Below are 69,367 nucleotides of genomic sequence, written 5' to 3'. Positions count from 1 at the left end.
TTTTTTTTTTTTTTTTTTTTGCTGGGTCTCTATCTGGCTTGGGTATCAAAGTGATGCTGGCATCATAGAATGAGTCCAGGAGTTTTCCTTCCATTTCTATTTTGTGGACTTGCTGGAGAAGAATGGGTATTAACTCTGATTTAAATGTCTGGTAGAATTCCCCAGGGAAGCCATCTGGCCCAGGGCTCTTATTTGTTGGGAGATTTTTGATAACTGATTCAATTTCTTCACTAGTTATGGATCTGTTCAGATTTTCTATCTCTTCCCATCTGAATTTTGGAAGTGTGTGCGTTTAGGAATTTGGCGTTTCTTCTAGGTTGTCCAGTTTGTTGGCATATAATTTTTCATAGTATTCCCTGGTAATTGCTTGTATTTCTGGGGGATTTGTTGTTAAAAAATCCATTTTCATTTTTGATTATGTCTATTTGGGTACTCTCTTTTCTTTTTGAGTAGCCTGGCTAGAGGTTTGTCAGTTTTTTTTCTTCCAAAAACCAACTATTGGTTTCATCTCTTCCATTTTTTTTTTTTTTAATTCTATATTGTTTATTTCTGCTCTGATCTTTATTATTTCTCTTCTTCTGCTGGGTTTGGGTGTTCTTGCTGCTCTGTTTCTAGTTCCTTTAGGTGTGCTGTTAGATTTTGTATTTGTGCTTTTTCTGGTTTCTTGAAATAGGCCTGGATTGCAATGTATTTTTCTCTTAGGGCTGCCTTTGCTGCACCCCAAAGAGTTTGGATTGTTGTATTTTTATTTTCATTTGTTTCCATATGTTTTTAAATTTCTTCTCTAATGCCTGGTTGGCCAATTCGTTCTTTAGTAGAGTGTTCTTTAACCTCCATGATTTTGGAGGTTTTCCAGACTTTTTCCTGTGGTTGATTTCAAGTTTAAATGCATTGTGATCTGAAAGTGTGCGTGGTATGATCTCAATTCTTTTATATTTATTGAGGACTGCTTTATGACCCAGTATGTGATCTTTCTTGGAGAATGTGCCATGCACACTTGAGAAGAAAGTGAATTCCATGGCCTCAGGATGTAGAGTTCTAAATATATCTGTCAGATCCATCTGGTCCAATGTGTCATTCAGGTCCATTGTTTCTTTAGTGATTTCCTGCTCGTTGGCCTATCCATTGCTGTAAGTGGAGTATTAAAGTCCCCTGCTCTTAGCACATTCTTGTCAATGAGATTGTTTCTGTGATTGTTTTATGTATTTGGGCACTCCCGTATTCAGTGTGTAGACATTTATAATTGTTAGCTCTTCCTGATGGATAGACCCTGTAATTATTATATAATGCCCTTCTTCATCCCTTGTTACTGCCTTAACTTTAAAGTCCAGTTTGTCCCATGTAAGTATGGCTACTCCAGCTTTCTTTTGACTTCCAATAGCATGATAGATATTTCTCCATCCCCTCACTTCCAATCTGAAGGTGTCCTCAGATCTAAAATCAGTCTCTTGTAGACAGCAAATTGATGGATCTTGTTTTTTTAATCCATTCTGATACCCTGTGTCTTTTGATTGGAGCATTTAGTCCATTTACGTTCAGTGTTACTATTGGAAAATGTGGGTATAGAGTCCTTGTGTTCTCTGTAGGATTCATGCTTGTAGGGGTGTCTCTGGTACTTTGTGTTCCTTGCAGCATTTCTCTCCTAGGGTCCCCCTTAGGATTTCTTGTAGGGCTGGTTTAGCGGTGATGAATTCCTTCAATTTTTGTTTGTTTGGGAAAACTTTTATCTCTCCTTCTATTCGGAGTGACAGGCTTGCTGAATAAAGGATTCTTGGCTGCATATCTTTTCTGTTCATCACATTGAAGGTTTCCTGCCATTCCTTTCTGGCCTGCCAAGTTTCAGTAGATAGGTCTGTTACTACCTTGATGTGTCTCTCTTTGTGTGTTAGGGCCCTTTTATCCCTAGCTGCTTTCAGAATTCTCTCTTTGTCCTTATATTTTGCCAGTTTCACTATGATGTGTCATGCCAAAGACAGATTCAAGTTATGTCTGAGGGAGCTCTCTGTGCCACTTGGATTTCAATGTCTGTTTCCTTCCCCAGACTGGGGAAGTTCTTGGCTATAATTTGTTCAAGTACCCCTTCAGCCCCTTTTTCTCTTCTTCTTCTTATGGAATTCCTATGATATGGATATTGTTTTGTTTGATTGCATCACTCAGTTCTTCAATTCTCCTTTCATGCTCCTGGATCAATTTTACTCTCTCTTTCTCAGCTTCCTCTTTTTCTATAATTGTGTCTTCTAACTCACCTATTGGCTTCTCTGCCTCTTCAATCCGTGCAGTGGCCACCTCCATTTTATTATGCACCTCATTTATAGCAGTTTTTAATTCATCATAACTATTTTTAAGGTCCATAATCTTTGTAGCAACAGCATCTCTGCCATCGTCTGTGCCTTTTTCAAGCCCAGCGATTAATATTATGATACTGTTCTATATTCTTGATCAGTTATCTTGCTTATATCTGCCTCGACCAATTCTTTAGCAGTCACATTTCCCTAGAATTTCTTTTAAGGAGAGTTCTTCCGTTTCATCATTTTGGCTAGCTTTCTGTCTCTTGTCAGTTTTAAAAGCTTGTTTTGCGCTCTGCCCCTGTGAGAGTCCTGCTATATTAAAGGAGGTTCATAACTGGCCAGGACTTGTCTGCTCAGAAAGTGTCCTTTTAATGGCATCCCTTGGTCTCTCTTGTGACTTTGGTTATCTTATTTCCCTACCCGTAGTGATATGTGTACTCCACTATGTGTACTTTGGTTTGTTTCTTGAGGTAGCCCTGGAAAGGTAAAGAGACAGACAAACAGGGAACAAAAGGATGCAAACACACAAGCAAACCGAAGAAAACAAAAACAAAAACAACAAAACACAAAGGACAGTCTAAAAGCATAAAACCAGAAATCCCAGCTAAAAGGAAAAAGCAGGGTGGAGGCAGTGCTGATGGAAGACCTTATACAGAGAGAAATGACAGGGGTAGAGAGAAAGAGAACTTGAACATTGACCAGGCAGATAGACTAAAAGGTTTAGTTCAGAGAGAGAAAGGAGAATATGGCTGGAGGTGAAGAGGGGGAAAAAATGCAGATAATGTTATCCAGAGAAACTATATAGTTTGATTATTCCAGAGAGAGAGAAAGGACAGTAATGAAGGAGGTGTAGAACATGTATCAAGAAAATGTATTAAATATACCTGTTTAAGCAAACCTATAATGAGAATACCCAGTCCATGGGAGGGGAGAGATAAGAATGAGATAAGGGAGAATATATCTGAATAGCAAGAATTGATCTAGAGTTATTCACAGCAATGCAGCAGTGCTGATCTTGGGAGAGGGGCTGTTTCTGCAGCCTCTATCCAGGTTCTGGTAATAAAGCAGCTACCCAGCACAGATGGGCATGGTTTGGTGTAGGCAGGTCTCGTGGGTCTCTGGGGCTACTCCCTGAGGCCCCGCCTTGGTGGTTGTGGGGAGAAAAATGGCAACACCCCAGTCCCTTCTCGAACCAGGCATTACAAAGCAGTCTTTTGGGTCTTATCTCACTGTGCCACTAGGGCAGCCAAGGTCGGCCGTGTTCTATGTCCCACACCCAGCCTCGGTTCCAGATCTAATCCGTGTGCATTAATGATACCACCCAAAATGTAATCCCATAAACCAGAGCACTTCATAGCAGGGATTGAGTAGGGGACCAGTTCCTACTGACACCGACTGAGTCCCTTGTGTACTGTCTATCCCAGAGGGAATTTCTGGGCCCGGGGCACCCAGCTCAAAGAAAGCTCCACAGTTAGAGATGGGATCTCTCTCCCAACGCCCTGTGATTACATATGGGATGATAAGATCCCTCTCAGCTCAAGGAAAGCTGGCAGTTAGAGATAGGATCTCTCTCCCAACCGTGTGGTTAGATATGGGATGATAGGATCCCTCTCCTTCCCTGGCAGAGGTTTTTCTCTTCTCCAGGGACAGTTCTAGATTCCCCAGCCACTCTTTCTCTTCCCCTCTTCTCTCCGTAGAGGGGGCTCCCTCCCCTCTTTGCCTCCGTGTCCCAGCCTGGTTTTATCTTCCCCTGTTCGCAGTCATGTACCTATGAGGCTGTCTTCTTAGTGGATTCTGTCTCTTGTCCTCCCAGACTCCTGCAGTTCAGAGTCCTTTGGCTTCATCCCTTTTTTGTTTGAGAGATGTAGGCAGGAAGTACAGAACTGTCTATTTCTCTGCCATCCTGCCCCAACCCAAAAATCTCTCTATTCTTGTCCCTGAATAAGTGTCTTAAGTTACTAAGATTTTGAGTATTATTTGTTACAGCAGTTAGCCTACCTTGGCTAATACTGACAGCAAAAAGGCATTCAATAAAATTCAGCACCTACTGCTGATTTGAAAAAATTGTCACATAAAATAGGATTCATTATTAACTTGTTAAAAAAGATCTAACTTATATTAAATGCCATCATTGTTCTTTGTTTTTTAAAGTTTATTTATTTATTTGGAGGAGAGACGGCAGGGGAGGGGCAGAGACAGAAAGAGAGAGAATGCCAAGTAGGCTCTATGCTGTCAGTAAAGAGCCTAACGTGGGGCTCAAATTCACGTATAGTGAGATCATGACCTACACCGATACCAAGAGTTGGACGCTTAACTGACTGAGCCACCAAGGTGCCCCAACCAACATTGTTCTTAATGATGAAATACTACAGACATTTTCATTAAAATAAGAGATGGATGTCTGCTGCTGCCACTATTAATAATAAGGATGCCGTGGAATTCTATCAGACATTTAAATCAGAGTTAATATCCATTCTTCTCAAGCTATTCCAAAAAATAGAAATCGAAGGAAAACTTCCAGACTCATTCTTAGGAAGCCAGCATCACTTTGATTCCCAAGCCAGAGATCTAGCACAAAAAGAGAACTACAGGCCAATATCCTTGATGAATACAGATGCAAAAATCCTCAACAAGATAATTGCAAATCGAATCCAGCAGCACATAGAAAATATTATCCACCAGGATCAAGAGGGATTCATTCCTGGGTTACAAGGCTGGTTCAGTATTCACAAATCAATCCATGTGATACATCACAATAACAAAAGAAAAGATAAAAATCATATGATCCTGTCAATAGATGCAGAAAAAGCATTTGACAAAATACAGCATCCTTTCTTAATAAAGACTCTCGAGAAAGTTGAGATAGAAGGAACTTACTTAAACATCATAAAAGCCATATATGAGAAGCCCTCAGCTAATATCATTCTCAATGAGGAAACACTGAGAGCTTTCCCCCTGAGATCAGGAACACGACAGGGATGTCCACTCTCACCACTGTTGTTCAACATAGTGCTGGAAGTCCTAGCATCAGCCATCAGACAACAAAAGGAAATAAAAGGCATCAGAATTGGCAAAGATGAAGTCAAGCTTTCGCTTTTTGCAGATGACAGGATACTCTACCTGGAAAACCCGACAGACTCCACCAGAAGCGCTTCCTACTAGAACTTATCCATGAATTCAGCAAAGTCTCAGGGTACAGAATCAATGTGCAGAAATCGGTTGCATTTTATATACCAATGATGAAGCAACAGAAAGAGAAATTAAAAAACTGATCCCATTCACAACTGCACAAAAACCATAGAATACCTAGGAATAAACCTAACCAAAGATATAGGAGATCTGTATGATGAGAACTACAGAAAACTTATGAAGGAAATTGAAGAAGACACAAAGAAATGGAAAAACATTCCATGCTCATGGGTCGGAAGATTAAATATTGTTAAAATGTCACTACCACCCAAAGCAATCTACTCATACAATGCAATCCCAATCAATATTGCACCAGCATTCTTCTCAAAGCTAGAACAAACAATCCTAAAATGTGTATGGAATCACAAAAGACCCCGAATAGCCAAAATAATATTGATGAAGAATACCTAAACAGGAGGGATCACCATCCCAGACTTGAGCCTCGACTACAAAGCTGTTATCGTCAAGACAGTAGGATATTGCACAAAAACAGACACATAGCCCAATGGAATAGATTAGATAACTCAGAATTTGACCCACAAATGTGGCCAACTAATCTTTGACAAAGCATGAAATAGTATCCAATGGAATTAGAAGACAGCCTCTTTAACAGATGGTGCTGGGAGAACTGGACAGCAACATGCAGAAGAATGAAACCAGATCACTTCCTCACACCATACACAAAAATAAACTCCAAATGGATGAAGGACCTGAATGTGAGACAGGAAACCATCAAAACCTTAGAGGAGAAAGCAGGAAACAACCTCCTTGATCTCAACCGCAGCAATTTCTTACTCGACACATCTCCAAAGGCAAGGGAATCAAAAGCAAAAAGGAACTATTGGGACCTCATCAAGATAAAAAGCTTCTGCACAGCAAAGGAAACAATCAGCAGAACTAATAGGCAACCCATCGAATGGGAAAAGATAGAGAAAGGATTAGTATCCAAAATCCATAAGGAACTCACCAAACTCCACACCTAAAAGCAAACAATCCAGTAACGAAATGGGCAGAAGACATGAACAGACTCTTCTCCCAAGAGGACATCCAGATGGCCAACAGACACATGAAATGATGCTCAGTGTAGAAACGGGCACCCTCCTACACTGTTGGTGGGAATGTAAACTGGTGCAGCCCCTCTGGAAAACAGTATGGAGGTTCCTCAAAAAATTAGTAGTAGACCTCCCCTATGAACCAGCAATCGCACCGCTAGGAATTTACCCAAGGGATACAGTTATGCTGATGCATAGGAGCACATGTACCCCAATGTTCATAGCAGCACTCTCCACAATAGCTAAAACATGGAAAGAGCCTATGTGTCCATCAACTGATGAATGGATCAAGAAGATGTGGTTTATCTATACAATGGAATACTACATGGCAATGAGAAAGAATGAAATCTGGCCATTTGTAGCAACATGGATGGAACTTGAGGGTGTTACGCTAAGTGAAATAAATCGGGCAGAGAAGGACAGATACCATATGTTTGCACATATAGGTGGATTAGGAGGAACTTAATGGAGGACCATGGGGGAGGAGAAGGGGAAAAATAGGTGGGGAGAAGAATGGAGGCAAACCATGCGAGAGACTCTTGAATGCTGAGAAAAATCTGAGGGATGCTGGGGGTCGGGAAGACAGGAAGGGGGGTGATGGGCATGGAGGAGGGCACTTTTGGGATGAGCACTGGGTGTTGTATAGAAACCAACTTGACAATATCTATTTAAGAAAAAAGATTAAGAAACCTTATATATTGGGATAAAGGAAATAAAACAAGTATTTCCCTTCAACAACAACAAAACAATAACAGGATCCCAGTTCGAGCTAATAGATGAGAAATAAAATTACTGTTTGAGATGAAAAGATCACCTACAGTGAAAACCCAGGAAAAAATCAGCTACAAAATTATTAGTGACTAATAGACATTGTCACCCATCACAAAATATTAAAAATTCATGTTTTCTATGATCTTTAAAAATTAAGTTATATATCTGCAAATATACACAAAAGAATCAAAAACAGGAATATACTATTTAAAATACCAGGGGTGCCTGGGTGGCTCAGTCGGCTAAGTGTCCAACTCTTGATTTCAGCACAGGTCGTGATCTCACGGTTTGTGAGATCAAGCCCTCATTGAGCTCTGTGCTGACAGTGTGGAGTCAGCTTGGGATTCGCTCTCCCTCTCTTGCTCTGCCTCTCTCTTTCCCTCTCTCTCTGCCTCTTCCTCTTTGTCTCTCTCATTCTCTCTCTCTCTCACTCACTCACTCATACACACACACACACCACACACATGTAAAGAACATTTCACTGAATTGAATGTCTAAAGCCTGTACTTTATTCAGATCCCCTAAGTTTTTATCTAATACACTTTTTCTTGGATATCACATTACATTCAGTCACCATGTCTCTGTAGGCATCTCTTGACTGTGACCATTTCTGACTTTGTTTTTGGTGATCTGATAGCCTTGAGTGCTGGTCAGTTATTTTGTAAAATGTCCATCTGCTGGGATTTGATTGCTCTTCTCACAACTAGACTGAAGTTACGGGTGTTGGGGAGGAAGATCACAGAGGTCAGATGCCATTTCCATCACATCATATGAAGGTTACCTACCCTCCACATGCCCTGCTACTGATGTCGACTTCTGTCATGTGCCTGAGGCATTTTGTCAAGTTTCTCTGCGAAAGCTGGTCTTCGCCAGCGGCAGTCCCTACTGTGTTCTTTGGAAGGAAATCATTACATGCTGCCCAGACTTAAGGAGTGGAGATTTACACTGCACCCCACAGATGCAGTATCTACATGAATCAGTTTGGTAAGTACTTAGGAACATGATTCTAGACCATATGGTAAGACCAAGTTTGGCTCTATGGAGAAACAGTTTTCCAAAGTGGCTGTACCATTTTGCATTCCCAGTAACAATGAACGAGAGTTCTGTCGCTCTGTAGCCTTACCAAAAATTGGTATTGTTAGGGTTTTTTCCCCAAGCATTCTAATAGGTGTGTAATGGGGTCTCATTATTTTTCCTTACTGATATAACTTATTTTGAGAGAAAGTGGGAGGGGCAGAGAGAATCCCAAGCAGGCTCTGCGCTGTCAGCGCAAACCGTGAGATCATGACCTGAGCTGAAATCAAGAGTCAGACGCTCAGCTGACCGAGCCACCCAGGTGCCTCTCCTTTCCGATGTTTTTAAGTTATACCAGATTAACAAATTCATGCCTGGTAATTCTGGGGTACCTCTAGATCTTTCTCTCTCCGCTGATGTTTGTGCCAATTCTTATTCACTTATTGTTTTTAGCACGCCTACTTACGTTTGATTACACAATGAACATTGTATTTGAAAAAGTAATTGTAGAGTACATAGAATGCCATTTCTTTCTCCAGACAAGATTCCCATTTGCTTCTGCCTGGTGCCTGTGGGGACTACTAATCAGGAACTACCTTATTCGAATTCCAGGGTAAGAGACTTTTCTAGTCCTCCCAAGTAACTTGAAGCAGGGCTGCTTTCCTTACACTTCACACTGACTTCTAGGAAACATCCTGTTGAGGTCACAATTCTAAATGTAGTGTGGTGTGCAGACCCTCTTTCCCTTGAACCCCAGCCCGCTGAGGCTGGTAATAACCATCTGATCTCTCAGTCACCATTTCCCAATCACTAAATGCTCCCCGGGCAAAGAGGTCGCAATTGTTGGGGTGGCAGTGTGAATCTCTTTCTTCTGCCACATCTTAGCCTGGCAGCTCCTATCTTACTCGCTTTTTAAAAAGGTTTTAAGCATGATACTGTTTTATTTCCCACTGCCAGGAGTGAAAGCAGGGTCCTGGGTTCCCTTTGCTTTTCCCCACCCCTCAGGTCTCACAGTGGCTTTAAAAAGTTCTGGTAAATATGGCTGTATAATATATACCCTGTCTTCTCCTCCAGTTAAAAAAAAAAAGCCTCTGAGTTATTTGTCATGGGGCTGCTGATCTGAAGAATTCTACCACTTTCAGGGTCAGGATCACTAGAAATAATCACACAATACTCCACAATCTCTTACACAAAGAAAATTTTATTGCTGGAAAGACCTACAATGTTTTTGTATACAACTTTCAAAAATGTGGAAAAGTAAATATTTACAGTTTCCATACAGTACATGATAATCTTTTTATGCTTTAATAGAATGCTAAATAGAAAGAAAAAGCCTTAAAAGCATCATAAAACCTTGTTTAAGGCCTAAACTTAACAAAAACAAAAATTAAGAAAAATCTTTAATATTTTAAAGTATGTTATATAAAATACATTTTATCAGGACTACATTTCCCCCCCATCTGATTGGCACTAATATTGCTAACACACTTTTAAATGTTCGGCAAAATCCTACTGAAGTACAGAAATGACATCTATATATTGTCAGAGAAAGATACTATACAAACTTTAGTTTTCTAAAAGTTAAACAGAAGTTAAAAGTATAAGCAACTGTAAATGGTCATAAAAATACAATCTTGAGTGGTCATAAAACATTATTTTTTTTAAAAGGAAATCAATTGCACTTGGCTTAAATTCTAAAGGAGTAACATTTCATCTACTAATCCTTCCAGACATGTGATCTAAAACTGTAGAAGGATCAGCGAGCAGCAGAATACCATCGAAGGCAGACACCCAGCACCTTACTCGAGTGGCACAGCAGATCCATGAAGTTCCTAGAACAAGAGCAGAAAACTACACAGGGAAGGTGGTGAGGTGGAATAAGTGGACTTTTAAAGATGAAATCTCATGACAACACGTTCTGGTGTGTCAAGTATCTTTTATATTGTAAAAGAATATTATTCCTCAATTTACTTAGAAACTCAGTGTAAAAGCTACCAAAGTAGTGCTAAAATATCGGAATAACATAAAAATATTTGAATAGCTTTTCCAGGATTTCTTAAAAAAGTTCAAATACATATAAACTTATTTTCAAATATATAAAAAAGATACAAAGATAAGTTTTAAATACTTCAGCAAAGAAATATCTTGATACCATATGATAAAGGTAAAATAGCAATATAGTACATCTTAAAATACTTTTAACAAGAGTAGAATCTTCATAAATAGAAAAGGAAGATTCCTCTAACTCCCTCCTCCCACACAACTTAAAAAAATATTAACCTGCACCTTTCCGCTTTCTGGGTACATTGCCATCATTAACCTCTGTGCGAAATAAATCCCCTAACTCTGGGAATCTCTGGTTTCCAGTGTTAACAGCAGGCCAGGGGGGAGCCGTCAGTGCAAACGACTAGAAGAGAGGTGGTGGTGAGACAGCATGCTGTCCACCCCAGTGTAACACGAATCCCCTTCTCAGCAACGGGATGACCTGTTTCTCACGTGTCGGAGTGGCCGCCAGCGCCCTGATCCTTTCTACCTCCTGAAGCTGCGTGAGCGAGCAGTGACGCGGAGCCTTGTTGGCTGCCTGGTCCTGAAGCCCCCGGGGCCTGCAGGCCGCTGCTCTGTCCCGGACCGGTTTCGGCGGCATCACTTTTCGGAGTCACTCTAGGTAAAAAGAGGAGAGTTGAGGTTTGTACAGATCAGAGCACAGCTGGGATGCCAGATGTCCTTATAGCTGCCATCCACTTTCCAGGAGTTTTGTTCCCAACCAGTGTCCACCTTTATCAGAGGACAGTTAACTACAACTCTTTATTTTTTTGTTTTGTTTTTTTTATTAGCAATACGTTATTTTTTAGAGCATATATTAATATATTTATAGTTTATTGTCAAGTTGGCTTCCGTATATCACCCAGCGATCATCCCAACAAGTGCCCTCCTCCAGGCCCGTCACTCCTTTCCTCTTCTCCTCCTCTCACCCACCCCCATCAACCCTCAGTTTGTTCTCAATATTTAAGAGTCTTTCTTGGTTTGCCTCCCTCCTTCTCCTTAACTATTTTTCTCCCCTTCTCCCCCACGGGCCTCTGTTAAGTTTCTCCTGTTTATGAGTGAACACATATGGTATCTGTCCTTCTCTGCCTTACTGACTTCACTTAGCATAACACCCTCCAGTTCCATCCACGTTGCTACACAGGCCAGATTTCATTGTTTCTCATTGCCATGTAGTGTTCCATGGTATAGATAAACCACATCTTCTTGATCCATTCGTCACTTCATAGACATTTAGGCTGTTTCCATGATTTGGCTATTGCTGACAGTGCTGCTATGAACATGGGGTACATGTACCCTATGCAGCAGCACTCCTGTATCCCTTAGGTCAATTCCTAGCAGTGCTATTGCTGGGTCATAGGGGAGTTCTATTGTTATTTTTTTGAGGAACCTCCACACTGTTTTCCAGAGGGGCTGCACCAGTTTACATTCCCACCAACAGTGTAGGAGGGTGCCCGTTTCTCCACATCCTCGCCACCATCTAGTCTCCTGATTTGTTCATTTCAGCCACTCTGACCGGCATGAGGTGGTATCTCAGTGTGGTTTTGATCTGCAAATGTCCCTGATGAGGAGGGACGCTGAGCATCATTTCATGTGTCTGTTGGCCATCTGGATGTCCTCTTGGGAGAAGAGTCTGTTCATGTCTTCACTGGATTGTTTGTTTTTTGAGTGGAGTTTGGTGAGTTCCTTATGGATTTTGGATACTGGCTCTTTCTCTGATATGTCATTTGCCACTATCTTTTCCCCATTTGATCGGTTGCCTATTAGTTCTGCTGACTGTTTCCTTTGCTGTGCAGAAGCTTTTTATCTTGATGAAGTCCCAATAGTTCATTTTTGCTCTTGATTCCCTTGCCTTTGAAGATGTGTCGAGTAAGAAATTGCTGCGGTTGAGATCAAGGAGGTTGTTTCCTGCTTTCTCTTCTAGGGTTTTGATGGTTTCCTGTCTCACCTTCAGGTCCTTCATCCATTTGGAGTTTATTTTTGTGTATGGTGTGAGGAAGTGATCTGGTTTCATTCTTCTGCATGTTGCTGTCCAGTTCTCCCAGCTCCATCTGTTAAAGAGGCTGTCTTCTAATTCCATTGGATACTTTTTCCTGCTTTGTCAAAGATTAGTTGGCCACATTTGTGGGTCTAGTTCTGAGTTCTCTAATCTATTCCATTGGGCTATGTGTCTGTTTTTGTGCAATATCCTACTGTCTTGATGATCACAGCTTTGTAGTCGAGGCTCAAGTCTGGGATGGTGATCCCTCCTGTTTAGGTATTCTTCATCAATATTATTTTGGCTATTCGGGGTCTTTTGTGTTTCCATACACATTTTAGGATTGTTTGTTCTAGCTTTGAGAAGAATGCTGGTGCAGTTTTGATTGGGATTGCATTGATTGTGTAGATTGCTTTGGGTGGTAATGACATTTTAACTATATCTAATCTTCCGACCCATGAGCATGGAATGTTTTTCCATTTCTTTGTGTCTTCTTCGATTTCCTTCATAAGTTTTCTGTAGTTCTCATCATGCAGATCTCCTATATCTTTGGTTAGGTTTATTCCTAGGTATTTTATGGTTTTTTTGTGTAGTTGTGAATGGGATCAGTTTCTTTATTTCTCTTTCTGTTGCTTCATTATTGGTGTATAAAAATGCAACCGATTTCTGTATGTTGATTTTGTATCCTGCAACATTGCTGAATTCTTGGATCAGTTCTAGTAGGCTCCTGGTGGAGTCGGTCAGGTTTTCTATGTAGAGTATCATGTTGTCTGCAAAAAGTGAAAGTTTGACTTCTTTGCCAACTCTGATGCCTTTTATTTCCTTTTGTTGTCTGACTGCTGATGCTAGGACTTCCAGCACTATGTTGAACAACAGTGGTGAGAGTGGACATCCCTGTCTTGTTCCTGATCTCAGGGGGAAAGCTCTCAGTTTCCTCCCATTGAGGAGGATGTTAGCTGTGGGCTTTTCATAAATGTCTTTTATGATGTTTAAGTAAGTTCCTTCTATCTCGACTTTCTCGAGGGACTTTATTAAGAAAGGATACTGTATTTTGTCAAATGCTTTTTCTGCATCTATTGACAGGATCATATGATTTTTATCTTTTCCTTTGTTAATGTGATGTACCACATGGATTGATTTGCGAACACTGAACCAGCCCTGTAACCCAGGAATGAATCCCACTTGATCATGGTGGATAATTCTTTTTATATGCTGTTGAATTAGATTTGCTAGGATCTTGTTGAGGATTTTTGCATCTATATTCATCAGGGATTCTGGCCTATAGTTGTTTTTTTTTTTTCCTGGGTCTCTGTCTGGCTTGGGTATCAAAGTGATGCTGGCATCATAGAATGAGTCCAGAAGTTTTTCTTCCATTTCTATTTTTTGGACTTGCTGGAGAAGAATGGGTATTAACTCTGATTTAAATGTCTGTTAGAATTCCCCAGGGAGGCCATCTGGCCCAGGGCTCTTATTTGTTGGGAGATTTTTGATAACTGATTCAATTTCTTCACTAGTTATGGATCTGTTCAGATTTTCTATCTCATTCCATTTGAATTTTGGAAGTGTGTATTTAGGAATATGCCATTTCTTCTACGTTGTCCAATTTGTCGGCATATTATTTTTCATAGTATTCCATGATAATTGCTTTTATTTCTGAGGGATTGGTTGTAAAAAAAAAAAAAAAATCCATTTTCTTTCGTGATTTTGTCTATTTTGGTGCTCTGTCTTTTGAGAAGCCCTGCTAGAGGTTTATCAGTTTTCCTTTTTTTCCCCAAAAACCAACTCTTGGTGTCATTGTTCTGTTCAACTGTTGTTTTTTTTATTCTATATTGTTTACTTCTGCCCTGATCTTTTATTATTTCTCTTCCTCTGCTGGTCTGCTTCTAGCTCCTTTAGGTGTGCTGTAGATTTTGTACTTGTGCTTTTCTAGTTTCTTGAAATAGGCCTGGATTGCAGTGTACTTTCCTCTTAGGATTGCCTTTGTTGCAGCCCAAAGAGTTTGGATTGTTGTATTTTCATTTTTTCCATATGTTTTAAAAATTCTTCTCTAATGCCTGGGTGGCCCATTCATTCTTTAATAGGGTGTTCTTTAACCTCCATGATTTTGGAGGTTTTCCAGACTTTTTCCTGTGGTTGATTTCAAGTTTAAATGCATTGTGATCTGAAAGTGTGCGTGGCATGATCTCAATTCTTTTATATTTATTGAGGGCCGCTTTATGACCCAGTATGTGATCTTTCTTGGAGAGTGTGCCACGTGCACGAGAAGAAAGTGAATTCCATGGCCTCAGGATGTAGATTTCTAAATATATCTGTCAGATCCATCTGGTCCAATGTGTCATTCAGGTCCATTGTTTCTTTAGTGATTTCCTGCTCGTTGGCCTATCCATTGTTGTAAGTGGAGTATTAAAGTCCCCTGCTCTTAGCACATTCTTGTCAATGAGATTGTTTCTGTGATTGTTTTATGTATTTGGGCACTCCCGTATTCAGTGTGTAGACATTTATAATTGTTAGCTCTTCCTGATGGATAGACCCTGTAATTATTATATAATGCCCTTCTTCATCCCTTGTTACTGCCTTAACTTTAAAGTCCAGTTTGTCCCATATAAGTATGGCTACTCCAGCTTTTTTTTGACTTCCAATAATATGATAGATATTTCTCCATCCCCTCATTTCCAATCTGAAGGTGTCCTCAGATCTAAAATCAGTCTCTTGTAGACAGCAAATTGATGGATCTTGTTTTTTTAATCCATTCTGATACCCTGTGTCTTTTGATTGGAGCATTTAGTCCATTTACGTTCAGTGTTACTATTGGAAAATGTGGGTTTAGAGTCCTTGTGTTCTCTGTAGGATTCATGCTTGTAGGGGTGTCTCTGGTACTTTGTGTTCCTTGCAACATTTCCCTCCTAGAGTCCCCCTTAGGATTTCTTGTAGGGCTGGTTTAGTGGTGATGAATTCCTTCAATTTTTGTTTGTTTGGGAAAACTTTTATCTCTCCTTCTATTCGGAGTGACAGGCTTGCTGAATAAAGGATTCTTGGCTGCATATCTTTTCTGTTCATCACATTGAAGGTTTCCTGCCATTCCTTTCTGGCCTGCCAAGTTTCAGTAGATAGGTCTGTTACTACCTTGATGTGTCTCTCTTTGTGTGTTAGGGCCCTTTTATCCCTAGCTGCTTTCAGAATTCTCTCTTTGTCCTTATATTTTGCCAGTTTCACTATGATGTGTCATGCCAAAGACAGATTCAAGTTATGTCTGAGGGAGCTCTCTGTGCCCCTTGGATTTCAATGTCTGTTTCCTTCCCCAGATTGGGGAAGTTCTTGGCTATAATTTGTTCAAGTACCCCTTCAGCCCCTTTTCTCATCTTCTTATTCTTCTGGAATTCCTAAGATAAGGATACTGTTTCATTTGATTGCATCACTCAGTTCTTCAATTCTCCTTTCGTGCTCCTGGATCAATTTATCTTTTTCTCAGCTTCCTCTTTTTCTATAATTGTGTCTTTTCACTCACCTATTGGCTTTTCTGCCTCTTCAATCCGTGCAGTGGCCACCTCCATTTTATTATGCACCTCATTTATAGCAGTTTTTAATTCATCATAACTGATTTTAAGGTCCACAATATTTGTTGCAGTAGCATCTCTGTCTTCTATGCCTTTTTCAAGCCCTGTGATCAATTTTATGACTATTGTCCTAAATTCTTCGTCAATTATGTTGCTTATATTGGTTTTCACCAATTCTTTAGCTGTCACTTCTTCCTGGATTTTCTTCTGAGGAGAGTTCTTCCGTTTCATCATTTTGGCTAGCTTTCTGTCTCCTGCCAGTTTTAAAAGCTTGTTATGTGCTCTGCCCCTGCTGCTCTATTACAGGAGGTTCATAGATTGTCCTTGGCTTGTGAGTTCAGAAAGTGTTCCTTAATGGAGTCCCTTGGTCTCTCTTGATGTGTCTTTGGTTATTTTATTTCCCTACCCGTAGTGATATGTGGGACTCCCCACTATGTGTACTTTGGTTTGTTTCTTGAGGTAGCCCTTTCTGGGTACTGATCCCATTTTTAAGAGATGACTTCACTCATTTAGAAAGGAGCTTATAAAACATATAAGCAGTGCAGTTGTTTATGTGTACTCGAACACCTCAAACCACAAATACTTCCTTTTCAAATACAAAATACACCAACTTCAGAAACTGCAGTAAGGACCACCCTTGCACGGGCTGAACATTCGCTATCGTGGGGAATACAACTAATGAGACAGGATCCTACCCTCCATTTATAAAATATTTTCTTTTTTCCTCACCATGGACAAGACGCTGTGTAATCCCAACACAAAGATGTTAACACAAAGATGAACTGGACCTCAGCTCTGCCTCAGAGGCATTTACAAATAGCATGGAGTTGTAAAGGCACAAGTCTAACTATAATCCAGTGGGCAAAAGCTGTCATAGGAACACAAGGGAGGTGCCTATGGTGTAGTTCGAGAGAGTGCGGTAAGACAGCCTGGAGACCTACAAGTACTTAGCTGTCAGCATTCTGGCGAATTCGATATTTACCTGTGTTTGGATCGCCTGTGACTGTTGGGAGAAATTCACTAAAGATAATGTCAACATCCTTTCGTGTCCAGAAAGGAAAAAAGAATCATCTTCAAATAAAATGACTTTGAGTACTATCATATAGTACTAATTAAATCTTAACAGCCTGTATTTCAGAAGGATCTTAAACATTTACCTAAATATACACAAAATCCTTAACAATTTACCACAGAAATGAATATTCCTAATTGAACAACATTCATGAAGGCTCTTTTCAAAGCTAAGAATTAAAATAGCAAACAGCACATTTCTAGGCCGGACCCAAACTTCTTAAACCCCAATTTCCTTGGATGAAGTGTATGAACACACCGTGTCCTTTCCTGATGTGCTAGGCTTTCATTAAAAAAAAATATGCAGTATTCAAAAATAGTACTGATTTAAGATAACAAAAGCAAAGCTCACCTTCCTTCACTCCTCGTACTTTCGGATACGCTGATCTTATCATTCCCATTGCTGGCCCGGCCTTTCTTGTCAGCCTGTTCCCCACAGAGTCTGGAGCTGGAGGCTGCCGGGGAGGCAGGCTCCCCACAGTCCTGTTCTCTTGATCTGGGTGTGCTCGCTCCATCTGCTCTCACCTCCCTCACTGATGTTTCTGGGGAGGTTTGTATTTCCGTTAGAGTTTCTTGTCCTAAGTAATCGTGGTCTGTGATTGCTACTGCAGAAGTGCCGTGGTTGGCCGTGTCACCTGTGCTGGTTCCCATGGACTTGGAAATGACCTTCAGCTTGTGTGAACTTGGTTTGTAGTGCTTCTTTTTGTGTTTAACTTTAGAATTGTGCTTCAGGAAGAACTCACATGACTCCTGTAGTACTCGCCGACTTTCACTGATTGGACTGTGAGAGAAACCAAGGAGGGGGTTTAGTTGGTAAATGTTAAGTGTCACATAATAGAAGCCAGAAAGCGTATCATAGCTTGTGCCAGAACACTTTAGTCGATCAAGTTAAAAATTCTAAGTGATTTATACTTGTAAAATCTGGTATTATAAATATTGTAAGATAGAAACAGACTGTTATGAAGTGAACTCTTCTGTGCCTACACTACTAGTTGCCTTTGTCAGCATAAATAGATTGTTAAGAAATTACATAGGCAAAATCAAAGGATGAGGACCAGGAAACTCAAAGCAGTATAAAGTAGGGGACTATCTGTGTATCACATATAAATAAATACATCAAATATAAAAGTAAACCAGAGGAGAAAGGACGAAGAATATAATCAATGGTTGTTGATAAATTTAATGATTTGCTTTCTAATAATAAAGCTAGCAGTTATGCTGAAGGGAGTGTGAATATATAAATACAGGATAGATATGTCATAACAGTAAATTAAAATTAAGGCCCATTAAATGCAATTCTTCAGACTCCAAAAACTTAGAAAGGATCTGTAGTTCTGAAAATTTTACCACAAAAAAAGCTTATTAATCAAACCAATGGGAAACAGTTTAAAAAACTCTAGTACACTGTTGACAGGAAAGAGTGTACAAGGCATATAACTAAAACTACTTATAAATGTAAGTCTAACCTGTTATACTATGTAAGTTTAAAATCTACCATCTTAAGTAAAGGAAATAAGTAACATTTTAAGGCAACACTGTGTGTAATAAAATTTAAAGGTTCTAAAAAATGCTCATACAATACATCTGAATCATACTTTATAGATTTCCTTACATATATTTGATCTCATTTAACCTTTTATCATTGATTTAAAAAAATTTAAATTTAAAATGCTACACCCAAAATAATGAATCCAGTGATAATGGTAGTAATATTAAATATAAACCAGGGAAAGAAAAGACATAGTTTACAAATCTTTCATATTTCAATAGGATACTACGGGACAAAGACTATTATGATGAATGCCAAAATAAAGTAGATCTCTCCACGAAAAAGATTTCCAATCTTGTAACAAAAGCTGATATAATGAAATGCCAGTACAATGATGACTTGAATAGTTCCTTGGTATTTGCTCTATTTAACACATCAGATAATTCAATAGGCTCTTACTCTCTCTTGCGATTTCGTTTAAAAAACCCAGCCCATTCCGTGCATGTCTTTTTGCTTCCAACCCAGAAGACAGCAGAGATGCCAACAATTAATGTCATCAGATATTTTATCATAAATAAAGCCAGTTCTGGTCGAGTTTCTGTTTTTGCCTACAAAAAAAAGTGAATAAAAATGTGACACATTTAAGGTGGAGAGCAGTCTGCCCAGTGAATGTAAAACTTGAACCAGAAATATAAATCTTCCATCTGCTTAGTATAAAACATTTGACATAGCATAATATAAGAAGCAGTGCTGCTGTAAGTATAATACATTCTTCACTAAAGTTCTGAATACAGAACTTTCATCTGGGTATCAAAAAAGGTAGCTAGAAAGGAAAAAACACCTAAATATATTTAGGAAGAATATCCTAAATTTTGGCTTGATTTCCTAGCATTTTCACCCTGTAACTATAGCAGCTTCTTCTAACTGCCAAAATATTTATCTACTTTATTATAATCTACCAAAAAATTACATTTAAAATCACTGAAACAACATTCTATTTTAGAGTCTGTATGCGTTGTTGATATTTGTTATAAAAATTTGGTTGGCTGGAGTGAAATAAGTATCCATACGATACAGTAAAATAAGTTCTGCTTTTGTAAGCATATACTAAAAAAATACAATAATACGATCAAATTAAATACACCCAAATAAGGTTCCCACCACTGAAGAATTAAAAACAACTCCCAAATCAGAAGTTACTTCTCTTTTCCCTGTGACAGACTCGATCTTCTGTTTCTGTTTCTCATTATTATGCATCTGCCTTTGCAACCAAATTTACTTTTTAGACAAGTAGCTCGAGGAGGCACTTTACTACTATAAACAAAGCCTAAACTGGAGGAAAGAACTCTTGAGACACTGACTCCAGTTTCAACCGATGCACAGGGAATCGTTCCCTCTGTCTATTGTATTTTCTTACCTGAAATCTAATGTCACGTTCATGGTTAGTTTGAGTGTGCTTCCAGGGAACATTCTCTACGTTAAAATTAAACAGTGAACTAATACAAATGTTCTTTTACCTGATAAGGACATGGGATGTGGTACTGACGACAGTGGTCAGAGACCCAGGTTATCTCCCAGGTCATCCTGTTCACTTGCTCATAGACATAACATCCGAGAAGTGTCACTAACGGCACAAGATACAGGCCACTAAAGACTCCGATTCGAATCATAAATTTCTTTAGTTTCTCTTGGTTCCGGCCATCATGTTGTATAACTTGTCGAACGTGGTTTAAGGAAATAATGCCAGCTAAAAGAAGAGACAGCCCCACAAACACACAAAAGCACAGTGGCAAGAGTACAAAGTAGCGAGAAGCATCCAGGTCATACAGGCCGACAAAGCAAACTCCTCTAATGTTGTCTCCTTCAACTTTGTTCATAGCAAGAAGCAGAACAGTCAGAAAGCCTGGTACTCCCCATGCGACAGCATGAAACCACACTGCTTTTTGTTCAATGGCTTCACAACTCCACTTTCTTCCTGCAGCCAGGAACCAAGTAATGGTAAGTATCACCCACCACACGGTGCCAGCCATTGTGAAAAAATACAAAAACATAAAAAGAACAGTGCAAGCCTTATTCTGAGAGCCTAGAACTACCGTGTCACCGAGCTCCAGCTTCTCATCGGCCTTATTGCAGGCCGTGCGATTGCCTAGCAAGAATCCTATGAAGTACATCAGAGATACGATGCTGTAACAGACAGAGTAGTAGATAATTGGTCTCTCTGGGTATCTGAATCTTTTAACATCAATTAAGAAAGTAAGGAATGTGAACAGAGTTGCACAAAGACAAAATATTGAAACTATTCCGATAAAACTTTTTGCGAACTCTAGCTCATCACTTTTAAAATACATATTAGGGCACGGAGGTGCACACTGGTCAATTCCCAGAAACTTATAGCCTTGTCCCCCAGAAGTCTTAAGATGCCTGGGACACCAAAATCCAATGTCTCTTTGGACTTGCTCGGTTTTCTTCTGAGGACCAAGAAACTGTGTGTGTGGATCAAAAGTTACAGGAGCAGTCTCATCACAGTATTGCAATCTGTAAAAAGTATAAAAATTAAATGTAGAAAGTCAACATTTTTACTGATTGACTATTTTAATGCTATGCTTTCCACCTAAGAAATATTTCCTTATGCATTCATAATTAACAGGAAGACACACAACCTGAACAGATTATAGATTAGAGCTTTGAAGTTAACTAAAACTTGTGGTTGTTAGGCCCCAATGCACTCACATATATTTAATACAAGGCATGTGAACATTAAAATTCCCTTACTCAAAAAAACAGGAATTTTTATTTTTTAAACTTTCTTTTAAAGTAAGCTCTACACCCAAGGTCAGGCTTGAACTCACAACCCCAAGATCAAGAGCTGCATTCTCCACCTCTGAGCCAGGCAGGTGCCCCTAATTAGTAATTTTTAAGTAGTTTCTGCTTCTAAGCCTAAATATTTAAGAAAGAATTTATCCTAAAAAACAAATAATTTATCTTAATTAGCAGCCTCTAGACAGAAGAGTGCTTGGGCGCCTGGGTAGCTCAGTCGGTTAAGTGTCCAACTCTGGATGTTGGCTCAGGTCATGATGTGACGATTTGTGAGTTTGAGCCCCACCCCAACCCCATCAGGCTCTGCACAGACAGCATGGAGCGTGCTGGGGATTCTCTCTCTCCCTCCCTCTCCGACCCTTCCCTGCTTGTGTGCCCTTTCTCTTGTGTGCTGGCTTGTCTGTGTTCAGCATTTGGAGTAGAAGTCTTGGGGAAGGTCCCTTGTTTCCTAGTGCCTACAGTCAAAGTAGGGCAGCCACAGGACTAAGAGCATGGCAGCTAAACCTGCCTGAAACGAGCCCCTACTGGTTCCAGGGCTGACAGCACAGAGTTCACTCACTTCACTATTTTGTTTCAGTTTGACTGGTTTTTGTTTTTTTTTTTAACTGAGTTATAGCTGACATACAATATTAGGAGTTTCAGATGTACAACACAGTGATTCGACATTTGTAATACACTGAGAAATGGTCACCGCAATGAGTCTAGTTACCATCTGTCACCTTACAAAGTTAACATGTCATTGACTATATTCCCCACGCCGTACATTCTATCGGTACCATGACATATTATTTATTTTATAACTGGAAGTTTGTACTACTGGTCTCCCTTGTTTATGGGCAGACCAGAGTGATACACAAGTATATTTCTATTTTGTGTAAAACTTAATCACTTGGTTGAGTTTCTACACACCAGTATTAATTTGGAGGATCTATATGATTTAAAAATTAGTGGGAGTTTTTAACAAGAAAACATTTTATGTATTTTATTTTACTTTTATTTTTTAAAAGATTTTATTTTTAAGTAAAGCTTGAATCCACAACCCCAAGATCAAGAGTTGCCCACTCCACTGGCTGAGCCAGCAGGCACCCCAACAAGAAAACATTTAAAATACTCTTTAGATAAAAGTAGAAAATAGTAACATGTATGCCCATAAAAAGAGCACATATATCTACCAGCATTTTCAAACCTTACTATTATGTCAATTTTGCTTTATATCTTTTAAAATAAAGCAATGTAACATTAGAGATCAGTTGGGACCCCTTTTTCTCTATTCTCTCTCCCCAGAAATACTCAATACCACAAGTTCAGTTTTCATTCTCTTTATGCATTTAAAAAGATTTTTACTATGTTATTTTCTAACCATAATGTTATGTAGTATTATTTGGCAGGTTTTGAATTTTATATAAAAGACATCATGCTGTATATTATCATACCTTAGCATCCTTTTTTTTTACTTAACACCGTAATTTTTTGATTTATCTGTGTTTACAGATGTGGATCAACCATTAATTTTGTCAACTGTATGGTGGTACTCTAATGAGTAAGTATACCACAACTTACTAATCATTTTCTATAATGGACTTTCACTTTTTCCCTTTTTAAAAAAAATTAGGAATAATGTGGTAATCAATATTCTTGTGTATGATTCCTTGTTTGTGTAAAAGTTTCTATAGAAGGGGACCGCCTACTGTGTAAGGTATGAGGATCCTCAACTTATTATCAACTGTTCTTAAAAACAATTATGCATCTACCAGAAGTATATGACTTCCACAAATGTTCTATATTTTATTCTACAGATAAAGAAACAAAAATGCAGACATAGCTTCCTTCCCAGCTTTATCATGTGAAGTCTCATTATATCAGAATATTTCAAATTACAATCGTCAAATGTCTATAAAATAGGAGACAAAAGTAATTAATGAAGGTCAATGTGCAGAAAGATCACTGAATTGATAGTAAGCTCATTTCCTCTCAGTCTGGGTCAAAGGCACCATTACATGTTCTCATAGAACTGTGTACTTCTCCTCTGTTGTATCTAGCATGGTTATAATTTTACATTTATTATTGTAATTATTTGATTACTATATGTTCCTCCCACCCCACTCTATGTTCCCACTGCAAGTCTGTTTCTGCTCACCATTGTGTCCAAAACACTTATCACCCACAGTGGCTGGCATATAAAGCGTGTAATAAACATTTTTGAAATAATGAAAGCCTGTCACAAACATTCTGGAAAACTAACACCAACATTAAAATATCATTGGTAGCTTTCAGTTGAAAACATAATTTACCTGTCACATTCAAGTTCTTCAGGCCATCGGATACCAAAAGTGTCAATTAACTTTTTGCAATCAGAATATACTTTCTCACAAGATTTACGACAAGGTGGAACCACACGAATTTGTTCTGTGCAGGTTGGTACAAAAGCTTTGCAAAGGAAAGTTTCAACGTTTGGTGAACATTCCAAATTTGCAAGAGGAAGAAAAAGCTATTAGGAAAAACAAGATAAGGTTAGAAATCATTTTAATATCAAGTGAATGGAATTCATTTACTGTTTAAAGTATATACTTTTTCACTCATACTCCAGAAGAATCTCTGCCTCAGTCTCAATACAGTACAACTTTCTCACATTTATCTATTTATTTTAAAGTAATCTTTATGCCCAATATGGGGTTCAAATTCACGACCTGAGATCAAGAGTCACATGCTCTACCAACTGAGCTTGCCAGGCGCCCCTCCATATGATCAAATTTTAAGAAGATAATTTCAGTTAGTCTATGAGACTTATGAATCCCACACAATGGATTATTTTATTCAGCTATACATTTTTCATGATGACATGCCAAGCCAAAACAAATCAAAAGCATGAGTTTACTGCTACATGAATAAACTATACAAATACTCAATTTATAAGTGTATGCTGAATACCCTAACAGTGTACTGAGCCCTCTAGAGAATGAAGGAGTGTTTGGGGCAGAGCATGAAAAAGGCGTGAGGATCACAAGGATGTGTACATGAGGGCAAGGAGCTCGGAGTGGCCAGAAGAGGTCAAAGAGGTGGCATTAAGGGCAGAGTAGAGGGTGAGGCTGGAGGGGACACTGGGCCTGACCCTGGAGGGCACGAATGGCACATGCTACATTGAAAATCCAGGCATGAAATCCGATTGGAGAGTTTTAAGCAGGGGTTATCTCTGGAGTCTGAGAGCTGAGTTGGAATGCTAGTCCCTCACTTACTGTCTGTGTAACTGTCAAATTATGTAACTCTTCTGTGCCTTAGTTTCTTCACCTGTAAAATGGCAATAATAATAGTATCTGTCATGTAAGCTTGTTAGGAGTCCTGAGTTAATAAATATTAAGCACTTCAAACAGTGTCCGGCATATAGCGAGCACTCAATAAACATTAGATACTGTGAAGATTACACTTTATCAAAGTGCAGACGCGTTCTGGATAAACCAGGCACATTAACCACATATGTTTGCCTCCTTTCTCTCCTCATGGTTCCTCACTAAAATTATAACGAAGAATAAAAGGTTCTAACCCATTAGTAAGTGCACGGGAGAGACTACATTAATATACCTGACTTTTTCAAAGAATAAAAACAAAACAAAAAAGCCCCAACCTTTCCAAGACAGAAAGCTAGAGGAGTGAAAAGTGATTTAATGGGATCCGGGGTGGACTATGAAGTAGGAGTGCAGGGACTCAGATGACAATGAGTGGATGCACCCTAAAGAATCTGGGAGTCTCAGTTCTTTGGAGTACCAAGTAGCACAAAAGGCTGATACTGCAGGAATGTTTACTCGTCATTTTCTCTCCATGCCATCCCAACTCCAACTCCTACCCAAGCAGCCAGAAAACGACTTCATTCTACCAGGGTTGTTTCCAGGAGAAATGGAACTAGAGATGTTCTGACTTGGAGTATCAGGCACAAGGTGAAAAGAGGGGGGCTGAATACCTACAGAAACACTGAGTCCTCACCTTCTTGTTCCTGTTCTGTTCAGGCACATACCCACCATCCCCATTCTCTGAAAAGACTCCACAGTTTTGAAGAGCTGTACATACGGACAATGAAAAAGCCACTCAACTTTGAGCTCACCCTACTATGAAGCCCTCCAGTAGCAAGTCCCATTCATGCACACGGACCTTTTGAGTGTCCCATGCAAATACACCTGGGCAGCCAAGGACCATCAGGCATTGGAAGAAAGCCTCCCACATCACAGACAGAGCAAACCAAGCAAGCGGATAATAGAATGTTTGGAGGAAAGAGAGATTATGCAGGGAACAGAGGAAAATAAAATATAAAGCAAAAACCTTAGTATCTTAAGTGAGAAGTTTTTATATCCATTTAAAAGGAATAGCATGCTGTGGAAAACTGAAATAAGAGAGCTCAAATTAAAAAAACAACAACAAAGCAACCTCTACAGAAGGATTAGAACTTAAGCTGAGGGAACAGATGGACAATCGGAGAGAAAATCTTCCCAATCAGAGGATCAGTCCAAGTGTCCAGCACATTACTACAGGAGTTCTATAAAGAACAATGGGAATGGGGGAGTGTAGATGATAATCAAAGAATATAAGACCATTTCTCAGAATAGAAGGGTACTAGCTCCCAAACTGAAAAAGCTGGCATCACACTGCAATCTTACTACTAAAACTTTAGTCAATTAATTTTCTTTTAGAGATTTCTCTTTCTCCTCTTTCAACACCCCACTTCCAAACCTATGCTACAGTGCTTATCCTATTACACAAACTTGTTCTATTATCTCCCACCATAAACACAACACAACCGAAAGAATATCTTTTCTTGACTCCACATCCCAATCCCCACCTAGCCATTATTTCATTTTTCTGTTCTCCTTTATATAAAAACTCCTCAAAATAATTGTCTTTACTTTCTTCCTCCAATTCTGTTCTTCTCATCCCCTTGAGCCCTCTCTCCAATCATCCTCATACTTAAGTGAAACTATTTGTCAGAGCCACCAATAAACTCCATGTTGTCAAATCCAATAGTCAATTCTGAGTCTTCGTCCTACTCAACTCTCAACATTCTACACAGTGGACCCTGCCCTCCTCCTGAGATACTTTACTCAACTGGCTTCTAGAATACGAATTCTCCTGGATTTCTACCTATCTTGCTGCTGTTCTTTTTCTGATCTTCTTCCATTTCCCAATTCTAAATAGTGAAGTGCTCCAGAGCTCAGTCCTCAGAGCTCTATCTTACCTATACCCACTCCCTAGGGAAAACTCATCCTGAGCCATGGTGTTCATTACCAAATATGCATGAAGGATTGCCAAAGTTATCTCCAGCACCATTGCTCCTGTGGACCCTTGACTTGATGGCCGTCTGCCTCCTCAAGAATTCCACTCAGCTGTCAATCTGCATCTCAAACCCAACATGTCCAAAACATAACTCAACCCCACTGCACCCAATCCCCCAAACAATCCCTGTCTTTCCTGCCTCAGTAAGGTGGTGCCACCATTCACCAAGTTGCTCTGGCCAAGAATCTAACGATTTATCCTACTCCTTTCTTTCACCCCATATCTAATCCAGCAGCAAATCCTGTTGGTTCTCCCTGCAAGATCTATTTCAAATCTGACCATTTCTCACTATTACTAAGTTACTATGTCTAAGCCACTATATCTCACACCTAGGCTACTGAAATATTTTCCTAAGGGTCTCACTAAGCATTCTTGCAAATCTAACAGTCAATTTCCATTCAGATCCACACTCCCACCAATGTGATTCTTTAAAATGTTAAGTTTGTCCTTATTCAAAAGACTATTAGAATAAATTCCAGAATCTTTACCAAGTCCTATGAGGCCTTAAATTTCATGGGACTCTGTGGAGGAAGAGTGGTCTAGGTGAAGAGAACAGCAAATATAAATTTGTACCCTGGTTCCTAGCTATAAATCCACTTTCCTACCACTCTGCCTCATTTCATACCACTCTTTCTCTTATTCACTCCACTGCCACCAAATTAGCCCTTTGCTTCTCATCGTTCCATGTATATTTCTGCTTAAGAATCTTTATATTTGCTGTTCCCTTCACTTAGAACATTCTTCTTCCACAGAGTCCCATGACTTGTGTCCTCATTCATTTGATTCTCTGCATAACTGTCACCTCAGAGCAGCATTCCCTGCCTACCCTTTGTGAAAAACTTATCCTGCCACTCTCTGTTCCATTCTTGTTTTGTATTTATTTGTAGTCCTTATCACTATCTGACATTTCACTAAATACTAGTTTATTTCTTAACTTCTGCCTTCACCACTAACCACCAGCCATGAGGAGAAGGGGTTTTGTCTATTTCTTTCACGGCGATATCCCGAGTGCCTAGAACAGTGTGTGTATGTGTGTGTGTAATGATTTCTCTATAAATATTTGTTAAATAAACTGGAGCAATGAATGAACATGGCATGTCAATAAAAAATTTCAGAGCATAAAAAAAAAGCAATCATAAAAGTTTCCAGATAGAAAAGAACAAGCTACATAAAAAAGATTTAAATTTTGAATATCTAATAACATCAGATACAAGGAGACAGTGCAAAATTAATTTTAATATTCTGAAACAATATTACTTTTAACCTAGAATTCTATACCCAACAGAACATTTAGGTGAGAGTAAAATAATGACCTTTTGGGTCCTATAAGGGGGAAAAAAAGTTTACTTTCAAGTATCCCCTTTTAGGAAGCAACAAGAGGATGTACTATTCCTAAAACCAGAAAGGGAAATGACACAGGACTCAGAAATTGGTCCAGCATTGGAGAAGGGCAAGAGGAAGCCTTAGCATGATAGCTGTATATCTAGTCCAGAAAGCTATCTGTGCATATTGATGGGACAGCCAGCTGAAGGAGGAACGTCTCCAAGGGAATAGGAATGGGGTACTGGAAATGACAGATTATAGGATATATTGAGCATCTGGAAAAATTGCTGTGAGATGTCTAAAGTCTGTTGGGATATCTGAAAAAATTAGCTACAGGTACAGAGAAAACAAAATGGGGAAAAATGCATTTGCTGCATTAACCAAGAGGGAAGGTATTAAAGAAATAGATGAAATCAATGCATCTGACTCAGAAATGTACAATATTTAATGTTCCTAGTAATGCTAGAACTGATGACTGATTTAACCAAAAATTGTATTAGAAGGTTGAAAGGAGAAGTAAAAATGGTAGAGTAAGATAAAGATATTATCAACTACCAAATGGGAAAGAATAAACAGATACTGCCTGGAGTTCTAAATGGATGAATCAATAAGTAACAGACGAAGAGGGGCACCTGGGTGGCTCAGTCGGTTGACTATCTGACTCTTGATTTTAGCTCAGGTCATGATCTCCCTGTTTGTGAGGCCAAGCCCCACATCAGGCTCTGCGCTGACAGCAGAGTCTGTTTGGGAGTCTCCCTCTCCCTCTCTGTCCCTCCTCCACTCATGCTCACTCTCTCATTCTCTCTCTCTCTCAAAATAAATAAATAAACTTAAAAAAATAACAGACTAAGCATATTAGAACATGGCCTGTGTATAAGAAAAGGCCCCTTAAAGAGCTCAAAGCTGTCTTTGAGGAGGAGGACTGTGATGGGGATAGACAAGAGTGGGCAGGAACTGCAGTTTTTCTGTTAAAAGCCTTTAATACTGAGGGTTTTCTTCTAGCTTTGTCTAGGTATATTCACATATGATAAATTGAACATGTATAAAGTATATATATTCCTTGATGGATTTTGAAACCATTATCACAACCAAGGAAATAAATATATCCATCATCATGAAAAGTTTCCTTTTGTTCCTTGTAATCGCTCCCTCCTATCTCGCCTCTCACCCTCCAACAACCTCTCCTAGCAAACACTGATACGCTTTCTGTCATTATAAAGTGGCATTTTCTAGGATTTTATATAAATAGTATCATATAGCATATCTATTTTTTGTCTGGGTTCTTTCACTTGGCATCATTATTTTGAGATTCATCCATGTTCTGTGTGTCAATAGTTCATTCTTTCTCATTGCTAAGTAGTATTCCATTGTGTGGTTACACATACATTGTTTATCCATTCATCTGCATGGACAGTTTGAAGTGCCCATGGGACATGTGAGTGTGGATATCTACTAGTAGGTAGTGAAATAAATAGAGCTCTGCAGGTGAGAGACTTTAGGTAAGGGATGTAGATTTGGAAGCCATCATTGTAAAAATAGTAATTGAAATATGTGAATGAAATTACCCAAAGATAACATGTAGAGTAAGAGAGGATGAAAATTTGGATTTAAGAGAAATGCACTAAATTTATATATTATATTAACATCCTCCTCTTCTCCAAATGCCATTGAAATGAGAAAAAAGGGTTAAGGACAAAACAGAACATCTGTAACTATACCAAAAAAAAAAAAAAAGCAGAGGAAGGTCTATCAATGAACTACAGACATCTGGAGACATTTCTGAAAGATAAAAAGCAATGCAGGTGGAGCATCTGGGAAGGTGGAGTAGGTGCACCGGAAGCTCACCTCGGCCCACAGATAATGCTCATACCAGTGTAAATGACCCAGAAAACAACCCAGAGACTGGCAGAACAGAACGCCACAACTAAAGGTAGAGAAGAGGCCACACTGAAGAGGGTAGGGCAGGCAGAGACATGGTCAGAGCTAACCAAACCCTGGTGGTCCCTGGGAAGGAAGGAGCCAGGGAGGTGGAGAAGGGAGGCAAAGAGACTATCACACAGGGGAACCTGCTTGAGGAATATGAATCCTGGCTTTGAATATCCTGGAATATGAATTTGGCTTTGAAAATGAGAGGTGCTGAATTTCAGGACTTCTCATCACAACCAGTGGGACTTAAAGTCTGGAATTTAAACAATCAGCAGGCTGGGTTCTGGAGGAGCCAGCTGAGTCCCCACCCTTAAAGAGACAGCACTACAAAAGCCTGTGGAGATACAGCATTTATCTGTAAATAATACAGCAGACTGGGGCCCACAGGAGGGTTATTTACTGATTTCAGAGTGTGTCCCCAAGAGACAGAGATCACTGGGAGACTCCCCCAAAAACAAAGGAGGTGGAAGACACCATTTCCCATTCCTGCCCCCCAGCATAAACACATGGCCACCTTCGGGAACCAGCCCGGTGTCAGATACTCACTACCTAACTTCCTTGCACTACCACCCTCCCACTTAGGGGATCTGCCTCTTCCAGCCATGCCTGCCTCAGTCCCAGCACTGAGGGTCCCTTCCCCTAGAAGACCGATGGTACTTTGCCAACACCTATCTCCCAACCCCACACTTTGTAAAGCCTCAATCCTCCAGTAGTGCTGGGCCCCACATAAGAGCAGCACACCTCGTCAAAACTGTGGGCCCTAACCCAGTGGTCACACCAGCTACACCCTGTATTGGCAGAAGGTCTCCTCTGCCAACACAAACCCTGTCCACACTGTGGGAGGCCCTGCCCCCTCCAAATAGCTCTTTTTTGGAGCCTATTCAAAGTGGAGCCATAAGCCTGGAAGTATGTAAGCACCACTCCAAAGTGACTCCTGCCCTCGGATGAGGGCAAAATAGCCAAACACACCTGGCAGAAAGTCCCAACAGTGGGCTGGGGGCAAACAGTTGGTCTGACTGCAGTCCCCACCAACCAATAAAAGCTTCTCTGGGGACAAAACAGGGAAAGTATCCTTCAGTTTGGGGTCACTGAATCTTGGACAAACACCTGGTCTGACTAAATTCAAGCTCACGGCAGCCCCAGACTGGCCCACTAACAACACAGGCCCACTAACCAACAACAGGCCCACAACAGGCAAACAGAGACACTGCAGAAGACTGGACTAAAGGCAAAGTGGCTAACATACAACAGTAGGGTGCACACAACACACCTAGGAGATACCCCGGAAGCACCAGATTCTGGTGAACAGGGGACACTGCGCTGCAGGGCACTATAGGCCCTCTTCTTCATAAGGCCATTACCTTCAAAACCAGAAGAGGTAGCTGACTTTCCTAACACACAGCAACAGACAGACAAAATGAAGACAGAGGAATATGTACCAAATAAAAGAACAAAACCACACCAACAGACCTAAGTGAAACAGAGATGAGTAATAAGTCTGCTAAAGAATTTAAAGTAACGATCATAAAGATACTCACTGGATTTGAGTAAAGAGTGGAGGACATCGGTGAGACTCTTAACAAAGAGATAAAAAAAGAACCAAACATGAAGAACACAGTAAATAAAATTAAAAATACACTAGAGGGAATAAATAGCAGGCTATTTAGCAGGGGAAGCAGAAAAATGAATTAGCAACCTGGAGGACAGAAAAACGGAAGGTAATCAAGCTAAGCAGATGAGACGGAAAAAAATTACACAAAATGAATACATATTTAGGGAATTTAGCAACTTCATCAGGCATAGTAACTTTCTCATTATAGGGATTCCAGAAGAGAGAAAAAGGGAGCAGAAAATTTATTTGAAGAAATAGTAGCTGAAAACTTCCCTAATCTGGGGGAAAAAAACAGATATTCAGATCCAGGAAGCACAGAAATTTCACAATGAAATCTACCCTAGGAGCTCCATACCAAGACACATAGTAATTAAAAAGGCAAAACGTAGTGATAAAAAATTTTAAAAGCATCAAGAGAAAAGAACATAGTTACACACAAGAGGAAACTGTATAAGGCTATCATCAGCAGACTTTTCAGTGGAAAATTTGCAAGCCAGAAGACAGTGACATGATATATTCAATGTACTGAAAGAGAAAAAAAAACTGCAACCAAGAATAATCTATCCAGCAAGTCTATCATTCAGAATAGAAGGAGAGTTTCCAAGACAACAAAAGTGAAAGAAGTTCATGACCACTGCACAACAAGAAGCGGTAAAGGGGACTCTGAGTAGAAAGGAAAAGACCATACATAAGAGTAAGAAAAGTAAGGGTGCCTGGGTGGCTCAGTTAGGTGAGCGTCCAACTCCGGCTCAGGTCATGATCTCGCAGCTCATGAGTTCAAGTCCCATGTCAGGTTCTGTGCTGACAGCTCAGAGCCTGGAGCCTGCTTCAGATTCTTTGTCTCCCTCTCTCTCTCTCTCTCTGCCCCTCCCCTGCTCACTCTCTCTCAAAAATAATTAAAAACATTTAAAAATTTTTCAAAGTAAGAAAAGGAGGAAGCACGAAAACAAAATTATATATATATCTGTAAAAATCAGTCAAGAGACTCACAAACTGAAAGAATGTAAAGTATGACACCATATACCTAAAACACAATTGGGAAGAGTTATAAAGATTGGGTTCAAACTTAAGAAACCATCAATTTAATATATACTGAAATATACACAAGATATTATATACATCCGTAATGGTAACCATAAGTCAAAAACCAATTATAGATATACAAAAAAATAAAGAAAAGGAATCCAAGTGTATCACTAAAGAAAGCCAGCAAACCATGAGAGAAGAGAGCAGGAAAGGAAAGGAACTGAGAACTATAAAAACAACCACAAAACAGTAACAAAATAGCAATAAGAACATATCTATCAATAATTACTTTGAATATAAATGGACTAAACACTACAGAATAGGGGCACCTGGGTGGCTCAGTCAGTTAAGCGTCTGTCTTCAGCTCAGGTCATGATCTCACAGTCCATGAATTTGAGCCTCGCGTCAGGCTCTGTGCTGAAAGCTCAGAGCCTGAAGCCTGCTTCAGATTCTGTGTCTCCTTCTCTCTCTGTCCCTCTCCTGTTCATGCTCTCTCTAAAATAAACAAACATTAAAAAAATTTAAAAAGACACACACAGAGTAATGGTATGAATAAAAAAAACAAGACCCATCTATATACTGCCTACAAGAGACTTGTTTCTGACCTCTGGATACAGATTGAAAGTGAAGGGATGGAAAAGCTTTTATCATACAAATAGATATGAAAAGAAAGTTGGGGTATAACAGTACTTATATTGGACAAAATAGACTTTGAAACAAAGACTGTAACAAGAGACAACGAAGGATACTTTATCATCATAAGGAGGACAGTCTAACAAGAAGATATAATAACTGTTGAGTATTTATATACCCAACATGAAAGCATTCAAATACATAAAAGAGTAAATAACAAACATAAAGGAACTGATAGTAATACAGTAATGGTAAGGAACTTTAGCATCCCACTTACATCAATGGACAGATCACCCAAACAGAAAAATCAGTAAGGACACTGTGGCTTTGAATGACACATGGGATCAGACGGACTTAACATATAGTCAGAACATTCCTTCCTAAAACAGCAGAATACACAATCTTTTCAAGTGCACATGGAATACTCTCCAGAATAGATCACATATTAGGCCTCAAAATAAGTTTCAACAAATTAAAAAAGACCAAAGTCATATGATGTATCTTATCTGACCATAATGCTATGACACTAGAAACCAACCACAAGAAAAAATGTGGAAAAAACACATACACGCTGATGTTAAATAATACGCTACTAAACAATGAATTCAAAGAAGAAAATAAAAAAATTACACAGACAGAATTGAAAATACAATGGTCCAATATCCTTGACATTGCAGCAAAAGCAGTTCTGAGAGGGAAGTTTATAGTAATACAGGCCTACATGAAGAAGGAAAATCTCAAATAAACAACTTAACCTTAGATCTAAAGGAGCTAGAAAAAGAACAAACAAAACCCAAAACCAGCAGAAGGATGAAAATAATAAAGATTAAAGCAGAAATAGATGATAAAGAAATTTAAAAAACCAACAGAACAGATCAGTGGAATCAGGAGCTGGTTCTTTATCAACCAAACTCTCATAAAAAGAGAGAGGACTCAAATGACAAAATCAGAAATGAAAGAGGAGAAATAACAACCAACACCAGAGAAATACAAAGGACTGTAAGAGACTATTATGAAAAATTATATGCCAACAATTTGGACAACCTAGGAGAAATGGACAAATTCCTAGAAACACAAAACCTCCCAAAACTGAATCAGGAAGAAATAGAAAATTTGAACAGACTAATTACCAGTAATGAAATTGAATCAATAATCAAAAAACTCCCAAAAAACAAAAGTCCAGGACCAGACGGGTTCACAGGTAAATTCTACCAAACATTTAAAGAAGAATTAATACCTACTTTTCCCAAACTTTTTCAAAAAAACAGAAAAGGAAGGAACACCTACAAATTCATTCTGTGAGGCCAGAATTACCCTGATGCCAAAACCAGATAAAGACACCACAAAAAGAGAGTACAGGCCAATATTTCTGATGAACATAGATGCAAAAGTCCTCAACAAAATATTAGCAAATAAAATCCAACAATGCATTAAAAAGATCATTTACCACGATGGTGGGATTTATTTCTGGGATGCAAGGGTGGTTCAATATTTGCAGATCAATCAACGTGATATATCACATCAATAAGATAAAGGATACAAATTACTTGATCATTGTAACAGATGCAGAAAAAGCACTTGACAAAGTACAACATCCATTCATGATGAAAACCCTCAACAAAGTAGGTTTAGAAGAAACCTACCTCAACACAATAAAGGCCTTTTATCAAAAACTCAAAGCTAACATCATACTCAATGAGGAAAAACTGACCAATTTTCCTCTAAGGTCAGGAACAAGACAAGGATGTCCACTCTCACCACTTCTATTCAACATAGTACTGCAAGTCCTAGCCACAGCAATCAGACAACACAGAGAAATAAAAGGCATTAAAACTGGTAAGGAAGAAGTAAAATTTTCACTCGTTGCAGATGACATGATGTTATATATAGAAAATCCTAAAGCCTCCACTAAGAAACTACTAGAACTTATAAATGAATTCAGTAAGGTTGCAAGATACAAAATCAATGTACAGAAATCTGTTATATTTCTACACACTATTAATAAAGCAGCGAAAGAAAAGTCAGGAAAACAATCCCATTTACAATTTCACCAAAAATAATAAATACATAGGAATAAACTTAACCAAAGAGGGGAAAGACCTATACTCTGAAAACTGTAAAACACTGATGAAAGACACTGAAGATGACACAAACAAAAAGACATTCCATGTTCATGGATTGGAAGGACAAGAATTATTAAAATATCTATACTACTCAAAGCAATCTACATATTTAATGCAATCTCTATGAAAATACCAACAATATTTTTCACAGAACTAAAACAAACAATCCTAAAATTTGTGTAGAACCACAGAAGACCTTGAACAGCTAAAGCAATCTTGAAAAAAGAAAAACAAAACTAGAGGTATCACAATTCTGGACTTCAAGTTATATTACAAACATGTAGTAATCAAAACAGTATGGGATTGTCACAAAAACAGACACATAAGTCATTGGAACAGAAAGCCCAGGAAAAAAACCCTATAATTATATAGTCAGTCTTTGACAAAGGAGGCAAGAATATATAATAATGAAAAAGTCTCTTTAACAAATGGTGTTGGGAAAACTGGACAGCTACATGCAAAAGAATAAAACTGAACCACTTTCTTACACCAAACATAAAAATAAACTCAAGTGGATTAAAGACCTAAATGTGAGACCTGATACCATAAAAATCCTAAAAGAGAGTACAAGCAGTAATTTCTCTGACATCAGTCATAACAATAGCTTTCTAGATATGTCTCCTAAGTTAAAAGAAATAAAAACAAATTGGGAGTAATTGGAAAAAAAAGTGAGGCATCTGGATGGTTCAGTCAGTTGAACATCTGACTTCAGCTCAGGTCATGATCTTGCTGTTCATGAGTTTGAACCCCGCACCAGGCTCTGTGCTGTCAGCAGGAGCCTGCTTCAAATCTTCTGTCCCCCACTCTCTCTACACCTACCCCACTTGTACTCTTTCTCAAAAATAAACATTAAAAAAATTCTTTTAAATAAACAAATAAATAAAGCCAGCAAGCTTCTACACAGCAAAGGAACCTATCAACAAAACTAAAAGACAACCTACTGAATGGGAGAATATATTTGCAAATGATAAATCCAGTAAAGGATTAGTATCCAAAATATATAAAAGAACTGATATAACTCAACACCAAAAACCAAATAATCCAAGTGAAAAATGGGCAGAAGACATGAACAGACATTCCTCCAAAAAAGACATACAGATGGCCAACAGACATATGAAAAGTTGCTCAACATCATTTATCATCAGGGAAATACAAATCAAAACCACAATGATACCTGTTAGAATGGCTAAAATTAAAATAACTCAAGGAAAACAACTGTGTGGTAAGGATGTAGAAAAAGGGGTATGCTTTTGCACTGCTAGTGGGAATGCAAGCTGGTGCAGCCACTATGGAATACAGTATGGAAATTCCTCAAAAAATAAAAAAACAGAACTACCCTATGATCCAGAAATTGCACTAATGGGTATTTACCCAAAGAATACAAAAACACTAATTTGAAGGGACATATGCACCCCTTTGTTTACTACAGCATTATTTACAATAGCCAAATCATGGTAGAAGCCTAAGTGTCTATCAATAAATGGATGGATAAAGATGATGTGGGGTGTGTGTGTGTATGTGTGTGTGTAGAATGGAATATTACTCAGTCATAAAAATAAATGAAATCTTGCCATTTACAACAAATGGATGGATCTAGAGAGTATAATGCTAAACAAAATAAGCCAGTCATTGAAAGACAAATATGGTTTCACTCATATGTGGTATTTAAGAAACAAAACAAGGGGGCAAAGGAAAAAAAGAGACAAACCAAAAGAAACAGACCCTTAACTACAAAGAACAGTTACTAGATGGGAGGTCGGCTGGAGGGATGGGTGGAATGGGTGATGGGGATTAAGGAGTGTACTTTTTTGATGAGCACTGAATAATATACTGAATTGCTGAATCACTATGTTGTACACATGAAACCAATATAGCACTGTACGATAACTACACTGGGATTAAACCAAAAAAATAAAAATGTGACGTGATATTGAACAACTGAGGAAATGTAAAAAAATGAAAAAAAAGGACAAGGAGGACTCCTACTTTTCAGCAGTGTGACCTGCCAGAAAACATTCGGATTCTGGAAAAAATGCAACAAATACACTTTAAAATACTTTGCTGAGCACTGTATACACCTAATAAAATAGTATACAATACATAAAGTGAAAAGCAACAAAACTACAAAGAGAAATGGAGAATTCCATGATCTTAATGAAAAGTTTCAATGCATATTTCTTAGTAAGTGAAAGGACAAACATACAAAAAATTAATAAGTAAATATGAGATGGGATCACAACATTACAATTAACACTTCTGATTTAAAGGGCACATATGGAACCCACACCCAACAATTAGGGAACAAGAGCTTTATTTTTTTTTAATTTTTTTAAATGTTTTATTTATTTCTGAGAGAGAGAGAGAGAGACCATGTGAGCAGGGGAGAATCAGAGAGAGAGGGAGACACAGAATCTGAAACAGCCTCCAGGCTCTGAGCTGGCTGTCAGCACAGAGCCCAATGTGGGGCTCGAACCCATGAACCACGAGATCATGACCTGAGCCAAAGTCGGACGCTTAACTGACTGAGCCAACCAGGCACCCTGGGAACAAGAGCTTTAAAGGACACTGGACCAGTGGAGAGTCCACCCTGTCCTGATGCGGCAAAGTGACTGAGTAAAGACAGGCCGCCACACCTCCCGTATATGAATGATGCTGAGATTGACCCTTTGCTGCCTAAGAGGAGCTTCTTACAGAACAACAGAGCACTTTTCTCAATTTTCTGTACACCAAGGGGGAGAATCCCCAGACTGTGTGAGTATCCATTATGGAACAGAGTTGGAAGAAGAAGAAGCATGGGCAACTGGTAACATTTACTTCCTTATTTACTCCCAAGTAAGCCTAGTTCCTTAAATTTTTGAGTGTCTGTTAATCAGACCCTATAGTGGAAAAAATTAAAATACACTGTGTTTAACTCTTCTAACTCAGGAGTCAATCTGCAATACCTAGGATAAATTGATGGTCAGTATTTAAGAACTATTTCTTGTCCAGTTTAAGGGCAGGCAGAATGAAAGTGACACATGTACTTTTGCTGTATTAAAATAACTTCCTTATAAGTCACATCCTTTGTTTAATTCTTCTAGAATCCCAACACTGGCTAATCCAATATTACTAGTTTGTGTGTATGCAATGTGCAGAGAATAAATCAGACATTGAAAACTCAAATACCTGCAGAGGCTAGGCAGGTAAATTCAGGGGTAGAAGACAGCAGAAGTAGATGGTAGCAGCTGCCATTCAACTCTAGCAGACTGTCATTTAAAAATGGGAGCAAAGAATTGTCAGCTAAATCAGTTTTTCATAAGAGAGCTAGAATCTAGATTTTTATGTTAAAATCTCCAAATTTAAAATCTTGTCACTTTAATATAAATATTTAAAATACCATATAGGACAAAGTAAGACACTTTGGGTCAGATCCAGTGTGGACTACTTTCAAGTTCTGTTGCAAACTAGTAATGGACATAAAGAATTTAAACTTGGAAGGGACTTGAGTGGACTTTTAAGTCTATTATTTTCAAACCGTGTGTGTGTGCATGCGTATGCCAAGTAAGATTTTCTTTAAATAAGAGGTTACAAAGAAGCCTGATATATTAAATAAATAAAAGCACAGCTGCTCTGGCTGAAAAGGAAGGCCTCCCTCTGAGATACCTCTCACTGCTCCCCTCCCCTGCCAGTGACCTCAAAGCACTTCCAGAAATCAGTTTGAAAAACACTGACCTAATGCAGACCCTCAGATTTTAAGTGAAAAAACAGAATCCAATTGCTTATTGAAGTTGCTGTTGAAATCCCCAAATCTAGCCTGAATCAGAATTTAAGTGCCCGTATTCCTGTCTAATGCTACTTTTACCAATACTGTATGTTCTGAGAATAAATCAGAGTTTTAATTCATTCAGCACTTGCCATTAACTGGGCACTGTGCTTTTTCATATACCAATTCTTTTTATAACAATCCTATGAGAGAGATGTTCTTATCTCTACCTTGCAGATGATGAAACTAAGGCTCTAAGAGCAACTTTCATCAAGTGTCCTAAGCAACCAGGATGTAAGCCTAGGTCCACAGGACTCCAGAGTGCATCCTCTTTGAACCCTGATGCTACACTACCACCCAGCTCTCACTGAAAACTGTCCCTCCCCACAGCACAAGATGGGCAAGAAAGCCAAGAAGGATGAAGGAGAAACAAAAGATACCACAAGATGACTGGTAATCTTTATATGAAGCCAAAGTCTTCAGTTTGAAAAATAAATGTTCACAAGACACATGATCAAAGAGTACAAAACCTTGAAATATGTTTATCACATTTCAGATGATGTGTGTACCTCCTGATGCAGGTTATTTTTTTTTTTAAAACAAATCATTACAGAATAAGAGCACTTCAAGTAATGGCTAGTCGGCCTATTATTGAACTTATCCCAATCAACTGAAAACAGAATAAGTGGAACGAGAGTATTTCCCCAATCCTTTGAACCAAAAAACCCGATAGGAATCATTTACGGCTTTCCACAAAATGTCCTATTCTCAAAAACCAACCCCCCAGAGATGGGAAAACTACTAACGTGACTATGAATTTTTTTTTTAAACGTTTACTTATTTTTGAGAGACAGCGATAGAGCATGAGCAGAGAGAGAGGAAGACACAGAATCCAAAAGAGGCTCTAGGCTCTGAGCTGTTAGCACAGAGCCTGATGCGGGGCTCAAACTCATAGATCGTGAGATCATGACCAGAGCCGACGTTGGACACTTAACTGACTAAGCTACCCAGGCGCCCCTTGACTATGACATTTCTTATGTCCATAATCTTATACTTTGAATTCCATCATATTATTAAACTGGTATTTATACATAGCAGGACAAGTGCTATGTAAATATGTGAATTGAGCAAAGATTTAAATTTCTTACTCTGATCAGTCGGCTCCCTTTCCTCCCCTCTTAGTGACACACCTCCTTCAAATCTCTCAGTAGGTAATTCAAGGCCTTCATGGTCTCACTTGGTGAATTTCTCTTTTTCAAATTTCATTCTCAAAGGCTCAGAAACTCATCCAGTAACTAACCACAACATAAAATATCAATGCTTTTGAGATTCTACTATTTGATAGTAACTAAAATGGTCCAGTTGATTATAGTTTTTACATTCAGAGAAATAAAAGGTAGGCTCCTTTAAGGAAATGGTCAGTCCCTGGCAGAAATCCTGTGGTAGTTACCATTAGTACTAACAGGGATGAGGAAGAAGAGGGCAATTAAGAAGGCAACTGATGCCTTCCCATTCTGAAATATAACCAGTATCGAACTATGATAAATAGACAATAAGAACCAAAATATGCAAAATATTTTATATAATCCTTTGCTTGGAATAATGCCAGCATTCTAATTCTGGTTCCAGCTCTGCCATTAACTACTAGTGCCACCTCTGGTAGATCATTTTCTGTGTTCAATCTCAGACCGTCCATCAGAAAAATGAGAGTGATAAACTACTGGATAATATCTAAGGACATTTTATGACTCAAAAAGTTTATGAAGAAGGTAACAAAGTCTTGGGTAGCAGAGCTGGACATAAATTTCAAAACAACTATAGGTACTGCAATGACCTTTCCTCCTTGATCAGTAATACTGTCTTGAGCTGAGCTCCCGAGTGAATGTCTACCATTTCCATCTGCCCAGCAGCCCTATTTTGGGGAATCCCAAAGTAGGTGAGATGCTCCAGAAGCTTTAGAAGGGATGCAGGGGTGCAATCTGCTAATAAACACAGAGGCACATAATCTAAACATGGCCATTTGGATACTCCAGGTATTGTGATTCTTGGGGAGAGTGCTTTACGAAAGAATGCATAGATTGTTTGAGGCACTGCAGTGGGTTCAATAATGCCCACAGTGCCAAAATAAGTATCCAAGGACAATGGGTCAGGAAGTGTCCAATGGTGTTGGCATTGGTGACAGACTGATCCTATGGCATGATCTTATCTGTGTCCTGGTTCCCTTTGCTCCTATCTTCTGAACCTGGTTCTCCAGTCTCCCCTGTGATTCAAGAAGCTATCCAATATCCATCCATTTTCTGCTTAAGTTAGTCAAAGCTGGTTTCTACTGTTTGCTACCAAAAAGACTGACTGGTACAGCAATTATATAGAGAATGAGTTGTAAGTGACCTCGGTGAAATGGGAGGAATTCTAGAACTGTTTTTCTGGCCTAACTGGGACCAAAAGCAGTGCACCATTCTACCAACAATTCAAAATGGAAATCTGGCAACCCATGGTATATGGTAGAAAACCAGCTACTTGCCACTATCCTTGTAATCAGTTAGATTCCTAGAATGTCTTAGAATGATATGCCCAGTAAAGGTAAGGCTGAGTGGCTACCGCCAGAGAGACAGAAAACAGTGTGAAAAGCATGAGGTAGTCAAGGATTGTGGGCTGAGGTGAGTACCTCTAGTGGCACTGTTTACCTTAGGAAAAGAAGAGTGAAACAAATTAGCATCCTTATAAATTCTTGGCTGGAGGTGTGGAGTGAAATACAAGGATTAAAAAGATTTAAGATTTAAGAAGTTGAAAACCAAATGCACAGTTTGATCCTGTATGTTGCCAAATGATATTAGTTAAAATCTCTACCCTTTCACATAAGAGATCGAGTTATCGTGTTATGAAAGCCATGGGACCCCCAGATCTGAAATGGGACAAGACAGGGTTCAGAGACTCACACAGTGCTCTGAACCTGAAGACCTCAAAGCAGACCCTCATCCTTTGTCTGTTGAGGCAGATACTCCTCACCTGACAGATTTACTTTGTAAGAGGAAAATAAATAGCCTCATATCACATCCCTACCACTCTTCAATGTCTCAACCTGAAAGCAGAGTTCTACCTTTGCATGCCCTGGGAGGGTCAAGTCAAAATCAAATCTGGAAAACAGGAGTATACATTACTTGTAAGACACTGTTCACTTACATTGGTTTCTGAGTGTGCTGGATTAAGGAGGAAAGAACATAATTTCAGACAGGGCTAAGACACACTGATATGGGTGTATTCCTTCTAGATTCAATGTGCTAGTTTCATAAACTAGGCTTCTGAAGGTCAGATGATAAATGGGCTTATGACAAGAGCTTAGTGGGACCCCAAAACCAACCCATTGTAATTTCCCAAGTCCATGCATGTATATTTCAAATCACTGTATTTAGCAATAGCACAATCATAATACTGGCTTCTTGGATAAACATTATTATGGTAGAAGGGGCCAAATGAAGCCATGAGAGGTCTCCCTCTACCATGACAGAAAATCGAAAGCAGTAATGCAAGCCAGAGAGGGCTTACAGAGACTATAACACCATCAAAAATATATTTAGGGGTGTAATTCTTAGCACTTGTCCATTTTAACTTTCCAGTACGACTGAATATATTACTAACAGATTGTCTTAAACAATCTTAATCAAATGGCTCAGATGCTTTTCCAGATGAGGTGTCTTTACTGCAAAAAATCAGTACAGCCTTGGCACTTCATATGCTAACCTGGCCAATGCTCTCTTCCTTCAAAAGCCATTTACTTTCATCTCGGAAGGAGGGCAACACATGTTTACCAACTTGCCTTTGCAGTGGTTCTCGAAGAGTGGTCCCTGAAAAGCAGCAGCAGCATCCTAAGGGAATTTGTTAGAAACGCAAATTCTCGGGGCACCTGGGGTTAAGCGGCCAACTTTGGCTCAGGTCATGATCTCACAGTTCATGGGTTCAAGCCCCACCTCAGGCTCTGCACTAACAGCTCAGAGCCTGGAGCTTACTTTGGATTTTGTGTCTCCCACTCTCTCTCTGCCCCTCCCCTGCTTGTGCTCTGTTTCTGTCTCTCAAGGATAAATAAATGTTTAAAAAAAAACAAAACAGAAATGCACATTCTCCATCCCACCCCAGACCTACAGTTTCAGGAAGGGGGTGTGGGGGGCAGTGATTTGTGTTTTACCAAGCCCTTCAGCTGATTCTCATGCACACCAAAGTTTGAGAAGTACCATGTTAGAGTAACATCAGCTCTTCAGCTCTGTGCCTCAATTTCATTGTCAGAGACTCTAACCCTAACTACTATTTCACAGGACATCACACTGGGCCATCATATTTAGGACATAAAACTGAATGCCACAGATATATTCCAATGAGATTAGCCCTAAATAAATAAAAGGACCTTCCACTTTGGTTTTGCTAATAGTTCCTGGTAGAGACTGGACATGAGTATGGGACATCTAGAGATAAAATGCCAAATTACCTCTTATGAACTGGGTACTTACCATCTTAACTCACCTACTCATAACATCAGGTATACCCGACAGCATCCCATCTTGAAGTGGCCTGAGCAGAGCAGATATTTAAGACACAGAAAAGCAGCATGAACATCTGCTTATGCCCCCCAAATGCCTGCTTCCGCCATGCTACCATCTCTTTCTTAAAACACACCAGCTAGCTCACCATGCTGTGACATGGCAATGGAAGGAATCATAATAGAAGCCTGGAGTTGGTGGTGTTCTTACCCAAAGAGAAAGTCTGGGTTAGAATTCTATTAGAGAAGGATCAAAAGAAGAAAAACATTTTTGTATTTAAAAAACATATAAAGCTGCTCCTACGCAGAGTACTGCTGTGGCAGTAGATTATCTATGTCTTGACTCCCACAGTATTAAACTAAAGATGGAGATATAGAAACATCTGTCACTTTGCTGAAACATGAATCCTACAGGGAAGCAAGAAAGCAAGCTGCCTCACTGAACAAGACTGAGCGCTGCCAGGCACCTGCTTCTTGGATCAGGGTCCGCACCTTCCAGATCCACGGTGACTTACACAGTAATTCTCAAGGAGTAATAAAAACATCATTCCTCATTTGAAAAAGACACCAAAACAAAGCCAATTTCTAGTAATGGTAATGAAAATTGAAGGCAAGTGAAGAAGTCTAAAAATGATTAAAAGAAAGTGACAGGCCTTGGCTGGACAACAGAGTCACTACAGAGGTCCTTAAATTAAGTTTACATCTCAGTATATACTATTAAAGTGGTTACAGAGATCTCAAGTAAATTCTTCGAGAATGTCCATGGATGGGGCGCCTGGGTGGCTCAGTCAGTTAAGCGTCTGACTGGCACAGGTCGTGATCTCGCAGTTCGTGGGTTTGAGCCCCACGTTGGGCTTTGTGCTGACAGCTAGCTCAGAGCCTGGAGCCTGTTTCAGATTCTGTGTCTCTCGCTCTCTCTGACATTTCCCTGCTCATGCTCTCTCTCTCTCTCTCTCTCAGAAATAAATAAAACATTAAAAAAAATTTTTTTTAAAAAGAGAATGTCAATGGACTACTATGTAATAAAGTGATGCAAACTTTGTCACTTATTTTCCTGAATGTGACCAATGTCAGGAAAGTGAGCTTTTTAAAAAAATACGAAGTGGAGCCCGGAATACAAGAAATAAAAGCAGGAATTTGCATTATTTCCATAATGGAATACTTGTCATTTTCACAGCAGTTCTTAGCAGGCAGCATTGTAAATTTTAAATTATTTCTCCAAAAGAGTGTTTATTTTGGAAATTAGACAAATATACACAGTAACTGGCTGGCACTACAAAAGAATTTGTCTAATAAAGAATCAGTTTTTTAATGTAAAACCTGTAACTTGGAAAAACTCTAATTCCAGGGAAACTATGCATTCAGGTACACATTCAACAAATATTAATGCATGACTACATGACAAATACGCAAACTAGAGTCATAAAGCTTCAGTATCCGCATGCCGCACTCTCAAGGAAAGGAAATAAGGACGATGCAACAGTCTTTCCGGAGCCTGAAAGAAGCATGTTCCTGTATGGACAGGCTCTCCCGAGGGCATGACCAGTAATATCCGAGACTGAGGGACAGCAAGGACTGGCCCTGCAGGAAGCCGGTGCCTGCCAGCGGCAGGATACACTGTTCTCTGTTCACCTACACGTCTAATCCTCATTCTGCAGACTCGGAAACAATCCTAACACTTTCTACTACTGCAACACAACATCACAAAGGAATTTAAGCTTGTGACTTCTACATTTAAAACACAATAATAGCCACGATACATACAACTGACTTGGAACACTTTTCAATACCTACTTCATTTTGAATGACTCAACAACTCACTCTCAGAATAGTCACAGCTATTTTCAGAAAACCTTCCCTGAAAACAAGTTAGCACACTAAACATTTTCTCTCCTTGTGTATGGGGATGTAAGAGCAGCGAATAAAGAGGAAATGAAGGGGTCCACTAGACTCTAAAAGCAGGAAAGTGAAAATGTTTAAAAACACTACCGAACAGAAATAGGGGTTTTTTCCTTAGAAGTTTGTTTATAAAGTTTTTCTTCATCCCTTTATTTTTAATTGAATAGATACATTTTAGGAGTGCATATTAGCAGGTGGAAAGGAAAGGGGTTTTTTGGGCTCACTTCCCTTTACACTGTTCAAAAGTGGAATGACCACATGCTGCTCCAAACACAATACATGACTTTGCTTTTGCTCAGAGCTCAATGAAGGCAATTCAAAAAGAAAAATACAATATTCCTGTTTCCATTTTCTCTAGATCAGTCTCTGCTCTTTCTGGATGAAATCAGTCTCTCCAGGGACATCAACCTCACAATTTGGGAAAACAATGCTCTAGATATGAAACAAGAAGGAACACAATGGGGAACCAGCAGCCATTTGTTTTTCTACTTGGGAGCGTTAGGCTGTACAACATCCTTTTCATTACCCAGCCAAGTTACTATTCAGAACTATAAATTAACTCTTTGCAATACAGATGTTTTCAGCTACACATCATAAGGAAAAATACCTAAGTCCCTTATTTCAAGCAATCTCTGAAACAAAACCAAAGAACCAGAATATCCCAGTCAGTGGTCTGTGATAAATCTGGCCTAAGAAAAATGTATGTGGAGAGTAAATAACATAGAGCTCAGGTAACATATGAACAAGAATGCACAATAATGTTTACTTAAGTGCATGCTCTGTGTTTATAATCCTTAAGAACACTTTCAAATACCTTAAACCAGGTTCAGCACACTACAGGCTATGGGCCAAAACCAGCCCACTGCCTGTTTTTAAATAAAGTTTCACTGAAGCACATCCAAACTCAGTTGTTTACATATTGTTTATGGCTGCCTTTTTTTTTTTTTTTGCTACAATTGCAGAGCTGAATAGCTGTGACAGAGTCTATATGGTTTGCAAAGCCTAAAATATTTATTATTTGGTTCTTTACAGAAAGTTTGCATTCCTTGCTCTAAACCAATGGGTCTCACATTTTAACATTCATAAGAAACACCTGGACAACTTGATAAAACAGTATCCCAGGCTCCATCTTCACAGATCATGATTCAGGGTGAGATGGGGCCCATGAACTTGCATTTCTAACAAGCTCACAAGCTGCTGAACTATGAGAACTACTGCTCTAAACCCATCTCATATAATCACAGAGGAGCACTGACAACAGATGTCACAAAGTCTGTAAGACAGAATCGCCATCATACAAAATGAAAACTAAGGCGTAAAAGATGAGATAGATCATTTGACATTGGAATTCTTGGTAGCTAAGAAGGCACAACTGGTTGCCATAATCAGCTGATGATTCTTCAGCCCCTCATCCTAACATTACCTAACTCACATGGAACACAGGATACTCAACAGGGACTAGCAGGAACCGAAGGCAGCTGGGTTGGAAGTATAAAACCCAATCTGTTCTTTAAAGAAGCTATAAAATGCTTTTTTTTTTTTAAGCTGAGAAATACGCAGTTATAATTTAGTATTTGACTGAATTGCAGTACAATGTTTTTGTTTTGTTTACAGTACAATGTTTGAAAAAATCAGATACATATGGTTTATAAAGGGCCAATCAAAAGACGAATTCTTGCACTCATCTAAAAAAATGGTTAAAAATAAAATTCTTTCAGTAAATTATAAAAAAATTTATCATGCTAAAATGGAAGATATTAGAGGAAACAGAGGATGTCAACTGATCATTCTGTCAGAACTAGGCTCAGGTCAAACCAAAGTGGATGATAGGAAACCACCTAAAAATAACACAATTTCTTTCACCTGGACACTGCAGATGACAGCGGTGGAAGATAAAAATTTGCAGGTAAAATTCTCTCTGGCGACTTATTACAGCAGGAAATGCCACCTTTTTATTTATTCAGCTTTTATAGTATAGCTATCATGCTCTGAGGCACTGTACTAGGCATTAGGGGAAAAAAAAATTAATACCATCCCCTCTCTCAGCACTCTTACAATCTAGTGAGAGCCACATATATAACTGCAATACAGCATAATAAGTATTTACGAACCACTGTATATTTTAAGCACTACCAGAGTGTAGAAAGTGAACAGATTACATATGCTTGGGAGAAAGATGAAAGAAGACTTCACTGAGCACAGATTTACTGCTTTAATGGAGACCTGCAGAAACTGAGCAAGTGAAAGACAGGTTAGGGTTAGGGAGAGCCTGGGAAACAGGCAATACAACGCGTGTAAAGGTAGAGAAGTGAGAGGGAGTAATACAGATGTGAGTTCTACAGACAGGTCAGTTTGGCTGATGCAGATTGTGTAACGTGAGACGGGACACGATGGGGAGCTGGACAGGAAAGCAGGGTTGCGTGTGAAGAGCTTTGCGTGCCATGTTAGAGTCAGGTCTTTACTCTTCCACTTTACAAAAATGGTGAATAATTTTAACCCCAAAGTCGACTGTGGATATGCATTTATTTTTATTTATTTTGAGACAGAAAGAGGGTGGGGGAGAGGGAGAGGGAGAACCAGGCAGGGCTCAAATGCTCAAACTGCAAGATCATGACCTGAACCAAAGTCCAACGCTCAACTGACTGAGCCACCTGGATATGTGTTTTAATAAAATCTCTTTAAAAAAATAAATAAATAAATAAAATCACTTTGACAATACCAGGGGGGAGAGATCGGTGAAAACCGAGACTTTGTATTCACGGCACAAATCGGGAGAAAGAGAGGTAGGTCGGAATAGCAATTAAAAAAACACCAAAATTTCCAGTTTAATTTTTATAGAAATGAAATATGCAAACACATCACATCACATTCTGAATCCTAGGAAATATTTTCATTTTTATCCAATAAGGTCAAAGGCTAAAAAAATACTTAAAGATGACATTACGGGGACAGCTGGGTGGCTCAGTCTATTGGGCATCCAACTTTACCTTAGGTCATGGTCTCACAGTTTGTGGGTTCGAACCCACAAACTTTCTGTGCTGAAAGCTTAGAGCCTGGAGCCTGCTTTGGATCCTGTGTTTCCCTCTCTCTCTCTGCCCTTCCCCTGCTCACACTCTGTGAATCACTCAAAATTAAATAAACATTAAAAAAAATTTTTTTAAAGTAACAGTATGGTCCATGTTGACAGAGAAGACTGTCAGATTATGTGCTCAGACTTTGGACAAATCATAACTTCTCTGAGCTTCAGTTTCTTCAACCTATATGATGAAGGGTTCAGGGGTTCTTAACTATAATTGGTTTCCTTTGTAATGTAACTCAGCAACATTTTATTTATATATACAATTTTTAAAATGTTTATTTTTGAGAGAGACAGACAGAGTGTGGCGGGGGAGGGCAGAGAGAGAGGGAGACACAGAATCTGAAGCAGGCTCTAGGCTGCTAGCAGTCAGCACAGAGCCCGACATGGGACTCAAACTCATCAACTGTGAGATCATGACCTGAGCCAAAGTCAGATGCTTAACTGATTGAGCCACCCAGGTGCCTCTCATTTTATTTGTATTTTAAATTTTGTCTTATTCTGAGAATGATCAATGGCACAAAAGAGATTAAGAAGTTCTGCATGATAACATTTAGTGTCACAACTCTCAAATTATAAGATTTCAAACATTTCAAAAATCAAAAAGAATACACAGATATTTAAAGTGTGACTAAGGTTGATATTATTTTGCCTTTCTATTTCCCCTCTTCTTTTGTAGGTTAATGCTGTATTAAACAACTGCTTGATGGCTTCAAGCAGTAAAGGCCATGAGAAAGTTTAGCATATAAGAAAGATTATATAATGAGGTTGCTAACATTAGCAATCAAATAAAGGTGGTGAGAACAAAAATGCCTTCCTGATAATGACACAAAACCACCTGGGAAAGGAAAGATACTAGGTAAATAAAAAAACAACCTTTTTTTTTTTTAAGGCAGACACAATTGGTTTTAAAGACACATATGGAACAAAAAGTAGTTCTTATCATCTTAAAATTATAGGATTTAATAGCAGGGATGCATCTCTCCCTCTCTTTATAGTGGTACTCTATGATAATGAATTCCAAATGATCTGAATTTATAAGGCCAAGGTTATCACTGAAACTTAAAACATATGTAGCTACTATACAGAAAGGAAATCAGATTTTAAAACAAAAACATTAGGTGGGGGCACCTGGGTGGCTCAGTCAGTTGAGCAGCCAATGACTTTGGCTCAGCTCATGATCTCATAGTTCCTGAGTTCAAGCCCAACATTGGGCTCTGTGCTGACAGCTCAGAGCCTGGAGCCTGTGTTTCCATCCCTCCCTCCCTTTCTCTCTCTCTGCTCCGACCCCCCACCCACCCCCGCTTGTGCTCTCTCTCAAAAATAAATACATAAACATAAAAAAATACTTTAGAACTCAATAAGACATGAGCTATAAAACATATCAGAGAAAACATGACTGAATTATATAATTATTCTTTGAAGGTACTCCTACTACATACTTTATTTTAATTAGATTAAACTATCAAAATGGTTCTGATCAATGAAACTATCACTGCATCATTTGTTCGGTGTTCAAAAAGATATTCTGCACTGGCGTGAAAAACCACTGAAAGATTACCATAATGTAATTTGTAATATCCTTTTATCTTTTTATTTATTTTTGAGAGACAGAGTGAGACACAGTGTGAGCAGAGGAGGGGTAGAGAAAAAGGGAGACACAGAATCCGAGGCAGGCTCCAGGCTCTGGACAAATGTTCAGCACAGAGCCTGATGTGAGACTTGAACCCACCAACTACGAGATCATGACCTGGGCCAAAGCTGGACGCTTAACCATCTGAGCCACCCAGGCGCCCCTGTAATATCCTTTTAAAATACATGTACTTAGCTTTAAAAATCTCTGTTGTTTTAGATCTGAATCCACAGTGAGGCAGTCGAAGCACTAGCAACTGAACAACAAGGGAAGACTTGAATGGGCAAAAACAAATCTAATCAACTTTATAGTGTCTATATTCAGATTGTAAGGGTTTCATTTCTTAGCAACATTCTAAAGGGAAAAGAAGCCTTTACCATCCCTGGACACTTCTTCTGGAGAAAAACTACAAAAATATTTGTTGTCCTTCCTTCAGGAGACTTATCAACCTAACAGATCTGTATGGGAGGGCAACTTCCTGGCTCTACAGGTAACTCTTCCCACGCTTCCCTAACAATCTGCATATCTCTAAACCAGGGACAGGTAACTAAGGCACCTAAGGCAATCATTAGTGTCGTTTGCTCCTCCCCAGATATGTGGTTTCTCTTAACAGGTAACTTACAAAGAATACTTAGGTGCACTGTTCAAAAAAAAAAAAAAAAAAAAAGTCACTTTTTAGCAAAACACTATCTACAGCCCCCAAATCTTCCAGTAATTGATTTACTACAGAAAAACTGTGACAGGTGAATATTACAACTACTTATGAAAAGGTATGTATGTAGTTCAGGCACTTATAGTCTAGGCAATAGTCATTATATGTTCAATGAATTCGGAAAACTTCAGAATTTACATTTCTAGAGGAAGTACCGTAATTGACTCAGAAAAGCAAAATACTTGCCAGGTGCAAGATAACTTCAAAATCATATAAAATCAAACATTTTCATATGAAATCATACATTTCTTAGAAAGAAACCCTATCGTAAGTAAATCCACTAACACAGACCACAAATCTACACAAAATTTAAGTTAGTAGGGGGAATTAATTTTCAAAAGGATGTATTCAAAATATGACTCATGCACAACTTGAAGAAATCCGTGTTTAAAAAAATTATTTATAGAGCAGGACATAAACGATTTCTCTATAAATGTATGAAGAAATACTCACCTCCATTTTCACAGCAGCTGTACTCTGGTCATAATGACCCATTAAGTTTGGGAAAAATGTCATGTTGTAGGCCATTTTCATACATCTGGGAACAGTAATTGGTTCACAGGTGAAAAGACTGTGTCCTCGTATTAAGGGTAGAAAAATACAAGTCCACAGAAATGTAAACATTTCCATTTTCTTCAAATTCTTGGTTTTACCACATGGCTTGGATTAATCGCTCTTTTCATTCTCAGATTTCCATCCAAAAATAAAGCGTTCCAATTCCTCTGTCATTATTTTACCATTATAAAGGAAGCTCTTTTCCTGAAAATGAGTTCTGGGTCAATTACTGTAAAAACAACCGAGGGAGTGTATCCGCAACGTTTGTCATAAACTCAAATGCGGACATTAAAGTGCAGAGTTAAGATTTTCACCCGGGGTAACTAACATTGGGAAAATGACGGAAAATTCCGTCCTTTGGAGATAGGCTTCCACCTGCTTTGGCCCAGAATATATAATTTGCGGAGGAAGTCTCATCCCTAGGGAAGTGAGGATAGAACATTTACGCTGTCTGGAACACACGATAAAAGGGGGGGGGGCGGGCAGAGGATGCGTGAGGTGGAGGGGGAAAAAGTCATGCCGGGGATGGGAATAAGTTAAAGGCATTAATAGAATCATGAAATCTAAGGCCCCTGTTGGACGGATAGCTTATTACGCACAAGAAAACGGAGTCCCGGGGTAATTCCTTAAGACCTGATGAATTCCTAAACTCTTTAAGGACTCCAAAGAGCCGGTTTTTGTGTCAGTCTCTGGGGGATATACTTTTTTTTTTTTTTCTTTCAAAAGGCCAACTAGGCGGAGACGTCTAGGATTCCTCCCGGAGGAGCGAAATTAGCTTTCCTGGGCAGGGGCGAGCGAAAGGGAAAAGGAGCCAAGCTGGAGCGGGAGGGCCACCGAGTGCCTGGGCGCGGAGTCGCGAGGAACCGCACGCCCCGGCCCAACACCCCCCGCCCGCCCCCGCCCCGGGTGCCCGGGCTCCCAGCGCCGGGCAGCCTAACTCCCCCACACCCCTGCACCTGCCCCAGTCCCAGAGCCGGGGAGCGGCGTCCCGGCCCCGCTCGGCGGCGCGGGGATCCGGGGGCGCCCTTCAGGAACCGGCCCCAACTTGGGCGGCGACTCTGGCCCGAGCGGCCAGGCCCGCCGCTGCCTGCCCCGCACCTGCGGCTCCCGGCCCGCCGCGCGCGCCCCCGAGGCCCGCCCCGCTCGCCCCGGGAACCCACCGGGCCCCGGCCGCCCGCCCAGCCGGCCCGAGGAGCCTCAGCTCGGCCGGCGGTCGGAGGCAGCCCTCCCCCCAGTCCTCGTCCAGCCTACCGTGCGCGCACCGCGACCCGAGACGGCTCCGGGAAGCGTCCGGAAACCCAGCTGCCTCCGGAGCCGCACGGGGAGCGAGAGCTGAGCGATCCCGCGAGACTGCGCCGTCAGGTCGGGCGGGCAGGTCTGGGCTCGCGGTGGCGGCGGCGGAGGCTGCGGCGGGCCTGGCCCTCCGCCCGGCCCCGCCTGCGCCGCGGCCCGGGAGGCGCCCCAGTGACCGGTGTCGGGCTGCGGGTCCCGCTGTGCGGCCGGCAAGTCCCCTCCACCTTGCCGCCTGTTCCGATACCCGCAGCACACGACTGTTCCTCGTCTCGCCCTCCGGGTCCAGCCTAGAAGCGTCTTTTGAAGCTCTTGGTGATTCCCCTAAATAAAGCTTCCTTTACGAGAACCCACTGCATTTCGGATTTCAGGACACAAGATTTCTTAAAGGGGGCCAAGGTGCTCTGTAAAGTCCATTGTCCAAGTGACCTTAGGCGCAAAGTGGGTAACTTCCAGGATAACTGTCCTTAAAAAATTCCCTTTTATTAATCTGAGGCGCAGGTGACAATGGGATTCCAGCTGTTGCAGGTCCCACAGTCTTATTGACACAAAACTGTAATAGAAAGTGGAACCACTTTAGAAGTCAGCCTAGTTTTTAGTACCAACTATGCCCCACATCGTCCGGTGTGCTCCCTTCACCTATTCATCCCTCCTTTCTCCCCAAGACCTAACAAGCAGGGATTTTTCTACCATCTCCATAGTTTGGGAATTGTACAGTATGTAGCCTTTTCAAATTGGCCTCTTTCACTTAGTAAGACTCTTCAACTCTTCTCTGGCTTCAGAGCTCGTTTCTTATCAGTGCTGCATAATATTCCATTGTCTGGATGCACCACAATTCACCTGCTTGAAAGAGGTCTTGGTTGATTACAAGTTCTGGCAACTGTGAATAAAAATGCTATAAACGCCTACTGTATTCAGGTTTTCATGGCAATGTTAAGTTTTCAGGTCTTGGTATTTTTCCCAAGAAGCCCAATTGCTGAATCATAAGGTTAAAGTATGTTTAGTTTCATAAGAAACTGCCACACTGTCTTCCAGACGGTCTATACCATCTTGCATTGCCACTCCACATCCTCAACAGCATTTGGCGTCAGTGTTCCAGATCTTGGCCATTCTAATAGGAGCAGAGTTGTATCTCTTTGTTGTCTTAATTTGCACTTCCCTGATGACATATGATGTGAACATCTTTTCATGCACTTGTTTGCTGTCTGTGTATCTTCTTTGATGAGGTTTCTGTTAAGGTCTTTGTCCTGTTTTTTAATTGAGTTGTCTGTGTTCTTATGGTTGGGTTTTAAGAGTCCTTTGTGTATTTTGGATAACAATCCTTCATCAGATACATCTTCTGCAAATATTTTCTCCCAGTCTGTGGTTTATCTTCTAATTCTGTAGACCTCGTCTTCTGCAGAGCAGAAGGTTTTAATTTTAATGAAGTCCAGCTTCTCAATTATTTCTTTCATGGATCGTGCCTCTGGTATATAGAACAAGTCATTACCAAACCCAAGGACTTTCAGATTTTCTCCTGTTATCTTCTAGGAGTTTTATGTGTTTTACATTTAGGTGTATATCTATTTTGTGTTAATTTTTGTGAAGATTTTGTGTAAGACTTGTGACCAGAATCACTGCTTCCCATGTGGATGTCCAGTTGTTCCGGCACTGTTTGTTGAAAAGATGATCCTTGTGGGCACCTGGGTAGCTCAGCTGGTTAAGCATCCAACTCTTGGTTTTGGCTCAGATCATGGTGTCAGAGTTCATGAGATTTGCATGCTATCTACTTATTCTTTTAGAGCCCTTAGCATATTAATCATAGTTAGTTTAAATTCGTAGTCTGACAATTCCATCATTTCTGTATATCTGAGTCTGTTTCCGGGGCTTGCTGTTTGTTCAGGTTGAGTTTTTTTGCATTACAGGATGCCCTGTAACTTTTTGTGGAAAGCCAGACATGATGTACTAGAAAAAGGAACTGCAGTAAATAAGGCTTTAGTGATGTGTTATTAAGGTAGGAGTGTGTGTGGGGGAAGCATTGTATAGACCTATGACCAGGTCTCAGTCTTTTAGGGGACCTGTGAACTTTACAATTGCTTGTTAGATTATATATACTCCCCTGGGGGGGACAACATTGCCAGAGTGGGCTGAGTGTGGTTGGGTATCTTTCTTCCTCCAGGTCAGTTAGGCTCTGATAAAATCCCAGTAAATTAGGTGTTGGCAAAATAATTTCTCTAGAGGTTAGATCTTATTAAGATGAACAGGATGTTCAGGCATATTTCAGTATGGTTTCTTTCCTCCTTCCCCTGCCAGACACACAAGGGGATTTTTCTCCAAGAGTCACTGTCAGAACCCGTGGAGCTTCAGAAAGTGAAACTGACAAGTGTGGGGTCCCCTAAAGACTGGGTCCCTGTGGCGTTTTTAAAAATTTTTTTAATGCTTTTATTTATTTCTGAGAGAGAGAGAGATAGTGTGAGCAGGGGAGGGTCAGAGGAAGAGGGAGATACAGAATCTGAAGAAGGCTCCAGGCTCTGAGCTAGCTGTCGGCACAGAGCCTGACACGGGGCTCGAACCCACGAACCTTGAGATCATGACCTGAGCTGAAGTCGGACGCTTAACTGACTGAGCCACCCAGGCACCTGGCATTTTTAACTCTCAGACTTGGCCACACTGAGTCTCCAGCAATTTATCAATTATACTTCGGGTTTTCCTACCCCTACTGGTTGCCCTGGAAGGTTTCGGCTCTGGCAAGTTGATATTCTCTGTATCTGCCTGTCTTCCAATTTGGGAAGCAGCTGTTCGCTTATGACCTCACTTCTCTGACAGATCTAAGAAGACTTGTTGATTTTCAGCTTATTCAACTTTTTTACTTGTTAGGATGGAGTGATGGTTTCTAGGTTATTTACATGCCAGACCTGAAACTCCAATTCTTCATTTTCTGAAATAAGTATTGTTTTTAAGAATTTGATCAATACTTCAGTTGCTTCTGCTTTAGCAGAACAAAGTTTCTCTGAATTAAAATTACATTCAGGGGCAACTGGGCGGCTCAGTCGGTTGAGCGTCTGACTTCGGCTCAGGTCATGATCTCGCGGCTTGTGGATTCGAGCCCCGCGTCAGGCTCTGTGCTGACAACTTGGAACCTAGAACCTGCTTCGGATTCTGTGTCTCCCTCTCTCTCTCTGCCCCTCCCCTACTGATGCTCTCCTCTCTTTCAAAAATGAATAAACATTAAAAAAATTTTTTTAAAGATTAAAAAGATAAATTTAAAAAAATTACGTTCAAAATTTCCAAGAGCTACAATAACTCAGGAAAGTTACGCAATTCAGCATTATTGTTAACAGAACACTGATTATATGAACATCTTGATTATAATAACAAAACTAAGTGATTTTGCTAAGATGAAGAGAAGAAAAGAAATTTTATGGAGTAAATATATCATTTGTAAATTATGTTTTTATTTTATTACTTATTCAAACATTTTCAGCCCATCACCAGGCTAAGCATAGGCACACAATTAAGTTTCTTCGTTCTGATAATTTGCCTACACTCATTAGAATATAGCTGTATACATTTAAAAAATATTTTATGATAAAGATAGGGGGCAGAATATATTCTATTTAACAGGTTGCTAGCTTGATTTATGACTTTTAACTGTGTAGACGTATAATATGGCGTCCTCCTTTGTACCCTTGCCTGGAGCTTGCTTATGTAATGTGGGTAGACCTGCTGGTGACCGTTGACCTGATGCCCTGTCCTTAAGAGCTGAGGGAACAAACAGCAGTAGGAAGACCCCAGCTGGAGGAAACTGGGTGAAAAGAGGCATACACGGAAGGCAACAAAGGGAAGGAGGAACTTGGGCTCCAAGGGCTCCTTCCCTCCTGAAGTTGCGTCCTAAACTCTTGTTTGCCTAACCCTGGAAAGCTCTGTCCATGGCTGCAATCCCTCCAAGTGACGTGTGTGAATTTGATGGCTTACTGACTTAATTTAGGGGAGTCTATGAACACAAAGTAGAGGATAGCCATTATTTAAAAACTTTCACTAGGAGCTCATGGCCTGTCGGTCTCCACTCTAAAAGTTAATTGCCGCAGTGTCTGTAGCGTGGCCATTAACCTTCTGCTGTGGTTGTATCCATTATGGTTGGCCAGAAATAATACACCTTCTAATTACTACCTCCAGGATTATCAGGAAATAAAAATTTCAGTAGTAACATGACGCTGCAGGAAAGAGCCACATATTTTAATGACAGTTTGATGTATAAGATTGTGTCTTTGGAGCTCTGGTATTGTCATTTACAAATAAAAAGAGTCATAATGTTAAAGCAAAACAACTTCTGCTCTACTAATGCTTTGGGTTGCACTTTGTGCCTGTGAGTTTAGTGTTGGGTTGTTTTTAGTGGCTTCAGTACCTACCATCTGGTCATCTTTAATATTTAATATCTTACCTTTTTTTCTAGCAAAGCAGTCGTGTTAAGTCAAATATTAGAAATGCTTACTTTTCTTTAAAGCTTTTAGCATCTAGGAAAGGGCTTCTGCCTCAAATTTAGTGATTTAGATAACAACTAAATTCATTTCCCTTGATATGCAAAACTAACTTTACATCCAATTGTGCATCACAGGCTGCCAATAACTATATATGTTTTTTTGTTGCCTTAAAAACAAATGGGATAAGTATGTGTTATAGGGTGACAAATGAAGGAAAATATAGAATTAAATTTTAGAGAAAGTGGAATTATAGAAATATTACTATTTTTGCAGTTCAATGGAAAACTTTTATAGAGGAAGTGGGCTTTGGGGAACAGCCTGAATATAAATTATCAAGAGATTTTGTGTTACAAACACGACACATGGATCGGGAGACAGTAGCAACAGGATAATTTAATACAATAGACCGTGTGTGTTTTCATTTGAAGGCAGAGGCAGACATTTGCCATGAACCCCATGAAGCTTAAGCTTTAGGGACTTTTCTAAAGCTCTAATTCCATACTTGAAATCTTATGTTCTTTTTTAAAAGAAAGAGCCCCTAAAATTGTGTAAGCTTCACGAACCTCACAATCAGAATTTATTCCTCCTTTCAGGAGGAAAATAGTATAATGGAGACCTGGGAAATTGAACAGCTCAGGTAGAGTTTGAGGCACTTAATAACAATTTCAAGACTTGATTTCCACTGTGAAAGGGGGGATGGTGGAAGGGGAGGCTGCTGACTTATGTTCTTATTAATAATAAACTTTGTAGAATTAGTTAATTTTTGTTTGCAGAACTTTAACAAAACGTAATACATTTCTGTATGTGAGTGTGTATGCATGTAGGAGTGTATTTGGGGAAAATCGGACACTGGGCACTTATGTGTGCCGGCAAGTTCCTTATTGCTGACGTTTTCAAGCCAGAGTAAGCCCTTCCCCTCTTTGTACCTCCACCCTTTTCCAACCTGGACGCCCTTACTTCCAAAGAGAGAGGGGAAATGGGAAGTGGGGAGTTCCTGGGAAGAGGAAATGCTTCTCCACACTGCTTGGCCTGGCCCTTTACCTTCTCCATTAATGATGAGGAGTTTCTTTCCATCAGGGAGTTTTCTTCATTATCTTCTCCCATGGGCTGGATTTTTTTCTCATTCTGCGGTCTCTACAAAGCAGAATCTATATTTAAGATGGATTCAGCCTCCAAATAAAGCTGCTAATGGACAACTAAAGCCACGATTATAATATTGTACACCCCAAACTCATATAGCATTCTATACCAATTTTACCTCAAGACAACAAATTTGGGTCAATTTTGGTCTCTTTGTAAATATAATTTATTAAACCTCTATTTGCATTTATTTTATGTACAATTTACTCCCAGATCATAAGTTTTTGTTTCTTTTTCTTCTTCTTTTGTTGTCTGTTTCTTCTGTGCAACCCCCTCTTCTGGTTTAGAAATAATCTGCTCTTTTTCATTAAGGATCATCTCACTGTGGCAAGGAGAACTCATGTGTGGGTTAATCTGACCATAAGCCCTGTAAATTTTTTTTTTAAGTTTATTTCTTTATTTTGAGAGAGAGACAGCACAAGTTGGGGGGAGGGGGCAGAGAAAGAGGGAGAGAGAGAGAATCCCAAGCAGGATCTGTGCTATCAGCACAGAGTCCAACTTGAGGCTCAAACCCACAAAACCATGAGATCATGACCTGAGCTGAAACCAAGAGTCGGACACCTAACTGACTGAGCCACCCAGGTACCTGAGCCCTGTAAGTTCTATGCTGTATCTTAGGGGCATTGTTCACCTGGATGTGCTCAATGACAAGAGAATCTACATCTAAACCCTTAAGTTCAGTATTACTCTCTGCGTTTTTAAGCATGTGCGGTATAAATTCAGCACTCTTTTTGGGCCACCAACCCTGTGTCCAGACCCACTGATTGGCCGGGGCACACCTGCCAACTCTACCATTGTAACAACAGAATGGCACACATGGCTTCGGCAAAGTGACATCTTTCCGACACGTGGTGGCTTTTCAGATACGCAGATGCTTGATGGCCTGGGCAGCTTCATGCATGTTCGTAAAGTGAACATGATGATTTGAACCTCTTGGTTTGCATGATTTTGTTGGGTTTTCTGGATCAAGTGAATAGCAAACCATTTTCAGAGATCACCTCAGGCAGCTTAGGGGAAGAGGAAGAGGCTGTAAATATAATTTTGGTTGGTCACTTTCATTTTAATATCAAGACATATCTTTTACTTAAATGGCTCTACTTTTGCTCAACTTGAATGGATTATAACCTTAAGGATACTATTTTATTAAAAAGAGTGAAGGATGATTTACACAAGAACTTCATGAATAGAACATTTTCATTTTAGTAAAAACTCCAGATAAAATAAATCTTGCATTTTAATTTGATTAACAAATCCATTATAGCTAAAATGACGCTAAGAGAATTATATGGGCAGTTCAACAGTCAGAGACACCTGTGATTATAAAAGCAGTTCTCTGGGCTTATTATAGTTTAAGACAAATATGAAAGGTATAGAATGTTTTCCTAAACAAACAATTGTTTAGGACAATTGGCAGGTCTACACTTGAGTTGGGTGAAACCAGCATATGGGGTGGAGATAGGGGTCAGGGATGGGGAGAAGAGATATAAAAGATAGATTTCCAAGGAGGTATTAAGAAACTATTAGTGTTATGTCTGTGTGACTGGTTGGAATAAGCAGAGTCTAAGGCAGAGACTGATATGCAAAGGGCACTCTTATTTATTGAGTATATATTACTCTTTAAAAACATATTAAAGGAAAATTTCACAATGTAGTATACATACAACAGCAAAAGACAAAAATGAAATAAAAGCAAAATGGTAAAAACAATGATTACCACCATACACCTATTAGAGAGGCCAAATCCAAAACACTTGTTACCAATGTTGGGTTCATAGACTGAACAAAATAGAGATGAGACTGGACCCAAAAATCAATGGTGAAAACAATGATTTACCACTATATATCTATTAGAAAGGCCAAAATCCACAGTACTTGTTACCAAAGTTGGGTTCATAGACTGGACAAGGATAGAGATGAGGCTGGACCCAAAAATCAAAGGCACAGGCAAGGCTTTATCAGGGCTACAGCTCAAGATGAAGGGAGACACAGCAGGAAGGAAGACTATTTAGGCTGGCTTCCACCAACACTGGGAGGCCCTGCCTATATAGAAAAAGTTACCTCTCAGGTTCTTACTATTGGTTGGGCTAGTAAGAGGAAAGGACAAAGATACCTCATTCTGATTGGCTGGAAGGGCCTTGTCCTGATTGGCCAATAAGTGGCAGGCAGTTCAGGCAGCTCATTGGTGGTTTTTGGATCCTGGGACCTCTGTTTGGGTCCACATCCTGGATCTGCTCTGTAAGAGAAGTGGTTTAGGAATAACAGCCAACAGAAAGTGCCCCACATACAATGTTTTTCACTTGGGGCTTGTTCTCATGGTCCCTAACTGTCTCACGCTGACAACACCAAATTCTGCAAGGACATGGACCAATAGGAACACTCATTCATTGCTGGTGGGAATGCAAAACGGTACAATGACTGTGGAAGGCAATGTGGCAATTACAAAATGAAACATACTCTTACCATATTACCATATGATTCGGCAAGCATACTCCTTGGTATTTATTCAAATGAGTTGAAAACCTATGTCTGTAAAGAAACTTGCTCACTGATGTTTATGGTACCTTTATACATAACTGTCGAAACCTAGAAGCAACCAAGATACCCTTTGGTAGGTGTTGCGGACGGAATGTTTATGCTCCCAAATTAGCATGTTGAGCCCCAAACACCCACCTGTTGGTTTTAGGAGGTGGGGGTCTTTGGGAAGTAATTAGGTTTTGACAAGGTCATGAGAGTCCCCATAATGGAAGTAGTGTCCTTATAAGAGGAAGAGACACCAGAGCTTTCTTTTTCCATCACATAAGGATACAGCCAGAAGTCGGGCATCTGCAAGCCAAAAAGCAGGCCCTCACTAAGCACAAAGAACCAGATCCGCTGACGCCTTGATTTTAGACTCCTCAGCCTCCAGAGCTGTGAGGGAGAACTGTTTTTTGCTTAAGGCCCCCAATCTGTGGCACTTTGTTGTAGTACTACAAGCTGACCGAGACATTAGGTGAGAGGATAAATAAACTACGGTACATCTAGACAACGGAATATTTATTATTCAGCACGAAAAAGAAATGAGCTATCAAGCCATGAAAGGACATGAAGAAACCTGAAAAGCATTTTACTAACTAAAGAAGCCAATCGGAAAAAGCTCAGTATTGAGTCCTACTGTATGATACTTAGGAAAAGGCAAAACTGTGGAGACAAGAAAAAAGATCAGTGGTTGCCAGGAATTGAGGGGAGAGGGGGATGAATACGCAGAGCGTAGAGGACTTTGAGAACAGCGAAAGTGCTCTGTATGATACTATAATAGTGGACACATGCCATTTTACATCAGTCAAAATACACAGAATATACAACCCTCCAGAATGAACCCTAACAAGTATCGACTCTGGGTGATAATGACATGTCCATGTAGACCCATCCATCAGTTGTAACAAATGCACCACTCTGATATGGGATGCTGATAACGAGGGAGGCTGTGTGCTTGTGAGGAACCTGGGGTATATGGGAACTCTCTGTGCCTCTCACTCAATTTTGCTGTGAGCCTAAAACTGTTCTGAAATACAAAGTTAATTAAAAATGAAAAAGAAAGGGTTCCATGAAAAATTCCCCAAACAAGACTGGCACCCTGGGTTTGAGAGCCTGATGGTTAGTTTCAAGAGATGGGAGAAGTTAGGGGTCCCTATCAGGGTCTTAAAAAGCTACAGGCAAGGGGTTCTTGGGTGGCTCAGTCAATGAAGTCTGACTTTTGATTTTGGCTCAGGTCATGATCTCATGGTTTGTGGAACTGAATCCCAAGGCAAGAGCCTCCTTGGAATTTTCTCTCTCTCTCTCTCTCCCTCTCTCTCTCTGCTCCTCCCCCTTTCTCAAAATAAATAAACATTTTTTTAAAAGCTCCATGCAAGAAGAAGATGAGATCATAGGAATGCTTTAAAATAATTAGACAGGGGTGCCTGGGTGGCTTAGTCAGTTAAGTGTCCGACTTTTGCTTAGGTCATGATCTCGCGGTTCTTGGGTTCGAGCCCCTCGTCGGGCTCTGTGCTGACTGCCAGCTCAGAGCCTGGAGCCTATTTCGGAGTCTGTATCTCCCTCTTTCTCTGACCCTCCCCTGCTCACGCTGTCTCTCTCTCTCTCCTAGAAATAAATTTAAAAAATATTTAAAAAATAAAATAAAATAAAATAAAATAAAATAATTAGACAAACAGGTGAAATAAAAAGAAGGTCTATAAACAGACAGACGGGTATTTATACTACCCTGCCTAGAGACAGTAGTCAAATCCCTAGCAGTGGGATGGGGGTGAGGGGTGATAGGGGATTTCCACTGTCTCACATCAAGTCAAGAATTACTAAGTCCTCTGTGTGTATCTGTGAATGGGGGCGGCAGGAGTGTTGCACCAGGACCCTAAAAGGTGTCAGGAAAAAAAATACTGGTAGGGAAATGAGTGAACCTGCCTGCTCTAAAAGAGAAGTTGGATAAAGTAAAGGAAATTTCTAGAAAAATGTATAGGTCTTGGTCATGTTTCATCCAGTTTGGCACCTGGAATTCTCATTTAAGAGATCTTAGAGCAGAGAGCTATACACTACCCAACTGCAGAAAATGCTGGAATGGATACATTCCTTGGCTTTTTTCCTGCTGAACTTGTTGGCAGTTGGTTGCAGTCAGCAAGAAAAATAGTGATTTGAGACATTTTGTAACTGACATGAGCTGCAGGGAAACTATATCAGGGAGGGAAAAACTGGACACATCTTGGACATCAGGCATGATTATTAGATCTGCTTTTACCATTTTATTTAGCATTTGATTCCCTGCTGAAGCTTTTGCATCAGCCTGTCTTCTATACTTTTCTAAAACGAATTTATGCACATTTCCATCCTGAGCAGGATGGAAACTCTCATACTGGAAAATTTATTCTGTTTGGGGAAAGGAGTGTTTTTTCTAATTGCTCCCATACTTTTGGTAATGAGCCCCTTTAAACATTTCTCCTGATCACAGTTTGAAGCTTCAAGTATAACAGTGAAATTCCTTAGGAACAGGAAGTACAAAAAATGACTTTGAGGTGGGAGAAGCCCGGGAAATGAATGAGGTATTAAGTGACATCTAGGGCTCTGTAAAGAGAGCCTGGTGAAAGGCCTTGGGGGAAATGCTTATAACCGCCAGGTTTTGTGAAGGTAAGTATAGTCCCCACTGACTATCTTCCCCTTTACATTGGATGGCAAAAGGCAGTGTAGGTGGCTAATAGCAAGGGCCGGAACTTTAGACTTCCTGGGTTGGAAACCCGTGCTGGACATTGACTCACTCTGTACCCTGGGTAAGTTTCTTCAGTTCTCTGTCATGACTTCTGTATCTGTCAAATCAGTTCAACAATAATAATATATTTCTCATTGATTGTTGTAAGACTTAATAATTAATTTACATAGGGCATTAAAACTATTACCTAGCGAATAGTAAGATGTCCAATTAATGTTGGGTACTAAGTCTATTGAAGAGAGTACATTCAAGCCTCTGGAATACAGGCAGGCAATGGTGGCATGACCTATTCTGATGAGGACATCGGGCATTCCCTGTCTCTTCCCATCTGAGGAGCTGCTTTTGAGAATCACACAGCCACCATTTTACTATTGCCCATGAATTTATAGGTTAACTAGGTGGATCTTCTGGTCTCCAGTAAGCTTCTTTGTGCATCTGTGGTCAGCAAGGTGGTTATGCTTCCAGAGGTCAGCTGGCTATTGGCTGTTCCACTTCTCTTTTCCACACTGCCCTGAGTTCTCCAGAAGGCTTTCCTTGCTAGGGTTTGCCCGTAGGGTTCTCAGATTTCTAGGAGAGTGAAACTATGCAAGGTCTTTTGAGGTCTAGACTCAGAACTGGCAGAATATTGCTTCTGTTGCATTCCCTATGGTAAAGCGAGTCACAAGGTGAGCCCAGATCAAGGGGTTGGGGGAATGCTATCTCCCAAAGGGAGGAATTTCAACGTCATCTTGCAAAGAGGAATGGGTAAAGGCAAGGGAGTAAGTGAAGCTACCTTTGCAAACTCTCTTCTACCACACCCAATTTAATAGTTTTCTCTATAGCCTTTCCAGCAGGTAGTCATATAGATGGAACACCTTGAAAGCTGGGCAGATCACTGCTTCACAACACAGCTATGTGTTGGAAAGTTCATTATCATGTCTCTATAAAGACACTGACTCTCACAGAACCTTTGAATCATAGAATTGAAGATCATCCAGGCAATGAACATGTGGAAGGCAGATTCCTGTATAGGAAGTCTGCAATCTCCACTGATCTGTCCCAGTTCTACCTTTTGGGGCAAAACAAAGCATTATGTGTTTGTCATTCATTTGTTTTTAAGAGATTCTTACCAAGGCCTACTTGGGCATTAAATAACAGGTTCATTTTCTATTTCAGTCCCCATTCATTCATTTTTTCCCCCACTCATTTAGTCATGCATTCGATATCTATTAAACAGATTCTGTGGCCAGGCACTCATCTTCAAATGAGGAGGAGAATGATGTTTCAAATCACTTAGATTTACTTAGAAGTCTCATTTTACCACTTGCCAATGGTGTGACTTGGGAAAGTTATTTACTTTCTCTAATTCTCAGTTTCCTCATCTGAAAAATGGGTATATAATTATCCCTACCTCACAGGGTGGTTGTGATAATTAAATAACAAATACAAATCACCTGGCCTTTAGTAGTCACCAGTTATTGGTAACTCTCACCATTATTATTATTATTATTATTATTATTATTATTAAGGGATGACTATAGAGAGCGCAAGAAGTGGAAGTTCAAAGCCCTTCCAAGATTAAGTAATCTCATACTGTGAAAGTCTGTGCTTCCCAAGAATATGACAGGCCACCCTCTCATTGATAATCAAGTATAGTCTGGAACGCCAAAGTTAGGGGGAAATTGCCCTCTTTTGTCCAGTCATTATGCCAGCAGTTTAATAAGGTGCTAAATAGAATACAAGGTGTTACAGCAGCTGAAATTGAGGGGACAGCAACTACATAGAGGCTCTTCTGGAAAGGAGAAATAGTACTGTTAAATGTTACAAGCAAATGCTTAATAAGCTTTACTGTTTTTCTCACATTTCCCTTTCTGTGTCATCTAAAGTATAGGAAAACAACTGTTTGCCTTTTCCTCTTCATCTTCTCATGTGCTTTTTAGTGATTTTCCCCGAGTGACAGATGTGGAAATAACTTGAAATTGAAAGACAGCACTAACTAATGACCAGGGACTAGTTTCCTGTCATTGACTTAACTACTGTTCAGAGTGAGAAAGGAAGATTGTAGCAAATTATTTACTTCCATGTTCTAGTGCCTTAGAATTCTTTTTTTGTTTTTTTAGTGCTTATTTTTGAGAGAGAGGGAGAGAGAGAGAGAGTGCATGAGCATGGGGCAGAGGGAGAGAGAGTGGACAGAGGATCTAAAGTGGGGTCCGTGCTGACAGCAAAAAGCCTGATGCAGAGAGCCTGATACGGGGCTCAAACTCATGAACCATGAGATCATGACCTGAGCCAAAGTCAGATACTTAACCAACTGAGCCACCCAGGCACCCCATAGTGCCTTAAATTCTTGGGGAAAAAAATGATCCAAGTCTTGGCAAATGATGCCCTTGAGGACAGGTCTCCTAGGCATGAGGTCTGGATCTAATATGAGAGAGAGAAGCTTGCAGAACAACTGTGGGGTGTGTGATTTTTTTTTCCTTAATGTAAAGAGCTCCCACTAGTGTTAAAAGCATATCCATAGGAAATATTCAGAGCAGTCCACGACTGGCTGGCTTAAGTGAGAGGTCTGATGTGCCTGTGCTCAAGTCATCACCTATTACTAATAGAGGATAATTATAACCTATTAGTATTGGTTGCTATTAGTTGCAGGCTAATAGCTGCATGTAGGCTAATCTTGTTATTACTGGCTTAGGTTCCGTTTTGGGCTCAACATTTCCTTTTGTGTGTACCCTTTCCTTACAAGGCAGAAGGCTGCCTTGTAAGTTATCTAAGAAGTGTACCATAATTAACAATGTAGTTGAGCGGTGAAAAAAAACATTTTTTACCATCATGATAGAATGTTCCATTCCCAGGCACGCCTGTTGCTAACTTGAACCAAGATGCTCCTTCAACACCACTGCAAGGACTGTCAAGTCTTGTGAAATTTCTGTCAATTTCAATTAGAATATTGTTCTGTAAGCAGCCAACAATATATAGGTATATCTACATAATTAAAACAATTTTTTAAAATGTTTATTTATTTTTGAGACAGAGAGAGACAGATCATGAGCCAGGAAGGGGCAGAGAGAGAGAGAGGAAGACACAGAATCTGAAACAGGCTCCAGGCTCCACGCCATCAGCACAGAGCCTGACATGGGGCTCAAACTCACAAACCATGAGATCGTGACCTGAACTGAAGTCAGACGCTTAACTGACTGAGCCACTCAGGTCTCCAGCATATCTATGTAATTTGTGTAAAAAATAAGTATCCAGATGATAGTCTACTTTCTTAAGCCATTGAAAGAGAGGAGATTGTGGGAGACAGTGCTAGTTTTGGCACAAAATAATAGATTTTGTAATAGATCAAGCCCCACAGATCAAGCCCCACAATGTATCAGAGTTATTATATAACATTGACAAATCTTTCTTATCTTTAAGAATATAATAAGGAAAGGGCACCTGAGTGGCTCAGTTGGTTAAGTGACTCTTGATTTCAGCTCAGGCTATGATCTCACAGTTTATGAGTTCAAGCCCCATATCAGGCTCCTCACTGTCACTGTGGAGCTTGCTCTGGATTCTCTCTCTGCCCCTTTCCTGCTAGCACTCTCTCTCTCTCCAAATAAATAAATAAACTTAAAAAAAAGAATATAATAAGGAAAATTCAGTCAGTCAGACAGAAACTTACCATGCACAATGTTATGGTATGGATAAAGCCTCACGGTGTGTCATAGTGATGTCAGAAATATCACCCCAGGGAACAGAACTGTAATTAGCAAGAAAACTTAAATCACTGTGGCAGGTCCACCAAACATTATTTTGACATAATTGCACACTTTCTATAGCGTATAATTAAGTCAGTTATGCATTACAGTATGGCTTTACTACTATGATCATTAAGTCAGTCAAGTAAAAAACAAAACAAACCAGTCCATACTATAAGAATAGAAGGACTGAAATCACCAGACAAAGAGACAAAGAATAACACAGAAGAGAAAGAAACTGTTCCGTGGATACATCCACGGAATTACAGCCATCAGAAGTGTTGGGGGACAATCAGAACTCCCATGGGCCTATAGTCACCCTGCATCTTGCCCCACCCCCCACCCATGATAAAGTCTTGGAAATATTTTAGAGGATAATTATAATGAACATTTATTGGGTACTTACCATGATTCAGATGTTTTGCTGAATGGCTGCCTCACCTTGTTTGGTCCTGCCAATAACGCTGTGCTCTTAGGAGGTAAATGTTCTTATCACTGCCGTTCTTACAGCTGGGTTCTGGAGACTGAGTAATGTGCCCAAGGTTACACAGCTAGAAAGCGAGAGAGCCAGGGAGGGAACCCTCATCTCTCTGGCTTTGACCGTTTACCAAGCATTTGCCTGTTGCTCTGAGCTCCAATCCAGCCCTGCCATGATCTGCTGCATCCGCTGTGAATATTGCTCTATTCAATGTGGAAACCACTAGCTACACATGGCACCTCAAATTAAGCTAATATTAAATAAAATTTAAAATTCAGTCCCTCAGTTACGGCAGCCATGTCTCAAGCATTCAGTAGGCCCCGTGTGGCCGGTGGCTATTGTACTGGACAGCACAGATTCCAGGACGTTTTCATCCATGCGGGAAGTTCTGCTGGGTGGCCCTGAACTCTAGGTCCAGAAAACGACATGTCTTTTCAATGGATTCCCAGGGTCAGTGGGAGGCTCCGAAGGGAGGTGGGAGAAGGGGGGAAGCCTGCTGTGGGCCACAGCAGCTGCTGGACAGGGGACAGCAGCTGTGGAGCCCCGCGGTGTGTCACTGCTTCCGGTGACAGTGAGTGTCAGCAGTGACAGTGATGAATGCCTGATGGGCTTGGCGATAGCACTTTTTCTTTCCTTCTTCTCCTTCCCCTACTCCACTCCCAGCCTTGGGGTGGGAGTGGCTTCCTGCAGTTACCAATGTCTCAATTATCTCACTTTCCCTTTGGCTCCTTCACCCTTCCATCATTTCGCAACTATTCCTCCTATTAAGTCCCCTATTTGAAACACCTAGAGTGCTTCTGAGTGGCCTCCGACTCTGAATCTAAGTTCTTAACCATTAAGCTATGGTGGAAAGGAAATGAAGAGCATTGGTATTTAACCAAAAGTAGAGTGATGATTGTCTAAGGCCAAACCAGAGTGATTTTTAACTAGAGTGAGAGCCTAAACAATTAAAATAATTTGGGGAGAAAGGAAAGATATAGCTCTTTTTTCTATGATAAGCATTATTACTTATATAATTCAAAAACATCAAATTTTTTTTCTGAAGCTATAGGTCTGCCCTTGAACTTTATTCCCATCCTAAATTTTTACCTACCTACCTGAAACCAGATTTCTTGGAAATATTAAAACAATTAATTTGGCTAATTCCTAATTAAGACGTTATTAAGAAGATCCACTCCACAACAATGAGAACTTACACCTGCTGTACTTGATGTATTCAAAGTTACTGCTATTCACTGATGACTAAAGGATACAGAGGATGGGAAGATACTAGAATGTGAACTCTCCTATTTATTTGTTCAAGAGAATCTCTCCACAAAGGGAAGACAGTTGATCTTGCCTACTGACACACGCTCCTCCCACGGACTATTGATCAGGGATGAAACAAGTAAAGAAGGATGAGGGGTGACCTCCAAAATGAAGGGATAAAGAGGTCAGGGGACACTTTGCCCAGCAAAACAGCAATAGGACTGGTGGTTTTAATCTCTCTTGCTCACAGAAACAGCCCGATTAGTAATGTACCTTGTATTAGCTAAATTCAAAAAAATTCTTTAGTTAAGGGGGGAGGGGCAGAGAGAGAGGGAAACAGAGAATCCCAAGCAGGCTCTGCACCATCGGCACAGCCCAATGTGGAGCTTGAACTCATGAACTGTGAGATCATGACTTGAGCCGAAATCA

At 40.0% G+C, this 69,367-nt stretch overlaps 1 protein-coding gene and 1 pseudogene across 2 annotated transcripts; both read right to left on the bottom strand.

The window, feature by feature from the left end:
- Nucleotides 1–9,495: 9,495 nt before the first annotated feature.
- Nucleotides 9,496–52,722, bottom strand: FZD6 (frizzled class receptor 6). Of its 2 annotated transcripts, XM_039233851.1 has the most exons (7): nucleotides 52,622–52,722; nucleotides 51,269–51,574; nucleotides 23,558–23,754; nucleotides 19,967–20,984; nucleotides 18,909–19,057; nucleotides 17,313–17,741; nucleotides 9,496–10,975 (listed from the first exon to the last, which is right to left on the bottom strand). In XM_039233851.1, the coding sequence occupies exons 2-7, from the start codon at nucleotides 51,443–51,445 to the stop codon at nucleotides 10,807–10,809; spliced, it is 2,139 nt and encodes a 712-aa protein (XP_039089782.1). In that variant the 5' UTR covers nucleotides 51,446–51,574; nucleotides 52,622–52,722; the 3' UTR covers nucleotides 9,496–10,806. The 2 variants fall into 2 exon arrangements, with proteins under 2 accessions (XP_039089782.1, XP_039089783.1); XM_039233852.1 differs by lacking the exon at nucleotides 51,269–51,574.
- Nucleotides 52,723–58,463: 5,741 nt separating this feature from the next.
- On the bottom strand, nucleotides 58,464–59,245 carry LOC120232872 (annotated as a pseudogene).
- Between the last annotated feature and the right edge of the window lie 10,122 nt (nucleotides 59,246–69,367).

The sequence above is a fragment of the Hyaena hyaena genome, unplaced genomic scaffold, assembly GCF_003009895.1.
Source record: "Hyaena hyaena isolate Hyena2069 unplaced genomic scaffold, ASM300989v1 scaffold_79, whole genome shotgun sequence".
In the NCBI taxonomy this organism is placed as follows: Eukaryota; Metazoa; Chordata; class Mammalia; order Carnivora; family Hyaenidae; genus Hyaena; species Hyaena hyaena.
Note: the sequence above shows the minus strand (reverse complement) of the source record. Positions and strands in the feature narration are given on the sequence as shown.

What these genes read in the sequence shown, in the direction of transcription:
- FZD6 (XM_039233851.1), bottom strand. Translation starts at nt 51,445, where the DNA reads ATGGAAATGTTTACATTTCTGTGGACTTGTATTTTTCTACCCTTAATA. An exon ending in CAGCTGCTGTGAAAATGGAG is followed by an intron (nt 23,755 to 51,268) that starts GTGAGTATTTCT and finishes TTTTCCTAATAG; the next exon opens with CTTTTTCTTCCTCTTGCAAA. An exon ending in AAACGAAATCGCAAGAGAGA is followed by an intron (nt 17,742 to 18,908) that starts GTAAGAGCCTAT and finishes TTTCTCTCACAG; the next exon opens with TCCAATCAGTGAAAGTCGGC.